General features: G+C 41.4%; 1 protein-coding gene and 2 long non-coding RNA genes across 3 annotated transcripts; all 3 read left to right on the plus strand.

Moving 5' to 3' along the window:
* The first annotated feature begins 15,166 nt into the window (after positions 1-15,166).
* On the plus strand, positions 15,167-16,267 carry LOC127617353 (uncharacterized). The gene is made up of 3 exons (XR_007967311.1): positions 15,167-15,235; positions 15,329-15,401; positions 15,499-16,267. It is a non-coding gene; the product is annotated as an uncharacterized LOC127617353 (long non-coding RNA).
* Positions 16,268-25,654: 9,387 nt separating this feature from the next.
* On the plus strand, positions 25,655-39,088 carry LOC127663465 (uncharacterized). Its single transcript, XM_052155067.1, has 10 exons — positions 25,655-25,757; positions 32,749-32,962; positions 33,053-33,128; positions 33,345-33,604; positions 33,720-33,809; positions 34,105-34,175; positions 34,713-34,825; positions 35,065-35,268; positions 38,560-38,759; positions 38,978-39,088. The coding sequence occupies exons 2-10, from the start codon at positions 32,927-32,929 to the stop codon at positions 39,086-39,088; spliced, it is 1,161 nt and encodes a 386-aa protein (XP_052011027.1). The 5' UTR covers positions 25,655-25,757; positions 32,749-32,926.
* Positions 39,089-39,252: 164 nt separating this feature from the next.
* Positions 39,253-43,037, plus strand: LOC127617267 (uncharacterized). Its single transcript, XR_007967297.1, has 3 exons — positions 39,253-39,389; positions 40,922-41,045; positions 42,266-43,037. It is a non-coding gene; the product is annotated as an uncharacterized LOC127617267 (long non-coding RNA).
* The last annotated feature ends 29,052 nt before the right edge of the window (positions 43,038-72,089 follow it).

Consider the following 72,089-nt stretch of genomic DNA (forward strand, 5'->3'; position numbering starts at 1 on the left):
TCAGCCGCGCAGGAAGAAGCGCCGCTCACAAAGGCTGCCGGAAACTGTGGTTGAAGCGACTGCCTCGCCGGAGCCTCTCCCTCGAGCATCGCTTTCACCCTCCCCGCCCCCCCGGGACGCGCAGTTGCCGCCGAGCGGCCGCACTGCTGCCATCTCGGATGACGAAGCGGAGGATAAGGGCCGCTGTTCCATCATGGCTTCGGACAGCGAGGAGTGGACAGGCTCCCAAGCCTCCTCCTCAGCCCAGGAATCCAGCAGGACCCGCGCCGGAGTCGAAGGGGAGTTAACACGCCTCCTCACACAGGCCGTCGACCGCCTCGGGCTCGAGTGGTCACCGCCCCCTGAGCAGGCACCCAACAGACTCGACGGCTGCTTTCTTCAAAGCCATCGCCGCTCTACACCCGCGGCCCGGGCCGCTCCTTTCCTGCCGGAATTACATACGGAGCTTGCAAAGTCATGGAACGCTCCGTTTTCAGCCAGGACCCGTTCACACGTCTCCACCTCTCTCGCGTCGGTGGACGGCGCCACTGAGAGAGGCTACTCCTCCATCCCCCCGGTCGAGGACTCGGTAGCAGCACACCTTTGTCTGCCCTCCGCGAGATGGCGTTCCAAGCCTGTGCTCCCGTCTAAGGCCTGCAGAGCGACTTCCGCCTATGTTGGCCGCGCCTATTCCGCCGCCGGCCAAGCCGCATCTGCTCTGCACTCAATGGCCGTTTTACAGATCCTACAAGCAGACCTTCTTCGGGAGTGGGATGAGAAAGGCAGGCACCCAGAGGCTGTTACTGATCTACGAAGCGCGACAGACCTCGCCCTTCGCGCTACCAAAGCTGCAGCCCAAGCTCTAGGGAAGTGCATGGCCTCGCTGACTGTGACCGAGAGACACTTATGGCTAACACTAGCCGACATGGGAGAAGCAGAGCGCTCCACGTTCCTCAACGCACCGCTCTCTCCAACCGGTCTCTTCGGCTCCGCGGTGAGTGGCATTGTTGACCGCTTCTCAGAAGTCCAGAAAGCCACCCAAGCCATGAACCTCTTCCTGCCGCGTCGCGCTAGCTCCTCTGCAGGCCGCTCACGTGATCAGCCTCCTGCACGAGCCTCTTCACAGCGCCCAGTTCAACAATCTCAGACTTCTCAGCGTCGACAGGGCGGCCGCCCTCGATCGCGCTCAGACAGCCGCCGCAGACCGCCGCCCCCGCGGGCCTCGATCTAAGGTAACGCTGAAACCCGAGCAGCCGAAGTCTTCCTAACTGTGTTGAACAAACGACGGCTCAGTCCCGCCGCGGCCGGACCACTGTCAAAGCTTTACCCCCTGTCAGTCCCCTTCTCTCAGGCTACTACAGTGGTGAATTTAGCAGCCAACAAGCCGGTGACACTGCCCGCTTGCCTGCACTCAAACGCCGTTTTCACGGCGACCCAAATAAATCTTGTAAAGAGCAAACATGTCTTATGTGTAGAAAAAGTGCCCACAACCCAGTGTTCGCCCCTACACACAAGCATAACACATCCCGTGCCCCTATCAGAGCACGCTCTCATAAAGCGGTTACGAACCGCTCGAGCGTCAGAGTCAATGAAGGCGCCCACAAATGCGTGCGCGCGCCCATTCTCTGCCCGCTCTGTCACACGACCAGCCCTATGTGTAGAAAATGTGCCCACAATCCAGTGTTCACTTCTGCACACAAGCACTGCATGTCTCGTGTCCCCACCAGAGCACGCTCACATAAAGCGGTTACGAACCGCTCGAGCGCTAGAGTCAATAAATGCGCCCACAAATGCGTGCGCGCGCCCATTCTCTGCCCGCTCTGTTACACGGCCAGCAACCATTCCTCTGTGTGTAAGTCCCGTGCCCATGACTATGCTTGCGCATCACGTAACAGATGTGACTCTTTCCCCATTCATTCCAATCGGGAAGTCACTCACAAAACAGCCTGTTCATGCTGTCTGCGAGCAATCATGCATGAACACACTAAACGCGCTCACACATTTTGTTCAGCGCTCTGTGTGCGGCAATCAGAGCGAATTGGCCATTCACCCTCTAGCGTTACGCTTCAAAGCGTGGGAAGCTATTCCAGGGATATCCAAGTGGGTGTTAAGCACAATACAACAGGGCTATTTGCTACAGTTCGATCGCCGCCCCCTCGCTTCAGAGCGCGGCTCGAAACCACTGTGAACACGGAAGCAGCGTGCATGCTTCGTTCAGAAATAGCAAGCCTTCTGTGCAAAAGGGCCATAGAAAAAGTGCCACCCTCTCTGAGCGAGTCGGGGCTTTACAGCCGTTATTTTCTTGTTCCCAAGAAAGACGGCGGCCTCAGACCCATATTAGATCTCAGGGTTTTGAACAAGGTGCTTGCAAAAAGACCGTTCAAAATGCTTACAATCAGGAAACTCCTCGCGCATGTGCGCCAGGGGGACTGGTTTATTTCTCTCGATCTGAAAGATGCATACTTTCAGATTCAGATAAATCCCCGTCACAGGCCATTCTTGAGATTCGCCTTCGACGGCCAGGTTTATCAATACACCGTCCTTCCGTTCGGCCTGTCCTTAGCACCCCGTACTTTCACGAAGTGCATGGATGCGGCGCTCGCACCCCTGCGGAGTCAGGGTTTGCGAATTCTGAACTATTTGGACGACTGGCTGATTATGGCTCAGTCACATATGGAGCTTCTGTCTCACAGAGCAGTTCTCCTCAGCCATCTGAACAGTTTGGGTCTTGCAGTCAATTGGACCAAGAGCTCACTACAGCCCAGTCAGACCATTTCCTTCCTGGGAATAGAACTAGACTCCGTGGCAATGACGGCTCGCTTATCTACACAGCGCGCACGCCGTGTTCAGCGACTAGCCGCATCTTTTCAGATGAACAGCCTCACGCCTCTGAAGAAATTCCAGAGAGTGCTAGGTTACATGGCCTCAGCCGCAGCAGTACTTCAGCTGGGTTTACTGCACATGCGCCCGCTTCAGCATTGGCTAAACACCCGCGCGTCTCGCCGGGCTTGGGCCACAGGCCGCCAGCCCATCAAGGTGACTCAGACCTGCATATCAGCTCTGCAGCCCTGGACAGTGGCCGAATGGTATCAGCGGGGAGTGACAATGGGAGCTGTATCTCGCCGAAAAGTCATCTCGACAGACGCGTCCAACACGGGTTGGGGCGCGGTCTGCGAGGGCTCTCCGGTTTTCGGCCTATGGTCAGTTCAGGAAAAGCTCCTTCACATAAATTGTCTGGAAATGATAGCGGTCGAGTACGCGCTCGTGCGCTTTCTCCCGGTCATTCAGGGTCACCACGTCCTGGTCCGTTCGGACAACAGATCTGTGGTATCCTACCTAAACCGTCAGGGCGGTGTCAGATCCAGGAACCTCTTCCATCTGACAAAACGCATACTGAGTTGGTCCCAGTGCCACCTGCGCTCGCTGAGGGCGACGCACGTGCCAGGCCACCTGAACGACGGCCCGGACAGACTGTCCAGAGACAATATTCCCCCAGGGGAATGGTCCCTGCACGCTCAAACAGTCCAGACGTTATGGCACCTATTCGGCAGAGCAGAGATAGACCTCTTTGCGTCCAAAGAGAACTCTCACTGCCCAATATTTTTCTCGAAAGCGAGGACGCGCTGGCCCAGGACTGGCCCAGACGCCCGCTTTACGCCTTCCCTCCCGTCTCGCTATTGCCACAGGTAATGCAGAGGATCAGGGAAACGCGTCACTCGGTGCTCCTCATAGCCCCGCGTTGGGAGAATCAGACATGGTTCCCGGAGCTTACGCAGCTGTCACTGACAGCGCCGTGGCCCATCCCAGTGAGAGCAGATCTCCTCTCTCAAGCTCGCGGCACAATCTGGCATCCCCACCCAGAGCGCTGGGCGCTGCATGCGTGGGTGATCAACGACTACCCGTCGCTCTGCCAGAAGGAGTAATAAACACCATCATACACGCTAGAGCCCCTTCCACGAGAAGACTCTATGCGTCAAAATGGTCTGTGTTCTCAAAATGGTGCACCGACAGAGACCTGGACCCACGGACATGTGGGGTGTCGTCGCTGCTCGTATTTCTACAAGAGCTGCTGGATAAGGGCAGATCCCCATCCACGCTCAAAGTGTATGTGGCGGCCGTTGCGGCGTTCGCTGAACCCCTGCACGGCCAGTCATGGGGTAAAAACGAGCTGGTCATCCGCTTCCTCAGGGGAGCTAGAAGGATGAACCCCCGCGCCCCCATCGGTTCCTATCTGGGATCTTTCTATAGTTCTCGAAACTATGAAAGCCCCCCTTTCGAACCACTTCAATCCGTGGATTTGAAATACCTTTCACTCAAAACCGTTTTTCTGACTGCCCTGTCATCAGTCAAACGTGTGGGAGACCTTCACGCGCTGTCTGTCAGCGCTGCGTGTCTTGAGTTTGGACCAAGTGACTCCAAGGTCATTTTAAAGCCTAGACACGGCTATGTTCCCAAGGTGATCGGTACTCCTTTCAGAGCACAGGTCATTTCCCTATCGGCGCTGCCAGCACCGGATAGCGAACGCGACGCCAATCTCCTTTGCCCGGTCAGAGCACTGAGATTGTATACTGCGCGCTCCGCTGCTTTCAGACGCTCCGAGCAGCTTTTCGTTTCGTTCGGAGGGCGCACCAAAGGTCTCGCCGCCTCGAAACAGACACTATCTAGATGGATAGTGGACGCTATTGCTGCTGCATACGCGTCAAAAGACCTGCCATGCCCGTTGGGCATTAGGGCTCACTCCACTAGAGGCATGGCATCCTCGTGGGCATGGTCCAGCGGAATTTCCATTCACGACATATGTGTGGCAGCGGGATGGACTTCCCCTCCACCTTTGTCAGATTTTACAATATGGAAGTGCCCGCTCTGCAGGCAAAACTACTAGCGGTTTAATACGCTACAGCTCCCCTGGTGAGCTGCACTGATGGGACACATTCCACACAGACCGGCACCGCCGCTCTGTCGTTCCCGTCCTACTATGTGCTTATGTATTACACAATCAATGACCCGCATTCTTGCCGGCCAAATATTATTTCCCCACTCATAAGGGCTCCCCGGGTCCCCCCTTAATTCCCTGGGGCTCATACAGTGGATGCTTGGCGCGCACGGCGTTGACAATGGGTTCCCGTAGCGTAAGCTAGCTTACGCAATACGAGAGAACCTCTCGTAAGAGAACGTATCGGTTACCTAACGTAACCTCGGTTCTCTCTAGATGAGGGAACGAGTATTGCGTAGCCGGCCGTGCTCGCGCCACGAGCGACTTTTCGCTTCAGTCAATGAAAACCAGGGTTCCAGCCTACGAACTACGCTTATATGCACTCTAGTCACGCCCATTTTGGCGGGCTTTGATGCAGTGAGCGCGCGGACGCCTCTCATTGGATGCGAGTTCGCCCAAGCTCGTCTATAGGCTGCAGCAGTTGCCGCAGAGCAACCTATGAGCTCGCTAGCTAGCCCGCTCAAGGTCTGCAGCTGCCGCACTGCGTTGACAATGGATACAAAAATTAAGGATAATTTTTTTGGCTTCAATATCTCAGAAAAGATGAATCTTTCCCGTAGCGTAAGCTAGCTTACGCAATACTCGTTCCCTCATCTAGAGAGAACCGAGGTTACGTTAGGTAACCGATACGTTTTAGGTCATTAGAAATGACTATGTGGTGCCTTGGAAGGCTGTCTGAAATCTGAAGTCATTGATTAACTGGGCAGCGATGCATCAAGCCAACTACCTAAGCATTCACAACTAACGATTTCACAAACAGTGTTTTGTGTATGAATTTAATCTAAGCATTTCGAGCCAAATTGTCCATTATTTTAGTGGATTAGTTAAGTATTAGTATTAACCTAAGCTTCAGGTGCTTGTGCTTCTCAAGTCATTTGTATGTTGATATCAGACACACTGAAGAAGATCCATGAAGTTCTCATGCTTGTGTATATATCTGCTTTTTAAATTTTTCTGATCAGACGTTTATTTCCTTTTAAACCGCTCATAACCAGCAAAGTTTAAACTATTGTTTTAGTGCAGCTGTTGAATGACAGGTAAGGGGTGGCACTTCGCTTCTGCTGGGATGCATTCAGGACTGATTAGCGTTAATGCATCAAATGTGATGCATTTTTGACCACATACATATGTGTTTTTTGAGATCCGATCACAAAACATTTAAGATAACCCGCCCCCAACCCAATCCTAACCATATGGAGCATGTGAGGCAGAATAGCCTACCAGGAACAACGGATATAATCGAGCTTGTAATCATGATTGTGCCTACAGACTACAATGGCAAGATGTACAGTGAAAAAGGAGTTATATTTTGGTCTGTTCTCACCCAAACCCAGCTGAATCACTTCAGAAGACATTGATTAAACCACTGGAGTCTTATGGATTACTTTTATGCTGACTTTAACTCCTTTTGAGAATTTCAAAGGTCTTGCCACCATTCGCTTGTATTATATGGACCTACAGAGCTGAGATATTCTTCTAAAAATCTTTGTTTGTGTTCTGAGAAGAAATAAAGTCATACACATCTGGGATGGCACGAGGGTGAGTAAATGATGAGAGAATGTTTAATGTGTGAACTATCCCTTTAAGTTATCATAGTAGATGGGATGTGATGCAAACATCAGATTTGGACATGACTTGATGCCTTCTACAGTACCTATGCATAGACATACAACATGTGAAAGCAGCATTTTTAAGCTTTTGGATGCAACCCTTTTCCCTAGAATTACAGGAAGTAGACATCAACTTCCAGGAAGTAGACACAAAGTTCCAGGAAGTATTTTTTATTTTTCATTTTATCTTTTGATTCATTTTATCTGTTTATCTGTTTATTGTTTTTTCCCTTTCATGTGCATTTAGGCTAATCGAAGCCCACAAAAGCATGGACATGTATGCAACATGCATGTTGACTCTAATATGTGTGCATAGAAGAGGGAGAGACAGAACGAGTTGATAAATGACATGTAGTGTTGGGGGGGAAAAAAGGAAGGGAAAATGAGTGGAAGAGGGGAAACAAATGTGAGAGCCATCGTGCATGAAATTAAAAAGATACCTCAAAATAGTCCTTCCAGGCAGAGTGCTTTATGGCCACACACACTTCACCTGCTCTCCTTTCTCCTCTCACACACTTTCTTTAACATCTCCTTGCACCCATAAACTCGTGGTATCATGTTTTCCCTGGTGCAATTTTCATTGTATTAAGGGTGGACTATCTTTACTTATCACAACGTCCCTAAAAATCCTCTTACAAAACCACTCCCAACCCACTCCTTTTCTCTTCTTCTCCCCGAAGGTGGGGGTGTTTGGGGAAAATAATAGCACTCTAAGCTTTACACAGCACCCATTTAGATCAAACTCTTTTCCCCCTCCGTCCCTCCTCAGGAGTCAGCGTTCATGCCTTTATGCTGTTGTGGTACAAGAAGTTGGCAGTAGTCAACAGGAGATGGATCGATATCAAGCCCCAAATCTGCACTCTCTCTTAAAATTGGTTTTACAGTCTGTCACAGCGAGACCTATCACGGAACTGAGATTTATTTGAAAACTGAATTTGAAATGAAAGCCTGGTTGTTTTTATTCAATTACTAACTTTATGGATATATTTCTGCAAACCATAGGAACAATGTAACAAGCTTTATTTAGATTTTTTGAAATCCTTTCATTCAATATTATTGTGTTTTCAGCTGAATTCTGTGGTTCAGACTCAGATTGACTGGCAAGGTAATGTAAATAAATTGCTGAGGACTGTCCAGATCATGAGGTTCTTGTACCATCAATGAAAGGTGATTGCTATGGTTGGCTGGGTACAAATATGCAGTGCACATTTACATTCTAACAGATTTCCCAGCGTAAAGCCCTCCGTAAGGAAGGAAATCAAATAAATAAATAAAAAATGTGTGCAGTGTGTGCAAGTTTTATACATTTATGTGACATAAACTTGTAGCAGAATACATGTGCTACTTGGTGGGTATGCTTTTTTCACCCACAGTATTGTTTGTTTTCTTTAAATGTGACATTAATAATATTAATGATAATGCTGAATGACATATTTTGAACTTAGGAAAAAATTTACTTATTTCTGGTTTGGTGTTGATGAAGGGGTACTTCAGTTTTATTGCTGGAGCCATGGAGGTGCATAAGACAAAAAAATATAAAATACTGAAAACTGGAAACTACTGAAATACAGAGTTGTTCTTTTGTTGTTGTTGTTGTTGTTCAGGTGGTCCAGGAGCTGTATTACAAAATCCCAAATCTGGAATTTGTATCTGTTCAGTTAGCAGTGATTCCAGTTAAGTTCTCCTTTAGGATGAAATCTATTACAATAACATGTCTTAAGTGCATTATCTTATCTTAATTCCAGATAGAAAACAGGTATATCAGAATCATCCTAAATTACCAAAAAATAAATAAAATCATTATAATAATAAAAATAATAATAATTTAGAAAAGTGTCCGATCTTTAGGATAGCCCGTGACCTGACTTAAGCCCCGTAGACAAATGCAGTGACTTTATTGCTTGTTGTTGCTAGTGTCTGTACTGTGAAGTCAGAAGTGGGCGTCCCTACTGCTGTCGCTCAAACATTATTGGTGGTCTGCACGTCTGGCCGTGTCTTTTGAAAATCTGATTACGGATGGAGCACTTGTGTTGCCGGAAGTCACCAGCTCTTATTTAAAATGAATAAGAATTGGTCGCTTTGTCACTGGAAGTTGCTGCATGTGTGTACAGGGCTTTAGTTGTCCACTCTCTGTCTTTCTCTCTGAAGAGACTTCAGAGACTTTGTTGAAAACATAACATTTTTATATGTTTTGCATTTTCCTAAAGGAGGTCGCACACCAGACATGTCTGGCGGACAACATGATGCGTTCAAAAAATTTGAAACAACTGTTTTCAATCAAGGTATACACATCGCTGCCGCTGCAAGCCGTCTATCGACGGCACCCAGCTATGAATCTAGAGGATGCTCAGATTTCTTACTTGTGTATTTGCCATTAAATTCCACCCAAATCATTATCAAAGGACATAGATTATTTAAGTGATAAACTTTGGTAACATTTGTGTGTGTACTATTTGCCAGCTGAACCACATCAATGAGCCATGTGTTTGATACATGTAAAGTTTCAGTCAAAATAATGTTTTAGCGTGTGATAAACGGTTTGCTGAGGGGCCGCTGTAACTAAAACTGTTTACTGTTACTGTATTGTTACAAATGTTGCCTGTGATGATTACATGAAATACAGCCTTTTCAATAAATATACCTGCTTGGAGAAGAAATGCTTAAGACAGTGATTGATTTTGAGTTACAGATTTTTCAGTTACTAATGCCATTACAGGTAATTCACTATGCACAGTAAGACTAGAGACTAGATTAATTTAATCCATGAATAAAAGTTTCCAATATCAGGGCAGTTATAGGGGTATAAGTGGGTAGAATTTAGCAGGTCATGTGTTGCTAACATGGCTGCCCTCATGAGGCTCCCCTGCTCCAAGTTGAAGAAAATAGCTTTATTAAAGTTACTGATATGAATGAACTCTTCATCACAAATGGGGTCATGATTTTATATACATGATTCAACATTGCTATTAATTTCTTTAGAAGTAAAACGTTTTAAATTAAAGGTGCACGCAGTATATATTTTCCTAAAGTTAATGCTCTATTGAGTTTAAATCATCAAAACCAGTGATGAACCATAAATTAATCCATTGTCATTCCTTTCCACGCAAACACACCTCCTTTCTCCATAAATTAGACTTATTATAGATTACGATTCATTTACCTCGTGCTAAAAATGAAAGCAGGCAGTAAAAGGAATTTTATTTAAAAGAGATGTTTGTGAGTCATTGCATTATGTGACTGTTGCAATATCGATGATAACACAAACATTTGAGTTTTTTAGCTGTCACCAATAGCTGTGTTTGAGTCATTGGATGCTTGGAAACAGACATGACAGTTGATTTTGGAACTCAATGGAGTGGTTTAGAATTCCCTAGCCAGAGCTAATATAATATTTCTTAAAATAAAATATGATTCCAAAACTAAGTTTTGCTTCTGTAACATGAGTTTTAACCTGAATTCATCAGATCTTAAGAATTAAAATAAGTCTAAGCCCCCAGTGTATCGAATGGATGACCATAAGGACATCAGTTTGGAGCAGGGATTTGGTAGAGCATAACAAGAAGCTTTCGGGTATGAGCTATGGGCATCCACCCTGATGAAGTCTGTCCCTTCTAAAAGGGAGTATGCATACATCAGATCATCCATTATGTATTGGATACAAGTTCAAAACTGCAATGGCAGGAAAGACCTAATCAAGTAACCAGCACACATACACACACTATCTCCAATTTCACACAACTACATTGATAAGCGACTAACATGTGAACTGAAGTAGTTGGAAAATGCTAAGTGTAATGTGTGAATGTAAAGGTCAGCTGGGCATTTTGTACGACTGAATAGAGGAGATGTGGGATGCAGCATTCTCAACCTCAGGCTAGGAGGTGAATGTGACACTGATGTGTTTCCATTGAACTGTAAAACGCTAGAGGGCTAGTGCTACTAATGTGAACGTGTCCTGGGATAAACAGGACAAATGAATCACAAGGCAAGCCATGCATTTGTATTCAGAACAGCCAGAAACACTGGCTTAAAAGCAAACTTGATGAAAATTAAAAAATAATAACATATTGGTTAGGGATGATCAGGTTCTCATAATCAGTGGTGAATGTGATTCGGAGCTTCCATTTTCCCTCTATCATTACAGTTTTACTCTACTGATGACTAGGGTTGGGGTTTGGGTTAGGGGGTGCGGTCAATAAAATATGCATTCCTCTTCACTGTATTTCATCCTTTTCAGCTAAAAACAACTTCCTTTACAATTTGCTTGTGGCACTCCACTGAGGCTATTGCACCCGTAAACTGGAGCTCATATGTGCCCTTTTATTCAACACTTACCACTACGGGTCACTGGGGGCAGTGCTTTGAATGTCGGTAAGCACAGACCGAGTTTAGTTCAAGAACATGTAAACTACTGTTTCCAAATTGACTGAGAGATCAGTCAGAATTTGTATCCCCATTCCTTGAACACTCAAACAAGTTAGAAAGGCCGTAATACAAGTTTAACTGTGTCTGTGTTACAGTCTATCCAAGGACAATCCAATTGCCAAAATGTTATTCACAGATGTTTTCATAGTGGAATATAATGATAAAACTACCAACAATGAAAGAAAATGTCTACTGCTTTTAAGAGAGCATGAGATACTTGTATTTGAATTAAAGCCCCATCTGAGGAAGATCAAAGCCTGTTATTATATACAGAACACCTGTGTATAATCTCCCTCCAATAGCAAGCATCCTTTACATATATGGCTTAAGAAAAGGTTTGATAATCCAATGCCTGTGTGGGGGTTATATGATATAATTGTTGAACATCAGCTTATAATTTCTTACCAGATACAATCTCAAGTATCTGGTAATATAGTGATTTATGTGGATTGTAGAGTTGCCCATGCAGAGAGACATGATTTTGACATATTGCAACAAGATGTGTACGGTTGTCTTGACATGTGGCATTAGCAACAGGCTTGAACGTTCATTTGCTCAATCATCTGTCAGCGATGCCAGGAATGGGCCCTTGCCGCAGACATGATGTTATGACAGTAGCATCTAAATAACCGAATTAATAGGTCCACCTGTGCCCTCAACTGCAACTTAGATTAGCACACGGTTAATAATATATCAAAACATTTTTTTTTTTTCTTATTTATTGACCACCAAGGATGCTTTCAAAGTTTATTCATATGACAAAACTTATTTCATAACTTGTGTTTCACAGTTATATTGTTTCTCAGAGGTTATTTTTTGCATAAACAGACACAGACACACAAACAGACAGTTAATCATACTTCACTAATGGAGACCGGTAGAAGAAGCAGTTAATGCTTGGCTGGCTCTTCTTTTTCTCTCCTGCTGAAATAAACCAAGCAAAGATAACTTTCATTTGCCTGCTGCCTAATCTGTTATGAACTCAGGCCAAGCCTGAAAGCTTTCTCCATCAGGTGTATGTAAATCCGTGCTGAAAGTCTATTTCAGTAATAACAGGCAATTTGCCTATATAAACTGACTCGCTGACATGAGTGATGCTATTATCAATGCTACAGCTTGGCTTGATACACAATACACATTTGAGTATGTTTTATAAGCATTTAAGTCAGTATTAGAGAGCACTCTCAGGCCTTACAAAATACAAAGCGTTGTTTTCCTGTATGCTGCCATTTCATGCTATTGGAATTATCGTAAATACAAGTTTCCAACATAGAAGCTGCACATGAATCCCCCATTAAGTCATAATTATGACTTGTAATCACTGAGAAAATGTTATTAATGAGTTACCTAGCTGGGAGATGCCATAAACTCAGCGAAGGAGAGTATAGTTTCCATAGTAAAATACAATTTTTTTTTCTAAATGCTGCAAGCCTGTTAGTGCTTGCCTTTTCAGTCATTTGCATTTACGTTTATCAGTAAATATTTGAAACATATTGTACAGCTGACTAACATGCATTACAGTATCAAAACAATAGTTCCTCGAGAAATGTTTCTTATACTCTCTGATGAAAAAGCACTTGAAACAAGGGTGTACATTCCAGGGGAGATGGGGGTAGGTAACCCCCCCAATAATCAAAACAAGCAAGTTCAACCCTCTCAATATTTACACCATGATAAATGGAGACATGTAAATGCTTCACGCTTTTTCTCAGTAAAATGAATGCAATTTGTTCCTATCATTTAATTTATCATATATATATTGGTAACATAAAATGATATACTGCCATCTTAAAGGGCTTCCATACCCCTTAAGAGTAATGTTTCCATGTGTCTTGGGTGTTTGGGTGTTATGGGGTGAAGGCTAGTGATGGTGACGGCAACAATTTCATAGTTGCAGCAAAATCACTCTTTTATAAAGACAAAATTCTGTGTGCAGAAGACCAAATTAAGAAGAAAAAGTATTTCTATAAAAATAAAATAATTCTTGGGAACTAATAAAGCAAAGAGGAAAGGTTATGTTTTGCATTCAGTCGTTGTACTCTCCAACACCTTATTTAGCCTTTTTTCTTCTCTTTTTAAGAGGACTTGCCTTTGATCAGCAAGCGTCAGGATTTGAAAATAAGCTCCAGGCTTTTAAAAAATCTAATAATGAGATGATGAAAAGTAGCTAGTTTTAATAGGTAGACGTTTGTAGCATTCCAAGTGCTGATGACATTCAGAGTAAATTCAAGCGGATAACAACCTCCTAAAATGCATTGAGTTAGCAAGGCTAAAAATGTCCATCAATTCCATAAAAATAACTCCGGAGGGGCTCACAATTGAAAAAAAAAAAAAAGGTGGAGTAAGCTAAACTCCAGCAAGAAAAGTGCAGTTTTAAGGAGAGTCAGAGTACGAGAAAGGAGAGAGAGAAATTCTGGGTGAGATGTGAAACAATGCCATGCAGGTTTCTGTTGTGTGTGCGGTACTCGGGCCAGAGCAGAAGGTCACGGCTCTCAGTGCCTTGGCTATAATTAAAGCCCTCGTCTACACAAGCAGAAGTCAAGAGTCCTGTCCTTGTGCTGAGGAGAGCATTTGAAGTCTAGGGGAAAGACTTTGAGAAAAAGAGAGAAAGAGCACAGTGGAAATGTTATGTTCCCTGACATTTAAACTCAAATCCCTCTGAACAATATCTTATATGCTAAAGCACAAACTCTGAGGAGTGCAAAGAGCGAATGAACAAATATACAATCGCTATCAATAAGATCAACCTTTTCACTATTTGGTTATCTCAAACCTGCCCAACAGGAACCCTGATGCCAGTCATTCAGAGCTTGTCAGGTGTGTATCTGGTCTGTGTGTGTCCTCACACACAAATGTCCTCACTAAAACCCAACGGGGTCTCCGTCATTAGATAAAGCACTGGATAAAGAAAGAGTCATCCATATATACATGAGTGAGAAAGCTCTTAGCCGGATCTCTTTGCTCCACTCACTGTCCTAAAGCAAGTAAGACTTCAGTCTCCTAAGAGAGTGGCGTGTTCTGTATCTAAAGGCTGTTCTTTGATCAGTCCTGGGATTTCTATACATCATTATCATCACCATATGGTTAAAAATGAGACAGCAAATGAATTAAACATACTCATTGCTATTGAAAGGACACATCTAATACTCTGAAATAGACTTAGTCACATATGCACAAACACACTGTGCATACATGTGTCTTGTCTATTGATAAAAAAGGAAAACATTTTCCCATTACCATCTGCACAGATATCTCATTGAAACAAAACTATTGAATATCTTTCAAAGATTTAATTCACAAATCTCACAAAACTTGTACAAATGGATGCCTTAATGTGAAATGCATATCCTTGTGGAGTGCTACTATGGTACAGTACATCTTCCTCAGTAGTGTATGTTGTATCAGCTTTCTTCTTTAATGAGTTTTAACTATTTATTTAAGAGACGACTATATAGAAACCAGGAGAAGCTGCTAACAACTACATCTTAAATGCACAAAATCTAATTTACTTACAGATGTATTTTCGATTTTTACAAGGTATGTTTTTTGTGTCAAGGTAATACATATTAAGTTTACATGCAAGTAATTTATTATAATATTATTATCACTTTAATTATAATATCATATCATAGTGAGTGCATCTGATCACAATGGCCATGTTCACACAAAAGCAGAATATGGTTGTCATTCCTGTTTTGAGTGCTTAATATGGTTGCATTCATACACAGGTGAGTTATTTACGAGTGTGACATCCACATTCTATAACTGATATGACACCCACAAATGACATTTCAAGACTCACACCTTTAAGTAAATACGGTTGTCAATACAAAACACTGACTGTGTGAACAAAACCATATTGTGGAGGCGGAGGGAAAAAAAACTGGTCAGTGTATTGTCAGTGTATTGTCAGTGAACGATATTCAACCCTATGTAACCGAATGAATGAGATGAGTGGTGGTGATTGACATTTGTGAGCACCTATCAGCAAGGAGTTCTTCCTATTTAAGAGCTGGTTGGCTATGGCCCGTGATGCGTCACGTCTGGCTCTTCCCCTTTTCTGGTTTGACAGTAGCTACCGGTATGTGCCATTAGCATGTAGTAAGTTCTGATTTTAATTGCTGTATGTGTGGCATTAATGATTCATTGTTGCATTCTAGCTTGTCGTTTCCCCTCCCTGGTTCCTTCGGCTTGTTTTAAGTGGATTCTAAGACTGCTCACCTCTCAGGTATGTGCAAACTGTTCTGTGTAAAGCAGATTGTTTAGCTTAGTTTGGGGCTGGCTGATGATTTGAGTTATGTGCAATGTCCCTGTTTCTCAGCTAAACGGCGGTTTAAATGAATACTGTGTACCCGTGCCTGTGAAGGGATAATAGAGCACTTTGTTCTTTCCCGGTAAGTGTCGTCGTGCACGTAGTTATGTGCTGAGAAACTTAGCAGGTGATGCATGCATTTTAGTAATTGTGTTTTTCTCTGTTTGTATTTGGCTCAGGATTCTCCCTCTCGTTCATGGCGATCGGTTTGTTTGTGCTGTCGCTATAGTTACAGCCCTGTCGTTTCTCTGCTGCCAAACTGCGAGAACGCCGTATCGTCCAACTAATAAAGGAGATTGTTGCTGTCTGGTTTCATTAGATTATAGTTTATTTTTCTTTGGGGTTGACGCTCACTGATTTTTGGAACAAGGAGCACAGAACGACGCGTTTTGCTCCGTGTGAGCCTGTCTCCCCAATTGTCTGAATTTAGTTAATTTGTTTTCTTTACAAACTGTTTGTTTCTTTTATTATTTGTAATAATATTTGTATAGTTTCTTATTCGATTTGTTGTTGTTTTATTATTGTCTGCTCTATGATACAATCAAACTGTGATTTATTGTAATTATGTTTTGAAGTTTGTTTTTAATTCTTTTACAGTCGCTGGGGTCCCACGGGTGAAGGGTCTCTTGTGGTGGTGGTACTCCTACAACGGTTGCCGTGTGACACTTTCCAAGTGTTTTTTTGGTTGTATGATCTGAGAGCACGGTGGTGTGTGTGGGTGTGTGTGAGTGTGTGAGAAAGTGTGCTGTTGCCTAACTAGTCTTGTGATCACTTCTCCTGTGGTGAACCTCAGCCCTGTAAGTATTGTGTAGTTTTGTGAGTTGTGTAAATATTAGTTATGTAAAGTGTTGTGTATGTGTTTGTTATTTTTGTTTATTTTGAAACTTATATCAGTCATGCACTTCTAACAAGCCGTCATACACTGCCTGTTACAACGGATACTATTTTAAAGTGAATTATTCTCCTCTTTCTTTAAATGTAATTTTGTATAAATAAAATAGTATTTTTTATAATATCTACGTTTCTGCCTACCTTTCAAAGAGAGTCGGACCTGTGTGACCTAAATTCTTAGGTATCATTTATATTTCCCTGGGTGAAATTCCCATGGGTGGCGTAGTCGAAATTCCTTTTTGAAACCTATACTACTTGTGTCACACCTATAATGCCATATGTATCAAATAAGATACACAATGTTTGATGGCTCCTGACTCACTCTCTGTTCAAGCTGAAATGCAAAAAACATATGGTATGTCATTTTCACATTTATGGAACCATCCAGTGGTTATTCGTGAAAAAAGTGGTTTCGATATTTATATAGATCTATTTAAAATGGCAGCGACTTGAACAATTACTCTTATGTTGGGATAATTGACAGCTTATTATAATAAAGTATATGTGACAGGAATTATTATATTGTTACTGATATTTTCAAAATTAGTATTTGCTGAATATAAATAACTTATGCGTGGTTACAATTTTGTATATTATTTTATTGAAAAAGCATGTTGCATTTACATGTATCAAATATGATACAATTGGCTTTTGAGGTATATTTCTCAATCACCATTACATTACATTGACAGCCATTTTATATATATATATATATATATATATATATATATATATATATATACTTTTCTTAAATCACAGAGCTTTTAAAATTCTGAGTTCCTTAGACCCAGCAAAAAAAAACATTACAATTTCCCTTTTTTTATATGTCAATATAGTGCTTGCTGCATACAATTCATTTGATAAAAAGTGTTTATTGAAAAAAAATACAAAATAAAAATATTGTATTTAATGTGCTAAATTGAACAGTGATACATTTCAATCCATATTTATAGACCAAGGAGAGAAAGTTGTCATGGCCAAACTCTCAAACATTTGGTATCTCTACAAAGCCCAGGGAGCCCTCTGATAATACCCGAAGATTTATCATTGTAGCATGTATGGGCTAAAATATTTCTTATAAAAAAATGAATAGATGGGCCTATATGATAATAACCTTTGAAGCCAAATGTATCAAAATTATACATAAAAAATAAAGTCTTTTTAGATTTTTTCTAATGGTACAAAAAACAGTTTAATGTAAAAACACTTTTTAAATGGTCCTACACTTTGAGAACCACTGCTGTAAACTATGGTTTACAAGTATTATTTAATACTATTGGGTGCATAGAAAAGGGATCTTTTCTTGCGGTTCTCAGTCTCAAACACTCTCTGTATACAGACACTCCCAGAGTAGCAGGAGTCAAGAGCAACTCTTGTGAATTTCACAGTCTGGGGAATTGTTCAAATCTTTTCTATGTGTGTGTATATTGCTGCCATCAGGTGCCCATCTGTGACATCTCGACTTCAAAGAAGTTGTTGCGTACTACCTTGCAGACTGATTAATTATTTACACAGCATTTTCAATGCAGCACAGGCAAACGTTTTGTTCAGGAAATCTGCGGGTACATACTCCCATCTGGATCAATGATTAAGAGTGTCACTGTAAGTTTTCCAAATTCCTATTCTAAATTCACACAAGGCAGGTTAAATCGACAGCTAGCCTCAGTGGATGATGCTAGAATAATTTAGGTGATTGTCATTGAAGAGTGAGAGCGCGTTCCGGTCAATGCACCGGCAGACACAAGTCATTGGCCAGTCAGGTCAGCTTTAGAGATAAGCCTGCCCTCTTTCTGCTTGCAGTCTTAATTAAAACTCTTGCACTTCCTGATGCACACTTGTGCACACATCCAAAGATAGCAGGAAAGACAACCACCCAGCGCTGCTAAGTCTCCATCTCCTTCACTCTTTCTCATTCAATCACATAATTTTCCTCTCTTTCTGTCTCTGTTACAATCTCTCAATCTTTATTTAAATGGCTGGCCCATAAGTCAAGCTCAATGCCATGTCTTCTAACCCACGAGAGAGGAATTAAAATAAGGCCTGTCAGCCCCTCCATCCTCATCTAAGAACGAGAGAGGGAAAGGGAGGGAAATAAAGCATCTTAGTGCCAGACTTCCAAACAGGCCATGCTACATCAGGGCTGACAGAGGCTGCAGTCATGAGGCTTGGCTGGGAGATTTACAGTCAATTCCTCTGTTGCCTGCTGGGAGACATGTATATAAAGAGATGCTCAGGATCCCATACATTTATCTGCATTAACGCTGCTGCATTTACCCACAGCGGCAAATTCCACATTACATCGTCTCCATCAAGATTCCCTAGAGACTATGGGAAAGCCAGAACTAATGTCTGTAATGAGTTTCTACTGATATCTCCATATCTGTTTTAAGTGTTCAGCATGCTACTACCAGGGTCAACAACTTTTTGGCTCACTGGTAGGTGATTTGAGAAAAAAACTACTGGCCATAAATATTTGGTGCTTGCCAAGTGTTAATTTTTATGACATCTTTCACGAAATGGTCAACCATACTCATGCACCCATTCTGTAATGTATCCAATGCTTGGCTGAAGAGAGGAAATGTAGGTGGACATAGAAGGGTGTGTTTGTGCCTAAGGCTGGGGGTACTCATCCTTGATGTTAAATCTGGAAAGTAATGAGCTCTCAGGTGGGATTTATGGCCCACTGTAACTCATGAACTCCAGACAGAATGGATGAGAAGACCAGGCAGTGGCAGCTATTGGCATGAGGCCTGAGATATGTAAAGCCAGTCATCTGCTGAGTGATAGAGCCGCCTGCTGCCGCTCTCCCTGCCCAGCCGTCAGAGGCACTGATGTAGTTATGACTTCCTTTCCACCCTAAATCTTTCAGACCCTCTATTCTTCAAACAAATCACCGGCAAAGGGATTCATTTGGGATACTTTCAAACTCTGACATTTAGGAAGAGAGAGTGAGAGAGAGGGAGAAGAAGAATCTACACTCTGTGATTGTGGAATCAAATCACTGATTTCTGTTTTGTCTGGGGACACATACAAGAGAAAATCTGTGAGGTAAATTATCTTAGTCAATGAACTATGAATGTCATATAATGCTACAAGAAACAGCATTGTTTGTAGAAACAACGAACAGAAGCTTTCCAATTTATTCCAGAGAGAGTGGAACTAGAATGTTCAGTCTGGTTTAGCAGCCCACATTCTTGAGAGAATAAATATGCTTGGACCCAGGAGCTTCCAGTGCTCTTTTACTAAAGCCTTTACAATACTATCTGCTCCTACCTCAACCCTGAGATTCTGTATATACATTTATATTGTATATATCTTTACAGAGGTTGAATTCTCACTGTAACCTTCTCCTTCAGTTCCTTCTCTAAAGTCATTTCCTAACTGAGCCAGGCTTCCCCAAGGATCGCCATACAACCTTGCCTGAAATTGTTCTCAGCCACTCTCTGGTGAGTGAATGTGAGTGTTCAAGCATCAGTTTTAGGCCCTTTAATTGCCTGAGTGTTCCCTCGTAGACCCCATGTGTGTAGTGTGGTGTGAAACATCAAGATGGTTCTGAGACTGTTTTACCCATGTGCATTTCATCAATTCGTTCATGAATACAATTTGTGTCACTGGTCTTGTTAAAACTGGTAGCAATCGCGTTTACAAACAATGGTGAGCATGATTGTGTCACTGCATTTTTGCTCTAAAATTACATTTACACTCCATTGATGGTTAGGCTTAGGGTTGGAGTTTGGGTTAGGGGGTAGAATTAATAATAAAAACATTCCTGTTGACTGAATGACATCATTTACAACAAAAAAACAACAACTTGCTTTTGGCACCACTCTGTAGACATTTCACTCGTGCAGTTTATAAAAAGCCTAATTTACATATGAGGCATGTTTGCAAATGACAATTTTAAATACATTGCAGTATTTTTTCAGTGCATTTAGCATCAGTTTAAACTGGATGGTAGGTGGTTAATATGATGCAAATTTTTGCATTGAAATATTGTGCTAAAGTGTCGCAATTGTTTAGTGAATTGACATAGAGTGTTGAACAGTAACAGCTAAAAAAGAAAATGGAAGTAATTTGAACCAAGGTAGTTAACAGGAAGACATGTTTTCTTCCCTTAAAATGTCAGTAATTGCTGAGGGGGTGTAATGTCGATTACTCTCTGTCTTTCCCTACCACTCATCTCTCTCTTTTCAACTGGTACTCTTCAAAAGAAAAGGGGTTAAAAAAAGACATTTGAGTGTTGAATTTTTCCATTTCTTTTAATATAAAAGCCATCAGAAGTTCAGCTTAATTTTTACATACGCCTCAAAGAGCATCTCAGCACAGCTGAGTGGCACGCTTCTCAAGAGGCTTTTCAGTAAATGCTTGGCATAGATTTTCTCTTTTCCTCTCTTTTGTGCTTGTGGCTTGAGTGTCGTGGACTGAGAGAAAGGAATCAGAGGTGGTCGGACCTTTTCAAAGCAGGAGCTCCACCCTCTTTTCATGCTTCTGAAAGGTAGAATGTGAGTGTAAGTGTTAGAAATAAAATATAAAGAAAGAAACAGATAAATAAATAATACAGTTGAGCAAATGCAGTATAAAAAGTTTGCAACATACTGAGATGCGAAGAACCAAGATGCAGGCACCACAACAAAAATTAAACTAAACAATCAAATTAAATCACCATATACTAGAATAGCAAAAATTCAAAAATCACACTTTATAGTATGGTGTGACATACATCTGGCATGCATTTTACTCATTATAGAATATTAAAACACTTCATGTAAAAATATAGCAAACATTTTTTATGTGAGAGTAGAGTAGATCTGACAACGTATTTGTACAGGTGTTTTTTTTATTGTATGATGCATTCATTTTAAATTATTGTTTGCAGGTTAACATTAGTTAACTACATTACTTAACATATAATTCATATTTTTTATGCTAATTTAACATTTAAGGTTTTAAAGTAAAAGTTTTATACGTTACAATCAATGCAAGTTTAAAAATGATAAAAAAAATAATTATTCATTGTTAGTTCATGATTCCTAATGTATTAACTAACTGTATGTTAACAAATAGAACCTTAGTGGAAAGTGTTAGCATTATTGCTTATGATCAATATTAATGTAATTCAATGAATAAATGCTAACAACAGTTCAAAATCACAAACGTAGAGCGATCTGCAAGGTTGCAGCCAGGCTTGACGTACAATCACCATAATAAATACAAGGCTGGACTCCCCAGTGTTAAAGTAGAGTTCAGAATTGATTGTACTTACATGCGTGGTGTGTTTTGCGTTTAAAGAGTCTTTTCAGCCTCACTGCATTAGCTCTATGGGCAATTTCTCAACCATGCTGCCATTTATCTTGTCTCAGAGATGTATGCCACCATTGAAATATATCCCATTTTACCAGCCTTTTGTAAAACATATTATTTGGTAATGGTCTTCTGTTGCGGCCTTATGTATTATTGAACAGGTCTCATTTTCATTCAAACAACCTGTAAATCCTTCATAGTGGTGAGAGAGGACGAAAAAATATAATAATAATAATAATAATAAAAAAACGTAATAACTTTTCACACGGAAATTAGTCACCTTGTCTTTTGCAGGCAATTTTCTTTTGGTCGGCGAGGTATTTATCAAGTAGGGGAATATGCAGTTGAGAGTATGCCTCTGATGCTATTTTATTGGCTTCTATTTGCTTGAGCTCTATCCGAACACAGACTTATGCGCACACACACTCCCGCACAGTGAGGGTTCCATGTGATTACATGCAGAAATTCCATTTCCAATTTGACATGAGCTGTGGGTGGTTTATTAATCTTGCAGCTTTAAAGACATGCCATGTTTCCTTGACTTTTCTTTATTTCCCGAGACTGACAGTCCATGGATTCGTGTGAGATGGAGAAGATGGTGCAACTGGTAATATGCTCTGGGGCTAAGACATGCCTTTTCCTTGTACAAGTCTCTGAACATGTGTTTGTTTATGTCTCTATGTGTTTGAAGAACACTGCTAGAGCTGTTTCAACTATATTGTAATTATCTATTACGCAGCAGTGTACTGTGAATCTTTTGGGGGTGTCCTCATGAAACATTAATGTGGCCCGACCACAAGTAGTGATGTCACGCGCAAGCGTTTGTATCGGTTGAAATAGCATAGAGTGCAACAGTCTGGTTCCAGAAGTAAAACTTCTATTAATTGTTTACATACGAATTGATTTTCACCAATAACATATAAACCTTTTAAGGAAGACCTACCACAAGCTCTCAGGTTGTTCATTGATGGTATGTGCTTCCATTGAAGCCATCAGTCTGCGTTACTGCAACTTTATTGTTTAGCCATTTCGCTGTGTGATTACACTTCGCTGGGCTTAGACACATACAATCAAACTATGCAATCTGCATTTGTGCTGCTGTTTACCAACAAAATGGACTGAAGCGGTTGTCATAATGGACCAGCTGCTCAATTAGTCTTTTCAACATCACAATATCTTTATTTGTTATATGTTACAAACATTCAAACAATTACTAAGTAAAAGTATAAACCATCAGAGCACCCTGTTTTGATGCAACGCAGCGGCCAGGTTATCTAATGTCAAACAAAGTATATACAAACTAGTCAATCCACTCAATCCTTCTCTCATTCTATCCATCACTCATTCTAACCACTTCCGTGGCTGGGAAAATGGAAGGGCTAGTTTTTAGAACATTCTATGCTCTTCCTTGTATGCTTCACATTGCAATGAAAATATGGCGGTGAACATAGCCGCCAAGCGCGTTCGTGATCTCATCTATCATAATTAGTCATTATAAATATTTTAAAAAGACATTATATGTTTGATAATATATAATCTGACCTTCAGTCCACCCGCTGTGATATAATCTGTCCTGCCGTGCATCTGATGTGAAGTGTAAGGTAAGATTTATATTAATTACAGTGTGCATTAAAGAAGTCATGCTGGGAGATCCGTCAGTACAGGAGAAACTCACATGCAAAAAGGTTAAAAATCATGTTTGATAGTGCAATTTCTGGTGATCAACTACTGTACATTACCCATGGTCCAGCAGAAAAAGCTTCACCAATCAGAGAACCGCGGCCAATATAACTCTTAAAAAAATCCCAGGAACAAAGACCCCCCAGCCCCCCCCCCCCCCCTTCACCTTTAAACTACTTACATATTTGTACACATCATAATATTTTGCAATAAATTTAAAATATATTGTTTCTTTACTTATAATTAACAACCTAAAATCAGTAGTTTTATTTATTTTCAACATTTCTTTATTTAATTACATCATTCACAATGCTTTATGGGATTGTAGTTTGTGCCCTTGTGAAAGAAGAACACTGTCTTGTACCTTTTTCTTTTTGTACGATTTTCAAATACTTTTGGCCTCAAAACAAAGTTTGTAATGTTGTGATTCACCTCAGAGTTGGTCACCTCAGATAACTATTTTATGGAGGATTTTATGAAAAGCCTATGCAAAAAACGAATAAAATAACAATAATAGAAAAATAAAAATGAATGAGAAAAATATTTCCGGGGCTCAGATGGCTGAAAAAGTGGGCAGATACTGTCGCACTCTTTTGCTGATGGTGACAGTTCAACCCTCTCTTCAGTACTATCTGTGTTGAAAGATGTTTTATCTTTCTAGATTTCTGTCATTTAGAAAGGAAATGACAGTGGCTTAGACAAAGAGATTTTAATTTTAACAAATCAATAAACATTTAAAATGATTTTGGTGCAAACATTCTAGAAAGGAGTTCCATTATGAAAACATCCCATCATAAGACAGCAGTAGATCTGGTAAAGTCTTATTCTACAGCATCTTTACAATGCTGTGCTGGTTACAACTTGCCAGTCTTTTTTTGGTCCACGTTGCAAGTATGATCCCTTAATACATTCATGCTGCCTCTGTGTACCATTAAATGTCTTTGTAAAGACATAATATATTTGCCACTTCAAAAAGGCTTTTATGCAGAGTTAAGCGCTCTAGATTTAAATTTAAGAGTGAAACACAGTAATTGGCTCAAAATGCCATGAAGGGGGCCCTGCACCGCTGCGATGGTGTCCCATATGCCAGGGTATTTGTGTGTCATGTATTTGAGCAGGCCTAGATCTCTCAGACAAAGCTGTTCCCCATCCTTCCATCTCTCTTCTGATTGAACAATGGCCTCATTAATAACACTATGAAATATCCAATTAATTAATTAGAATGTGTTTCTAATTATGCAGAAAAAGATATCAACCTTGTTTGTAATTGAATACAAATGTGTTGTGTACTGCTTGTCAACTGAAGTGACATGATGGACGGAGCATGTCCACGCACATCTGGCCGGCGGGTCTCATCACTTCTGTGGCTGCGGCAGCACCAGCACCCTGACTGATCTTTTTTCAAATGGGTTGCTTGTGCCAATTGATTTTAATTAACATTTTTGCAATATTCCAAAAGACACTACAGCACTTATTAAAGATTGTTTAAACAAAGAACTAGGAAGTTCATCTATTTTCAAATGGATTGCAGCTTTTGTGTATAGGTGCAGTGGCAAAACATACACCTGATGGTTTGAAGACTTACAGTGGCCCCATAAAACACTTTTGGACACTTGCTTTATGCTTAAATTTACATATTTCATTGTACAATTAGATAACAAAATATCAAAGCAAGAAGGATTACGTCCATGTCAAATCAAACAAATTTCAGAATAAAACTAAAACAAATAACAATGTTTGTGTGTCTGAGTGAAAAATATACATATTATTTTAGCCTAATGAAATAGCATTCAGACATTTTAATTGTGGATTTTACTTTTATATTGTTTTAAATAAAATTTATGTATGTATATATATATATATATATATATATATATATATATATATATATATATATATATATATATATATATTATATTTGTTAGACTGATGTATGATTCCATTGAAGAATTACGAGCACTATCTGAGAGCACTGAAATTGCAATCTGATATCTGGAAATGCCACTGATGCTTGTTACTCCATTATGTCTACCATAATAAATTCTGCATATAATATCTATTTGCAAGCAAAACGAGACATAGTTCTCTCCTGTGTAATAGGCATGCCCCATTCAGTCAATACACTCATTCAAAAAGTCAGTTGTATTATGTAGGAACACTTCACACATTTTTTTTCCACTTTTTCCATGTGGTACAAATGTAATTGTTGAAGGAGTTTATTACATTCCATGGGCCATGAAAAACAGTGTCCATGTGGAAATCCACTGGGGAATCTTAAATGATATCCATGTCGAAATCCTCAAGGGAATTTGTGGCAATATTCTCTCTGAGACAGACTATTTTTGAGATTTTGTTTTCTGCGAGGTAATGAAGTCCAGTTTGCCGTAAAGACATTTTTGCCACGAGTGGGTTGGAAGATATATTGTCTCATAAGTGCAATTCTCTTTTTGTCACAGGCTTTGTGTGGAAGTGCCTGCTATAGTGGACTGTCTCTTTCTGCAATGAGGAGAGTTCCAAATCCATGAGAAAGCTCTGTTCTGGTCTTGAATGAGTCCAAAGCTTTGAGGTAAAATTACTTTGGTCGCAAATAAGCTTTGACTTGATCTCAGCACCATCTGTGCAGAGCTATCATGCTATCAATACAAACTTGATTCCCTTATTCTGTTGAATACACCTCTACATTATTGCTGGGATAAAATAAAGATTGGAAAAACAGAAAACAGTACATCAAACAATTGTGTTTCTCAAAATTGAGAAATCAAACAGAAGCTGCCTTTGTGCGATTGGAGGTTTTTGAGTTGATTCTGAACATTCTTCTCTTTCAAAGCCTGAATTGAATACAGTCAGAGAGTGTGAATATGTGTGTGGCAAATTGAGGTCTAATTTGTAGAATGGACTTTTTTTTTTTTTTTTTGCTGACTGGAACTATCACACTTTAGGCAACATGATTTCTGATGTACATGAAACACAGACACACACAAACCCACTCTCACTGATATACAGATATTGAGAAGCACATAAAGATCACTTCTGCACAAGGATAGATAAATTGCATGAACTTTTATCACAGTGTAGTGGATCGGCATTCTCTCGAATTAACACGCATACGTGCCAATGGTATATTCTATGCAAAAATAAAAAGGTTTTGCATGATATGAGCATGAAGCAATCGTCTGACCGGGGTGTTGGGGGTTCTCATGATATGAGCCTGAAGCAATCATCTGTGTTCCGCACTGCTTTTGGGTCCTTGAATAACATACAACGTGTGAGTGAGGGCAGCCGGTGGACATTCTGGTGCCCTCTAAGGGTAAGATGGTGCTCCAAAAGATAGTTGGAGCCCTACGCAGACTGCGTAGTCTGCTTATAGGGAGTGGCAGTACAGTGGATGTGCTTTTCAAATGTATATCAGAATAATATGTTAATATTATGGACAAGTAGAGGTTTAAACCTGTTGCAATGTTGATGGCATAATACAGAAACTTGATTTAACTGTGCCTTCCCGAACTCCAATAAAATATAGTTAACTGTAATATAAAAATTAACTATTGTATTCTGTTCATTAAGGGTTTACATGCTGTGTGTTACACGTACATTTTGACTCCACACATGTATTTTGTACCAAAGTTATTATTATTTTTTTTTTTTTTACAAATATTAGATCACTAACTTCAATGATTTAAAAACTATAAAGTTGTGAATTTTTATTTTATTTACCACTAAATGACTTAACAACACCATTAATTTTTATATAAAATAAGAACATTTTATGTTAAATTCACTTTTACACTTTAACTACATGTCACAATTTTATTCAGGGACATCTGCCATCTGTTGGAGAGAGAGAGAGAGAGAGAGAGAGAGAGAGAGAGATTGTTGTTATAGTTTTTATTTTATTTGATTCATTACCTGGCACCTTATTTTAAATCTATCTTATCATTATTATTTGTCTTGTTTTGTGTATTAATGCTTTGGCAATATTGTATGTAAACACAATCATGCCAATAAAGTACTTTAAATTGAAATTGAGAGAGAGCGAGAGAGAGAGAGAGAGAGAAAACTTTAGACATGAAATTATTTAATGTCATATTTCAACTTTAGACATGATTTTTGTTTTCAGATCATATGACTAGTTATGCAATTAGATATATGTTCAGACATTATCAAAGACATTTAAAAATAATTTGTCAAAGTTTAGCATTTTGTAAGGTGTTTTGAAGTGTCAGTTTTTGAAATGATGCCACATTAGATTTTAGTTGCCTATTACTTATTTCAAACATCCCAATTCAATTAATTTTAAGAAATTTATAAAATATGTAAATAAAACCAACAGAAATAAACGTGTGTGTGTTTGCTTGTATGCGTACGCGCGCGCGAGCATGTGTGTGTGTGTGTGTGTGTGTGTGTGTGTGTGAGAATGTGAGTTCTGCATTGTGGATGTGTTATAGTATCACCACTTAATTTATGTGTGTGTGTTCTGCTTTGTGGCTGATTTATTGATTTTATTTTACAAGTAAAAAAGAATGCACAGTTTTATCATCTCACCCATTCATTTCCAATAGGGGGCCAAATTTGACCCTGAACACCATTAGTGTTAATTTTTTTTCACACCACTACACTAACAGAATCCAGGCCAGTTTTTTTTTTTTATTATTATTTTTTTGTGTGTAGATAGTAAATGTATGAAAAGTCACCAAACCTCATCCCATGGAGATGGAGGGAACCATGTTTTTAAAGAAACAAAGTTATATATATATATATATATATATATATATATATATACATATATACCTATCAGTCACAACATTAAAACCACCCGCCTAATATTGTGTAGGTCCCCCACGTGCCACCAAATCAGTGCCAACCCGCATCTTAGAATAGCATTCTGAGATGCTATCCTTCTCAACACAATTGTGCAGAGAGGTTCTCTGAGATACTGTAGACAGTTCGAACCAGTCTGGCCATTCGCTTTTGACCTCTCTCATCAACAACCCTGATGGAGGGAACGAGACATTGTGTCAATGTAGTGACACTAAGGGTCACCCTTGGGAGCACCAGATACCTCTGATCTTTGAGAAAAAGCCAATGGGAATTGGCGAGTGGAATTTGCATGCCACTCCCCCAGATATACGGGTATAAAAGGAGCTGGAATGCAACCACTGATTCAGGCTTTGTGCTGAGGAGCCGAGACAAGGTCCTGGCCATTTCAGCAGGTAGTTCAGTGTTGTGGCAGGAGGGACACAACGTCTCATTCCCTCCATTGTTCCCTATACAAAATGGCACGACTAACTGAACTGTATTACGTGGACTGGCGGTGCGAGACGGGCAGACCTCTGTGTGCCTCATAGCCAGCGCACCCGGACGTAACGTAACATCGCCCAATGCTCTTGTAGACGTCAAACAGTCCCCTGCACCTCTGGGACAAGCTGACTGCTCAAAAAATAAGGACCGGCTGACCCAGCCGCAGCCTCTTCTCTTTTTTCTCCCCAAAAGGAACAAAATTGTTCAGTTGTGTGCCATATAGGGTCCAACGTCGGGGGGTGTCCCTCCAAAGAGTAGAAAACCACAGAAAACCCCACCCGGAGGAGGGGGCATTTGAGTGGAAATGCATCATATGGTCATATCGAACCCTGTTGGAAGCATCTCATGTGGTAGATCCTACCCGAGAAGGGAAGATTTTCAACAGACACGGTGACCAGGGGCAGAGGGACCTCTGTCCAAGGAAGATGAGGTTTACCAACAGGGAAACTACTTTGCAGAAAATACATCACAAAGGATTACCAATGGGGTAACCAGCGCATGTGGAGCACCTTCCCCAGTACAGGGCCTAGTTACCACACGTACTGGGACGGCAGCGAGTTTCTCCGAAAAATCGCCAGCCACAGGGCTATGGAGGAAGGACATCCATGGTCCACGCTTTTGTGAACGCGACAGGGAGAAAAAGTGCATTTCTAGGGGAAAGGCGCTATGCGCAAGCGGTACACACTTCCAGCTCCCGGAACTTATCTGTTCTTACCTGACCACACGGGACAAAACTCAACTGGCTCAACCTGGAGGTTGTAAAACCTTGCAAAGGTGTTAGGTGTTGCTCATCCCGCTGCTCTACAAATCTCTGCTAAAGTGGCGCTATTGGTCAGAGCCCAGGAGGCCGCTACACCCCTGGTAGAGTGGGCACATAAACCTGCGGGGACAGCACATCCTTGGCATGATATGCCATAGTGATGGCGTCAATGACCCAGTGGGCGATGCTCTGTTTGGAGACAGCACCTAATTTCCGCTGAACACCAAAGCAGACAAAGAGCTGGCCGGAGCTTCTAAAGCTCTGCATGCAATACAAATAGATGCGCAGAGCACGCACCAGACAAAGCAATGCCAAGGCTGGGTCTGCCTCCTCATGGGGCATCGATTGCTGGTTCACCACCTGATCCCTGAACAGAGTCATGGGAACCTTGGGCACATAGCCCGGTTGGGGTCTCAGGATCATGTGAGAGTAACCCGGACCGAACTCCAGGCAAGATTCGCTGACAGAGAACACCTGCAGGTCCCCTAACCTCTTGATGGAGGTAAGCGCCGACAGGAGGGCAGTCTTCAAGGAGAGCACCTTTAACTCCTCAGATTCTAGGGGCTCAAATGTAGCTCCCCGGTTGCCCCGAAGGACCATCTACATCTCTGGGGGTCTTTACATCGGGAAGGACACCACTTGGCAAACAGATGCCAATTCAGGGCGGACTGTCACGAGGAGCGTGATGTACAAGAACCAAGTCTGGGTGGGCCAATAGGGTGCCACTAGAATGACCTGCTCCTCGTCCTCCCTGACCTTGCACAACATCTGTGCAAGTAGGCTCACTGGAGGGGAACGCATACTTGTGTAGCTCCAAGGGCCAGCTGTGTGCCAGCATATCTGTGCTGAGGGGAGACTTGGTCATGGAATACCAGAGCGGGCAGTGGGAGGATTCCCGGGAAGCGAACAGGTTCACTTGTGCTTGGCTGACTCGACTCCAAATCAGATGGAACACCTGAGGGTGGAGTCTCCACTCTCCTGTGAGTGTGACCTGCCACTACAGTGCATCTGCTGTGCACCCAGTTGATGTACGCCACCTTCGGCGTGTTGTCCATCCAGACCAACTCGTGCTTGCCCTGGATAATCGGCAAAAGCCTAGAAAAGAGATGCTCTGAACTGGGGAGAGCTTGCTCTTTTCCCAGTTGACCCGAAGTCCCAGCTGGCTGAGGTGCCTGAGCACCAGGTCCCTGTGCACACACAACAAGTCCCGCGAGTTAACCAGAATCAGCCAGTCGTCGAGATAGTTGAGGATGCGGGTGCCCACTTCCCTTAACGGGGCAGGGGCTGCCTCTGAGACCTTCGTGATGGCGCGAGTTGACAGGGACAGACCGAAGGGGAGGACGTGTACTGGTATGCCCGGCCCTCAAAGCAAACCGCAGGAAGCGTCTGTGTCGAGTTAGAACCGAGACATGGAAGTATGTGTCCTTGAAGTCTACCACCACGGTGATGCCGGACGCTCACTAAAATGCGTTTTTGCATCAGCATCTTCAGGTCCAAGATTGGCCGCAACCCTCTGCCGTTTTTGGGTATGATGACACAGGGGCTGTAAAACCCCTTCTTCATCTTGGCTGGAGGAACTACAAACCTTTCATACAGCCCAGTCATACTCTTACATCTTTCTGAAACTTAAAAGAATGAATTTTGCATTCCATCCAAACTGGGGCATCTGTTTTAGTTGAGGCCCTCTCCCTCTAACACCTTCCATTTTCCTGACTCTGTTGTGACCTATAATATAGTTCTTTAATGAGTTTTAGCACAATGCTCAGTAGCAGCTGGTGATAAATATTTGATAAATAATCAATTTGTGGATTTCCTTTGAGGCCTTTATCAGAGTCTGGTAAATAGAATACAAATCTGCCCAATTATTCACAGCATCGCCATCACATGGTCCAAACACAAACAAACAAATGGATACGCAAATATCTCCTCAGGAGACCATATCCATATTCCTCTAGATCAGGACCCAAACGTACCTCTATGGAGCTAAAAGAGTCTCAATAAAGATAAATGCACACACTACATTCACATATGCACACACATGATTCATACATGCACACACAGGATTCATACATGCACACGCAGAATACACAAATGCGCACAAAATTCACAAATGCACGCACAAAATTTAAAAAGCACAGAAGAGTCACAAATGCATAAAAAAATCATAAATGCACACAAAATTCATAAATACACACACAATTCAGAAATGCAAACAAAATTTACAAATGCACACAAGATTAAGAAATGCACAGGACAAGATTCAGAAATGTATTTCTGATGCACGCACAAATATATCTTGATTTACAAACTTTTTGCGGTCTGTGAACTTCACTGCATTTGTGTGTGAATTTTGGGACTCCCCTGACTTGGCTCGACACACAAATGCCTTTTTTTAAACAAGGAATGATCTGGAACCAATCAGATATCTCCCTTGTTTTAGCCAATCACAAGAACGCACCCCACGTGGGGGATTGAGCCAATCACATGAACGCGTTCACGCAGCGCTTGCATGTGGTGCGGGCATTGTCACTCAGTTGAGACCTCAACATGGCTTCTGGCAACGACAGGGGAGCGGTAAGTATAACTTAACGTGTTTAGCTAGTTATAGCCCTGTTATGAGATGTTGTTTAATTGTTAATGTTAACCGGTTTATTTGTGCAACTATCAACATAAGCTAGCGAGCTGAGCTAGCGAACTACGCTAGCGCGTCTGCATGCTAATAGGGTCAGGCTAACGTTAGTATCTTTCCATAAAGTTTAAATTCTTGTGAATTAAGTGACTGTTTGACAGGGTCTGTCAGCCCCAAGCCGAGGTAGCAGCTCGGGCTTTTGTGCAGTTATTGGCCCGGAGCTGTCCTCGGCTCCAAACGCACCGAGAGAGAGTACAGCAGCAGTCAGGGCTGGAGGCAGTGCTCCTCTGCCGGTTAGCGATGGTAGGGTGAGACAGGCTATGAGAAGGTGATCCATTTAACTTAGTATTTCTACATTTGCTAGTAAAGTATAAAGAGAGACCATAGTCCCTCATCTAACTATTCTTATTGCCCTCTGTCTGGTAGGGTTGGGAATCTGAACTCAAAAACTAATTTTATTTTGGGGGTGTTCCATGCAGGTGCTGAACTTGTCCCAAACTTTATTTCAAATAGCTTAATTGGCATGAATGTTTAGGTGAAGAATGTTGCTAAAGCAGAAATTCACATACAAATTTACATTTGGTGCTTAAGAAAAGATTAATCAGTCCTCCAAAGTTTTTGGTACATAGATAAAGCATTATGTATTGTTTATTAAGTGACACATGTTTACTTTACTGACAGTGAATAATATTATTCTGGCACATTTAATATTGGTGTCTGGAACAGTAATGAATAGCGTTAGTGTATTTTATACTGTTATTGAGACATTATTTAAATTATTTAAATTATTTTAATTATTTATTATTTAAATTAAACGAAACACAAAAATATCTGGTTTCCCTACAAATCTTTTTGTCTTTCCCACATCAGGCAGTTCCCGAGTATGTTTAATACTGATCAGCCAAGAGGAAAATGACGATTCTCGACCCCTGCCCCTTGCATTGTGAAAAGGACAGACTTTCATATTTATGTCCTTTCGGAACCCAGTCAGTTAACACCAAAGGGCTCAGAAGAGCTAGAACTTGCCCATGCTGGCCTTGGGAAGAGGATGTTAAGTATACCAGACCACTTGAAACACGATGAGGTAATCATGTAGTATATAATACTGTAGAATGGGTAATGATTAAAAATGTTAATCATTTGCAGAATAGTGAATAATTTCATTTTTTTTAAGATTGTAGCTCTACTTGAGGAGGAATTTCCTAAAATGAAGACCTTACAAGGAGGATGGATGTTTTTCAAGTCTACAGGTAGAATTTTTTTAAATCTCCAATTACGAAAAATATAGTTAATGTTTTTCCCATTCAAAACCTCAGATATGTCATGTGATGTCCGGCGATGAATTGCTTCAAGTTGTAGAGGACAGTACTATGACTTGTTTGCCTGACAAAATATAACTTTTAATATTAATGATTGTGAGACTGCAAGATTTTAAAGAACTCTTACTTCTTTCCATTTTAAAATAGGTGGTAGCGGACGTCGCAAGCTGTCCATAATTCCAACTGACGCTGAGGGTTACTCCACAAGGCTTCTTAAATCAGCATCTAACAATGGGAAAAACATAGTATTTGTAATTCCACTACAGGAGAAGCTTTCTACCGAACCACTTTCCTATGATTCAGTAGAGTTCGCCAAGATGCCACAGTCAAAATGCATTACATGTGGCAGTCAAATGCCTTTGCAGCTGTTGCCGTTGCATGTGGAGGAATGCAATGGCACATTGACTGTAAGCTGTATTACAACATGTCTCTCATTTGTCTTTTTTAGTTTGTTCAAATGACTGTTTTCAAAGTATTAAGTATTTATTATATATATCTTTTTAATTTATTTTATTTATTTAGGAGAGTGAATCTGGGACATGTCTTGATGAAGATTGTTCAGTTCTTGAGCAGCCAGTCCCATCTACCATAGCCATGGATGAATCCATGGCGGTAATAGATGTTGTCTTTTCTGTTGCTTTGGAATTTAGGAAGAAAGCATTATTTTTTTACTCATCACATAAAGTAAGCAGAGGTTTTAGTACAGAATAATTTAATGCTTGCAGATATATAAATAGATTGGTCATAACACATCTCAAAATGAAATATTTTTTTTTTACTCAGACACAAATTTTTGATCATAGCATATTTCCTGTTGCTAGTGAATATAACATGTCTGTAAGATGCATAAAACATGACACTATTTCACAAATTTCATGTATGAAAAGTATTGACCTTTTTTTTGCAGGTCTGCCCAATCTGTCTTGCATCGTACCCAGCTGATGTTCTCCCATCTCATGCAAGCACATGTGGTGAAAGGTAGGAAGTTTATGTCTGATAGATTCAGGTAACCGATTGGCAGACATTATCAGAATGTAATGACATGTTCTAAGTATGAGGAAGGACATGTGTAAAAAGTGTCATTTCATTAGAGTATCACGTGAAGAATTATCAGAGGAACACCTTTCTGCATTAATGGGGGGAAAAAACAAACATGACATGTGTTGGAAGTGTTTCTGGAGCTACTGTTTTTTGGCTGCCTCTGAGGGAATGTTAGCTTGCTAATAGTGACAAAACACTTTTGTCCCTACCTAATGTCTGTGGTGATATTGAAACATAACTAGTCATTAAAATGATGCACCTCAATTACCAAATTTTGTATTCATATTAATTCTGTAGCACATTTAGTTAACCTAGTTTTGTATATTAACTCCATGTCTTAATTTTAATATAAACCTTTGGCACCACTGACCAACTAGATGGTAAATAATTAAAATAATCACCACTCATGATTTGGCTGTTTCCCATTCTTCCAAGCAATATTTATTTATTATAATTTATTTGGTCTGTTCTAAGAATGAACTGTGCTCAACCCAGCATAGCAGCCAGTCCGCCATGGGGAGAAGAATTGCCAGGACCCTCAAGGGTAGAAGAATTGCCAGGACCCTCAGTTCCACAATCGTCAGCAGGTAATATATGCACAATTACTGCTATAGTGTTGCATTGTTGAAAATAATGTTGTCAACATAACTTTAGTCAAGTGATTTTTAAAAAAGGAATATTGATTTCAAGTACTTACCCATGATATATCACATTAACCTGCGGGGATTTCAAAATGTCACATTTATTCTTGCTTTAGAAACAAGTTGATATTAGTATATCATTTAGAAGGCCCTTTGCATCAACAACTTTTTGTGGTAAATTACAGCTTCAACCTGGGCCACTGAAGTCGACCCCCAAAAAGCATGCCAGTTGTTCAGAGAAGATTTACTGAACCGTTACTCTGAAAGTCCACGCCTCTGTCTATCACTCGACATGTTTGATGCAGAAGAAGAACAGGACAGTGCATTCATTTCGTTCTATAAGCAGAATAATGTGAACTGGGCAGCTCCATTCAAGTGCAGGCTGAGAGGTATTAATAAAGCGTGTAACCTCTTTTTCCATTATAGGTAGTTATTCTCTGAATTGAATTGAGTCCATGTCCCTTAGCCCCCCTGTATTTATTGTTGCAGAAACTCAGAAAACTTTACCACAATAGCCATGCTCTGTTTACTTGACATAATCTGGTCGATTGTCCTTTTCATCTCAAATATTATTTTCCCCCAAGGAGATGCAGCAGTGGGTGATGGTGTCAACAGACATGTTTTATCAATGGCCATGCAGAAATTGAAAACTGGCTTCAGAATAAATTTAGGTTTGTATATATGAGTGCGCGTCATCTATGTTTTCATGTTAAAACTTTTAATTGCAGTACTTTTTGTAGCCTATTCATTGGACACTAATGTCATCAAATGAAGGAATAGTATTGACATGTAAACTCTACTTTAAATAAACAATATGTTCTAACTTAACCTCCAAAGACAGATCTGGGTCTAACTGTGATCAAGCATGTTTTTAAACATAATGCTCAATGTTTCTTGATCTTTTTTAAAACCTCTTCCCAATCCTGTAAAATTAGCCTAAAACGCCTAATCAAGGCATACCCAAAGTAAATTTAAAGCTGTTCTTGAACCGTTTGGAGTACATGCATGGTTTTGGTCACATTTGAAAGGGGATACTCTGAAGTTTTTTCCCCAGCAGTCAGAATTACTGTAAGTTCTACTGATTCTGAGTAATAGAAGTTTGAACACAATGAAATAGAAGTTTTTTTTTTCCGCCTGAAATTTTTTTTGCATACAGATGCCTGCAGATGACTATAACTTGTAGCTATTAGCTTGAGAACACAATGGGATCACAGCATGAAGCCTTACCTAGTCCAAGTTCAAATTTTAGAACAATACCATAAAAATTTTATATTTTACACATGTTTTTCTAAGGGTACACCCAGGCGTTTTACAAAAGTGCCTTTTGGATACTCCAAAAGGACCCTTTGGTAACCTAGGACAAAAAGGCTCCTACTTTTGAACGCTTCAACGTACAGTCATAATTTTGGGCTCTAATGAAAGATGACACTTAGAGCTATCATATTCCATATCCAGATCCACTATTAGTTTTGCTGACACAGAGTAACTGATGCATAAACACATTAGAGTGCCTTTTCCCTTCTTGAAACTAAATGTTGTGCATATAAAAGAGTCAAAACTAGTGCTATGGTGGACAATTTGTTTATATAAAAAATACACAACAAACTATTTACATGAATTTTTACACAAAGTATTTACAAACCATTATAAAATTGTACATGTTTCTAGCAACATGCCAGTCATTGTAGCAGTCACATTTGGGTACAAAGCACAAAGGCAGAACACAGGAAGAGTACTTCACTGGTGTCTTTGCATGACACTGCCTGCACTTCAGACGACCAGCGGTGCAAGATTTGGTGATGTGCAACGGCCTGTGATCTGCTCTTCGTGGAGCAGGAGATACGGGTCTGGCTGTGGAGTGAGACCCCAACTCTGCCAGCTCCTCAGAGAGACCCTTGCTGGCAAAGTATACAGTATTTACAGTAAATATACATACAATAATGCATATTTACACACTCGAAAAGAAAAACTATATATATATATATATATATATATATATATATATATATATATATATATATAAATTTACAAAGCTAGACACAACTTTTCCATCTTTTCTGTATTATATATATATATATATAGTTTTTCTTTTCGAGTGTGTAAATATGCATTATTGTATGTATATTTACTGTAAATACTGTATACTTTGCCAATGTACTATGGAACAAAGAGATGGGCCTACACCTCCCCCATCAATTCAGCATTGTAACAAATAGATGGGCCTACACCTCCCCACCTCCCCGCATTGTAACAAATAGACTCTCAAACACAACATATATTCTTATTTTCAACTTATATTTATTTATATATATATATATATATATATATATATATATATATATATATATATATATATATATATATATTTACAGTAAATATACAAAACATCTATATAGCATGTCAATAGATCTGAAACAAACAATGAACTAAAACCTCACACACGCACATACAAATACAAAAAACACGCACAAACGGTTCAAACACTCACTGAGGAAACACACGACAAAGGGTAATTACAAAATGTGTTCATTATTCAAACTAAAGCTTATTTATGCGGAATATACAGTAATATATGTTATAAAACACAAGAAAACACTTACTTGTCCAGAGCAATGTCTCATCTCTCCATATTTCCTCTGCCTCCAAATCATCCTGTATTGTTTTCAGAAATTTCATCTCCAAACTCAGAATTTTGACAATGAATGCCTTCTTATATCACATCCTGGGGTGAAAATCCTGTTTTTCGCGTCCGTTTCACCATATTTAAATCGCCAAATGTGTAAACAGTTCCAAAACAGTTCTCCAATGGCTTTATGCGCGGAGGCGCAAAACTGTCGGTAAACTCGAGGCTGCTTACGCACACGCATAAGAGAACCGTGCTCTAATGGTTCCACTAAAGCCGCATATCACTGTTTTCAGAATTTCATTGGCTATACGATGCGTCAGTCATTTCCACTCTTCGATGTAATTGGTTTGATCAGTAAACAAAGGAATGTGGGTATGCCCTTACATTCGACACAGACTGTGGTTGGGTATTGAAGGCTTTGGATAGGACATGGAAGCTCCTATTGGGTCAAATGAGGTGTCAATCGAAAGGTCAGAGTGCATGCTTCCATTTTGATACCGGATATAGGAAATGTTTACATCTGAACTGAAGTTATTACCGATAATATGTGAAAGATTAGGCACAGCTGCCAGGTGCTTTGAAATGATGCAACAAGAGTCTGTGGATATTTATTGATGTAATAATGTGATTTGGACTAAACATTTTACTTGATTTGATCGTTTGGACATTTGACAATGAAACAACACCGTTTTTGTCGGGAAGTTATGGCTCAGTGGACTACTATGAGGCTTCATAGGTGAGTTGCCTAAATTTTGTTTTTGGTTGTTTATATGTTGGTGGTCTGACAAAGATATAGATTGTACCTGCTGTTGTGATTGTATCTTAAAAAGGTTTACATCGTTCGAATCACGAGTATCTCAGCTTTCCAAATATATGTATTATGTTTACTTTTTTTTTTTTGGAGTTTTATCTTTCAAAAACATAAACCTCTGAAACACACCGTGGGTCGAGTGCGGCACGTCGGACCGGGAAAGCGTTAAAAAAAATTAGAAAGGCTCTGCTGCTCCTACAACCCTTTTTGAGGGGGAAAAAGAACATCGGGTTCCCTCTGCAGCTGCTGCCCTGCGGGAAAGCAACCTATTTGAGATGGCAGGTCGTATGATCGGTCATTCTTTCCTGCATGGTGGGTTCAGCTTCTCTGGACTCAGTTTGCCTGTGGTGACCCTATTGACTGGTGAGAGCATCGACACTGCAGCATCAGCTCTGACACTGGAGGACTGTCCTGATATTGACCATCGTGAAACAATTGGTTTGGTGAGTAACTTGGTTACACATTGCACATTTTTGTTCATCACACGCGTGTCTGTGCCGAGACATTTTGTAATTTGTGATTTCAAAAGCTTTTGGTGTCTGTTATTTACTCCAAATGTTTGTTATTTTTATTGTACCTTTTGCCTTTTTGTGGATTGCTTGGTGACAACATTTCATGTAATTAAATTATTTTACCTTTTGTGAATGTGTACCTGCTTTAGCTGAAGAATGCTGAACTTACTGCTGAAGAAAACACCAAAGTGACTGATCTTTGCCTCTTCTGGGATCTTCCATTTCCAACCTCCACCAATCGTGTCTGGCTGTTCCAGTAACTGCTTTCACATGCAGTAATTATTTTATAAATTACTTTGTTAGTATTTATATTGGAGGTTTGCCGTGTAACTCATGTTACATCTGTGCCTACAGTCAATTTCCTATAAAATAGTGCCTCTGTGTAAATGTTACCTTCTGTCCTGTCAATTCTGTCTGCAGGTACTTCACCGTGTTAAACAGCCAATTAAACAAATACGGAAAGGCCTTAAACAAACAGGAATCTGGCCACTTCTTTCAGATAGGCCAGATGTCCATCCCTTAATTTTCCAAAGGGAGTCAAGTGAGAAGCTTAACCCACAGGTAAAGCTTAGTTCACACTACACAATTTTTAGCCCGATTTTCCACTCTGCGACCGTCAGGCTGTGATCGGGAGTAAATCAGTGATCGATCAGCGGTCGTTATGTGTGAACTACTCAACGACTCATCAAAACGACGCCCGACTAGGCCTGTCACGATAACAAATGTTGCTGGACGATAAATTGTCCAAGAAAATATTGCGATAAACGATAATATTGTCGTTCTGAGACCATTTACATCTAAAATAATGATAATGGCATAATAATGCAGGTACAGCTTTTCAAAGATCAATAAACTTTTATTTCTAAAGACTATTTAACACTGAAAATGGAAAACATTTTAAATATCCACAATATTCTCTCACTCTGTTAACAAAAAATGCACTTGGTTTACACTTGGATATAAACTAAACCCGACCCTACCCAATGATAAATTATTTGTTATTGAAGCATTAACACATAAACCACTGTTAATTTAACATAAAAGCAAGCAGGCTACTGCGTGCATGGTTTGGCATGACTGAATATGCGCGCAAAGTACGCTCCCTTAATAATTCCTAAAAAGCTGACATCAGTTCATCGCGATCTCACACATCTCTGTTATTATCAATGAAGCTGACTGCACAATGAATCTTTCATAATATCCACACTTTGTTTGTTATAATTAGAGGATTTGCCAGCATACAGAATTCAGCACTGAACAAAAAGTCAGTTTTGAGCGGTGAGGGGAGTCTATCTTAAATGCTTCTGATTGGCCATTGCGTGAAATCAACACATATGTCTGTGATTGGCTACATCACTCAACGCTGCAAACATGTTACGAATAGAAACTCTGGCCTGTAAATCGTTTCAATTTTGTTTTAGTTGTTCTTGTTGCTTTTCTGCAACAGATGAATAAAAATCCATTAGTTTTTATGTTTTATTCATAGAATAAGAGTGCATTACCGCCCGCGCTCGCACTTGGCCATCAAATGTAGTGCCGCGCCGCACTCTATTGCGTTGGGAGTGCACGTCTCTAGATCAAGTTCGGGCTCGGGCAGAATAAGCTCTAGTTCACTCCTCCTACGCTAAGGAACCGAGAGTTGTCATCCAGTCTCTTTGGTAGAGAGAGAGAGAGAGAGAGAGAGAGAGAGAGAGAGAGAGAGAGAGAGAGAGAGAGAGAGACGAGGAAAACAAACATGCATGCAAATGGAAATTATTGTGGCCGGAAAAATTATCGAGCTAATTTTTTTTTATCGTGCGATTAATTGATTTATTGACTATCGCGACAGGCCTACGCCCGACACATCGCCGATGCCAGCCAGATATTTATGATTTAATTTTTTGCAGAGACTGTGTGTAGTTTTGTTTGGTGTCACGGGGGTGTGTAGATCTAAAATGAAAGGCTTATTTTAGTCATATGTTAAAGTTGTGTTACTTATGTGACAGAAATAGATTGTTCATTCATAAAAAAGATCACTACAATTTTGAGCACTTAGCAACATTTAATAAGTTTCAATCCTGACATGAAATATGTTTATATTTGATCCCTTGTAGACTATGATCCAGAGCATTACCTGGCCACAACCCAACTTTGACAGCGACGAGGATGAGGACGACACTGTTCCAGTGGAGAAAATCAGTCTTGTCACTGGATTTTTGAGAAAATTCATAGATGAAGGTAATACTGTAAATGGTCTTTATTTCCTTATTTTTCATTCTCATCTTAATTCACACATAATTGTTTCCTCATAACAATCCCAGTTACTACAATAATAAAGTGGTTCTTCATATTGACCACCTTTTATGTGCATTTGTGTTTTATTTCATCTCAGTGTGAGCTGGTTTACTGTTTTATTCAGATGGTCATGTTTCTCTCCCTCCTCCTTTCTGTCCTCTGCTGTGTGCTTTATTAACAGCACAGGGAAAGGAGAAGAAACAGTAAAGCCCAGCTCACACTGAGATTAAATAAAACACAAATGCATATAAAATTGGTACGTGAAACTTCATACTTTGTTTACATTCCACAGTATTTACAGCAGCATTTAAAGTGATCCTTTTGACGTTCTAAACTAGGAGAGGAAAAGAGACAGGGATTTTACTTTTATAAAGTTTGTACTTTTTAAGTTCAGCACTGTGATATTTTGAAGTGTAGCACATTATTATTTGTCATCTGTTTTAAAGCCTGTCTAAACGGCAAGGATTGCTGATGTGTTATCTTGAGTATCTAAGAGTGCCATAACTGGATTTGTTAAAAAGATAAGATTCTTATGAGAGAATGGTTACTTGAGTTGAGCCGGATACTCGGCTGAATCGAGTATCCGGTACGGATAAAGCACTTTTGCCGAGTACGAGAGATGCGAGTCAATATCTGTTCAGACGTGGTGCCTGGTAGAATGCTGAAGCTCAATGCTGATGCTGTCATGTAAATAGTTTTCTAATCAACCCATATCAATTGCCTTTATGCACAGCTCCACTACTTCCTGAACTTAAGCCAGCTCCTTTATTTCCTGTCTTACATTATTGGACACACTGATTAATTCAGGTGTGCCTGACCTCAGTAGTCATAGCAACAATAATCAGACACACCTGGATTAATCAGTGTGTCCAATAATGTAAGACAGGAAATAAAGGAGCTGGCTTAAGTTCAGGAAGTAGTGCAGCTGTGCATAAAGTCAACTGCATGCTTAAAATAACATACTGGTTAAAGCCCCACCCATTTCAAGACAACCCGACCCACTTCCAGGTTAAATCCCGTCCACTTCCGGGTTAGGCCCCGCACAGTCCGAGTACAGATAATGCTGTACTCGCTCATCCCTAATAGTTACTTCATATTTTTTGAAAGATCTACTCCAATGTAAAGTTTTGAGGGGTCACAAGTACAATTTTTCTCTTCCATAGCGTCACCAGATGTGCTGCGTGACCTGATGAAGTTTTGGGTGGGGTGTGAACTGCCAACAAGAAAACTCAACGTTGAGGTTGTAACCTCAATTTATCCAGTGGCTCTCACCTGCTTCTTCAAGTTGAAGCTCCCCAGCCACTACCAGACCTACAAGATTTTTCACCAGGACTTGATGATGGCCCTCAGTTCCATAAGTTCTGGCTTTGGACTTGTAGGTGCAAATGTCATCAACTTCTTGCACTCAGTCCCTCTTTTGAAATGGAATCACTTAAGAGCAATTCCTGCACCAGTAACTTTATAAAGTTTGCTTATTCTAGTTGATTGTCAGGCACCACCTTCACCTGTCAATAAATACTTTGGAGTTGGTTTGGAGATTGTCTGTAGCCTGTGTTTTTTTTTTGTTTTTTTTTAATGTGCACTAGTTCTTTAGTGATTTTCATATTCTTAATCTAGCTGCTGGTGTACTTTTGTGATGTCCTCTGCAGTGCAATGAGCTTGGATCATCTCTTTGAGAGCTGTGGCAGCTTTCTTGGCTTCTAGTTCATTAAGCTCAGACTTCTATAGACATTTAGTTGTAGTTATTGAAGTTTATACAGCTAGTACATGTTTAATACATTCAAATGTTTAGGTAAATACCAGTTTCTACAATATTACTGTTGCCATTTTACAGTTCTGTTCTAAATGACAGTGTATACCTAACAATGTTGTTTTTTGTAAAGCCTATTTGTTTAAATTGTTACCCCTTTACAGTGATGTGTTGTAGATACAACTGTGCGGCTACATTTGATAAAATTCTGGGAAGTCTGGTGTAAATTTGTTCCCTTGAACAACATTAAATGTGTTAAACAAACATTTTTATGGTCTTATTTATGTAGCCATTTGAAATGGCCTTCTCACTCAATATTGGACAAACTCCAAAAATGTTTCACCACTGTTACAGGGACAGTTAAAAAAAATACAGGAATTTCTTTAAAGCAATAAATCAGTTTATTAAATGTCTTGTTTACAAATAGCATGCAGAGTTTTAAGTAAAAAATACATTTCATACTTTAAACACTCCATGAATGTTGAAAATAACCCAGCAACAAACAAGACCCAATTCCAGCCAACATTCCAAATTTTTGGTCAAGTCACAGGAAGCCATTGAAAAATGGCAAGAGAGCCACATGCTCTTATCTTGCCTCAATTAAGTTCTCAACGTATTGGACAGTGTTGAGGTATATATCCGCCCCAAAACAGTCTGATTGCTGCAGTGGATCCATGTTGTCTCGCAGTGCCATCATTTCCAGGTCCAAAAGAGGACTATCCAGTTCAGGGATGTTGACCCCGGAATGAGACTCATTTGCGTAGCCATTCTCCTCCCATTGAATCTCTGGGATGGGTATTCCCTGACAAAGACGTGTATAAAAATAATGCATATTAAATGTTATTGAACAAACTTAAACTTGTGCCTATATCACTACTACAAAACAGGTAATAATTTCAGACAATATATAAAAATGGATTATATTTTATGTAAATAAATGAATCATTGATTGTGTTAAAATGTGAAAGTAATTACATATTTAAAACCAAGAAAAGACTTGGGCCCTGTTTCAGAAAGTGGGTTTAGTGAAAACTCTGAATATCTTCAGCCTGAGATGAGGGAAAACTCTGGGTTTTCAGTTTCAGAGAGAAAGATCAGATAAACTCAAGATCAGTAACCTTACACTGTGAACAAACGCTGAGTTTTCCTCATTCATAATGTCGCTCGCTATCAAAGTACATATCTGAACGCATTTACGTCTTTAGAAACATTGAAACTAATCTGTATAAAACCAATCAAACACAAATCTTTCATATGGTAGTTGCACTGATTGGAACATCTATATGGTAGTTATGTTGGATAGGCTATGACGTGAATATTTCTGAGTGAGGATGACTCTGGTGCAGCTGAAACAAAGAAAAGTTTAAAAGTTAGTTTTTCCATTATTATCTGCTGATAGTCTGAATGTGTTTTACATAATTTCATTAAACACAAAATGAGCATGACTGTTACTTTACAATCGGTCCATGAGTAGGCTAAACTATGTCTAATGTGTTTTGATTAATATTATTATGTTCAGTTATTGGCAACTGCATTTTGTCCCGTCAGGTTACATCTGAATAAACAGGCCTGTAGCCTATTTAAAATAAATGTAATGGGCTGTAGGAAAAATCCAGTACTTTTTCATCCGTTAAGGAAATTCCAGTCTGGTAAATGATGAATGAGCAACACTGTATAAAAACTATTAATGTTAATGTATTGATCCTCCACTCCTGCATTTTAACATAAATAGCCTATGTGGGCACGCATTCATTTTTCTAGCTCCACCCGATTAAAATGCAGAGCGCTGTAACGGTTACCCTCTCTTGTCCCTCTGTTGCCCTTTGTTTGTGATTTTGTCACTTTTGGTATTTCTTAGTTTTCACTTTAGTCCCTTATTTAACTCCACAGTCCTCTGTTAGCGTTCGTGTTCACTGTTCATTGTTTACACCTGCCCTTGTTAATTTGCCTTTGGTTTCTGTTAATCACCTCGTTATCTTGTTTGAGTTCTGTTCTTTCATTGGCCCCTTTTCCCATGTTTTGTGTATTTATACCCCGTGTCTTTGTTCAGTCTTTATCGATCGTTGTTTGATGTTTGCCTGATGTTTGCGTCTCTCCCTTGTTCCGTGTTTGTCTCTACCGTGGTTACCTTATCTAGTTTATGTTTCTTTTCCCCATCGTGGGTTGTTCTTTTGTTCATTTAGTGTTTTTGTGATCAAATAAACTCAAACTGCGTTTGGATCCGCATCTCCTCGTCAGCCTCATTATTCAAACGTTACAGAACGATCGACCACCCATGGATCCAGCAGTTATACGGGCCAACTGCCGGTTGCTCAACCTTAGACAAGAAGGCCGCCCTGTTGAAGACCACATCAGCGACTTCCTCGCGCTGGCGAAGTTCACGGACTTCCCGGACTCAGCCCTGGTGGTTTTCTTCAGGGACACGTTACACGGTTCGCTCAGGGAGCGTCTACCGCCGGCAACGCTTGGGTGGACCCTCCACGACTTCCTGGAGGCGACCTTACTGGTCTGCGGCTCACCCTACACCGTGGTCTTCGCCGAGGAGGATTCCACCTCTCTCCCCACTGTGGTGACTCCCCAGTCATCCTTGGCGCTTCCTGTCGCGCCAGCCCCACCTGTCAGCGAGCCCGTCCCCACGCCAGAGGCCTTCCACGAGCCAGCGCGGCCCACTGCGTCTGCTCGGAGGAGGGAGAGAAGACGGGCTTCCGCCTCCCGGCCCGCGCCTGCCACGGTGAGCGAGCTAGAGCCCACGCATGTCACGGTGAGCGAACTAGAGCCCACGCATGTCACCGTGAGCGAGCTAGAGCCCACGCATGTCACCGTGAGCGAGCCCGAATCCCCGTCAACCACGGTAACCCAGCCAGAGCCTGTAGTCTCAGACGTCAGTGAGGCAGTGCCGCTAGCCTCAACCGTCAATGAGCCAGTGCCGCAAGCCTCAGACGTCAGTGAGCCAGTGCCGCTAGCCTCAACCGTCAATGAGCCAGTGCCGCAAGCCTCAAACGTCAATGAGCCAGTGCCGCAAGCCTCAAACGTCAATGAGCCAGTGCCTGTAGCCTCGACCGTCAATGAGCCAGCGCCTGTAGCCTCGACCGTCCCTGAGCCAGCGCCTGTAGCCTCGACCGTCCCTGAGCCAGCGCCTGTAGCCTCGACCGTCCCTGAGCCAGCGCCTGTAGCCTCGACCGTCCCTGAGCCAGCGCCTGTAGCCTCGACCGTCCCTGAGCCAGCGCCTGTAGCCTCGACCGTCCCTGAGCCAGCGCCTGTGGCCTCGACCGTCCAAGAGCCAGTGCCAGTAGCCATGACCGTCCAAGAGCCAGTGCCCAAAGCCACGACCGTCCAAGAGCCAGTGCCAGTAGCCGTGACCGTCCAAGAGCCAGTGCCAGTAGCCGTGACCGTCCAAGAGCCAGTGCCAGAAGCCTTGACCGTCCAAGAGCCAGTGCCAGTAGCCATGACCGTCCAAGAGCCAGTGCCAGTGCCAATGGCCGTGACCGTCCAAGAGCCAGCGCTCTCGAGCCCCCTAGGGTTCCGCCTCCCAAGTCTCTCAAGTCTCTCGAGCCTTCCAGGGCTCCTCCTCCCGAGCTTTCCAGAGCTCCGCCATCCGAGTTTCCCGAGCTTTCCAGAGCTCCGCCATCCGAGTTTCCCGAGCTTTCCAGAGCTCCGCCATCCGAGTTTCCGAGCTTTCCAGAGCTCAGCCATCCGAGGTTTCCCGAGCTTTCCAGAGCTCAGCCATCCGAAGCTTCCGAGCTTTCCAGAGCTCAGCCATCCGAGCTTCCGGAGCTTTCCAGAGCTCAGCCATCCGAGTTTCCCGAGCTTTCCAGAGCTCAGCCATCCGAGTTTCCCGAGCTTTCCAGAGCTCCGCCTCTCGAGCTTTCCAGAGCTCCGCCTCTCGAGCTTTCCAGAGCTCAGCCTCTCGAGCCTTCCAGGGCTACCAGGGGTCCGCCCCTCAAGCCTCTCGAGCCTCCTAGGGCTCCGCCTCTCAAGTCTCTCGAGTCTTCCAGGGCTCCGTCTCTCAAGCCTCCTGAGCTTTCCAGAGCTCCGCCCTCCGAGCTTCCCAGAGCTCCGCCTCTCAAGCCTTCCAGGGCTACCAGGGTTCCGCCCCTCAAGCCTCTCGAGCCTCCTAGGGCTCCGCCTCTCAAGTCTCTCGAGTCTTCCAGGGCTCCGTCTCTCAAGCCTCCTGAGCTTTCCAGAGCTCCGCCCTCCGAGCTTCCCAGAGCTCCGCCTCTCAAGCCTCTCGAGCCTTCCAGGGCTCCGCCCCTCAAGTCTCTCGAGTCTTCCAGGACTCCGTCTCTCGAGCCTCCCAAGCTTTCCAGAACTCAGCCTCTCGAGCCTGCCAGGGCTCCGCCCCTCAAGCCTCTCGAGCCTGCCAGGGCTCCGCCCCCCGAACCTCTCGAGCCTGCCAGGGCTCCGCCTCCTGAACCTCTCGAGCCTTCCAGGGCTCCGCCCCAGAGCCTCTTGAGTCTCCTACGGCTCCGCCCCCAGAGCCTCTTGAGCCTCCTACGGCTCCGCCTCTCGAGCCACTCAAGCCTTCGACGGCTCCGCCCTCAGAGCCTCCCGAGCCTCCTATGGCTCCGCCTCCCGAGACTCCTCCGGCTTCGCCTCTCGAGCCACCCAAGCCTTCGATGGCACCGCCTCCCGAGCCTCCTATGGCTCCGCCGCTCGAGCCACTCAAGCCTTCGACGGCTCCGCCCTCAGAGCCTCCTATGGCTCCGCCTCCCGAGCCTCCTCCGGCACCGCCTCTCAAGCCACTCAAGCCTTTGGCGGCTCCACCCTCAGAGCCTCCTACGTCTCTACCCCCGGAGACTCCAGAGTCTTCCTGGTCTCCGCTCCTAGAGCCTCCCACGGTGCCGCCTACATCGGCTCCGCATCCTGAGCCTCTTTCAGCTCCACCTCCCGAGCCTCTCCCGGCTCCGCCTCCGAAGCCTCCATTGGCTCCGTCTTCAGAGCCTTCATCGCCCTCGCCTCCTTCGGCTCCGCCTCCTTCAATTCCTCCTCCGGAGCCTCCCGAGCCTCTCTCGGCTCCGCCTCCGAAGCCTCCATTGGCTCCGTCTTCAGAGCCTTCTTCGCCCACGCCACCTTCGGCTCCACCTCCAGTGGCTCTGCCTTCTGAGCCTTCTACACCATAGCCTCCCTTGGCTCCGCCCAACACTGTTCCGCCTCCTGACCTGCCCAAGGCCTTACCACTTGAGTCTGCCATGGCCCTGCCTAAGCCTCCTTTGGCGCCGCCTCCTAAGTCCTCCTTGGCTCCGCCTCACACGGCTCTGCCAGCCTCTGTCCTGTGGCTTCTCCCCAGACCTCCTGACCTAGTCCCAGTCCCGTGGCCTCTTCCCAGGCCTCCTGACCCAGCTCCCAGACCACTGAAACCTGTCCCCGCCCGGTCGATACCACCCCGGCCTCCCAAACCTGTCCCTTTGTGCCCCCATGGACTGCCTGGTTGTCCCTTGTGCCCCCGTGGACTGTCGCATCTCCCTTTGCGCCCCCGTGGACTGTCTCATTTCCCCTCGTGGCCCCCCCCGGACTTCCTGCCTGCCCTCTGTGCCCCTTGGACTGCCCCCTTGTTCTTGTGCCCCCCCTGGTCTGCCTGTCTGCCCCCGGACTTCCTGCCTGCCCAGTGTTCCCCCCTGGTCTGCCTGTCTACCCATGTGCCCACTTGTACTGTCTGTTAGCCCCTGGTGCCCTCATGTTGTTCTTATGGACTTTTGTCTTTTGTTGTTGTGTATTATTTAGGATCGTCTGGTATCCGATCTTTAAAGGGGGGGCTATGTAACGGTTACCCTCTCTTGTCCCTCTGTTGCCCTTTGTTTGTGATTTTGTCACTTTTGGTATTTCTTAGTTTTCACTTTAGTCCCTTATTTTACTCCACAGTCCTCTGTTAGCGTTCGTGTTCACTGTTCATTGTTTACACCTGCCCTTGTTAATTTGCCTTTGGTTTCTGTTAATCACCTCGTTATCTTGTTTGAGTTCTGTTCTTTCATTGGCCCCTTTTCCCATGTTTTGTGTATTTATACCCCGTGTCTTTGTTCAGTCTTTGTCGATCGTTTTTGATGTTTGCCTGATGTTTGCGTCTCTCCCTTGTTCCCTGTTTGTCTCTACCGTGGTTACCTTATCTAGTTTATGTTTCTTTTCCCCATCGTGGGTTGTTCTTTTGTTCATTTAGTGCTTTTGTGATCAAATAAACTCAAACTGCGTTTGGATCCGCATCTCCTCGTCAGCCTCATTATTCAAACGTTACAAGTGCCTTTATTTACCCGTTGCCATGGTGAATTGTAGATGGCTTTTTTCAATACCCACGTACATGCTTCCATCAGGCTCAACATACTCAGTTAACTGAATAATTCTGATCAGCTGTTCTGGAACTGAAAACTCTTCACATCTCAGGCTCAGTCAACTCAGAGCTCAGGGAAAAGCTCAGTTTGTTAAGCCGGCTTTCTGAAACAGGGCCCTGGCTATGCTTAGATTCTTGTCACTTCACTAGAGGTGCACACAAACAATCCTATTCTTGCTTGCACCAAGCCATGGCTTTTTGAATCCCAAGAAAGGGACTTCAATTAATAAGGATCAAGAGTCAGAACAACCTTAATTTTTTGGCATTTCAATTTATTTAGGATCAATATTACTAATGCATTATTTACCTCAGAATCAGGATCTGCAACGGGGTTAAGGGCCTGGCCCACCTGCCACAACTGATTTGGTGTCAAGTTCTGCTCAGTCCTGATGGGATGGTTGTCCCACGCATTACAGAAGACATCTAGGCTTGCCTGAATGCGCGGTAGGAAAACATAGTGGCAGCAGAATATGTGTAGGACGTTGCTGATGTCAAGGAGGTGTTCGTCCTCAAGAGAGTGCAGGATATTGTAATACACTCCTGTAACACTCATGAACAAATCACGCCAGGGGCGTTCAATCCTGTATTAAAAAAATAATAATAAATAAATCATAACGTGTCCTTTAAGATCCTTTGAATGACTTAACTTTGCCCCAGCCATTGCATAATTGGCCATGTTTCAAATTGATTATTGTATACATTTTAATAGAAATCAACTGACATGGGAGTTAATACTATAAATTAAATTCTAGAGAGTTTTTTTTATTTTTTTAGGTTTGCGATAATGGCCAGTAGATTTTTTTGGTGATGATATTGTCTGTTCTTACAATTGCTTATGGTAGGCATCTTAATAAATACTACCTTTAGGCTTCCAAAATTAAGTTGAACTCACCGCTGATTGTGTACGCTTTTCCCCGCAATGAAGCTGTTAATGTCAGTTCCACGAACTGAGAACATTAATTCCGCTATCCTCACATTTTCTCCTCCGTGATCTCCTCTCACTCTGAAAATAAATCACATCATGGACACAATTATGCAGAAGTGCCAAGTTCTGCCAACAAATAATATGTGAATCCTTTAAATTTCCCTGCATTATTGCAGAATTTAGTAATATAATATGGTCTGACAGGTCTATGTAATGTATGTAGTATAATTGATCTGTAGGTGCTCACAACATATGAGAAATACAAGTCACTCAATTGTTTTTCCTTTCCTAAACTGGTAAACAAGCAAGAATACTGCAACAATGCCATCCTCACTCAGAAATATTCACATGTATCATATCCAACTTGATAACTATGATAGGAATGTTCCAATAAATGCGACTACAATATAAAGATTACTGTTCACTGATTAGTTTTATAGAGATTAGTTTAACAGTGATTAGGCTACTGCAGTAATGTAGCTCACAGTAAGCATCTCAGTGCAACTGTTGACCTGACAGCTGCCTTGATGTCCAGAGTCACAGTGTTATAAAGAAGGACAGCGTAGCTTTGTTTTGCAGTAGGAGAGGAGTCAGAGAGAAACTCCCAGGGTTTCACTAAAGGGCTTTGGTTTGTTACTCTTTATATTAACAAATACAAATGAAAATTGTAACTGTCATTTTTATTTCTTAAACCAGTAGTTTTAAAGGGGATAATTTTGAATGAATGTTATAATTATGTTTATTATTTAGTGTAGCTTTCCTTAAATTGTCCAATGGAGCAAACATTTCAAAATAGTTAAAAACGCTCAACTTTGAACCATTGTACAAGTTAGATAATGGAACAATTGCCAATTGTTGTAGCTTTTCTGATAACTGATTTAAGAAAGAAAAATACTGTCATGGAGGCCTATGTGTGAGGTTACAGCATACTGTAGTAGATTCACGTTAGAGACAACTATTTAAAAGTAGCCCATGTCATGTGAAAGAGTAAGACCATTGAGAATTCTGTAATGTCATCTTTAACAATTGTACATAGATGTGCTAATGAGCTTATACAAGTTTCAGATGCAATTTAGTGACCTGGAGGGGTTTGTGATGCTGATTATGTCCACTTGTAGGTCCAAGCATGTGTTCAGACTATGCTACTTTGAACCAACTGCAAAGCACTACTATAAAGCACTACTATATCTGCAATAATAAGTTTGAGTGTTTTGTTATCTGATGGAGCCGTTTGGGCGAAGCCTCAAATTTACGCAATTACAATAATAATTACAATTAAATAACATCACTACCTCAGAGGAAACCCATGCTCATTCACAGCTTCATTGAAGAATGCCAGGTGGGTATCAGATCGGTTGTTGTCTGCTACCTTAAGGTACATCATCTACACATACAGGAACAAATATAATACATCAATATTGTCAAGAATTTATTTTCCCCTGTAAAATAAGTCAGCTGACAAAGTTCTGAAGGGGTAAAAACAAAGCCTAAATGACAGGTGGAACAGTAAGAGAACTATTGAATCGTTCAATTTATAATGGGATCTCATGACAAAACAGTTAATTTTAGTTCAGTTCATAATAAAGAGTTCCGCACTGATAAAACTGCATTGGCATGAGGAATAGTTCGCTGAATGGGACAGATGTACAGTTTACAGGAAAATTGTTAAAGGTTAAAAGTACACCCTTGTAATAGGTTCAATATGACTTTGCAAAGCCAAGTTCATGTAATAGACTTTTCACTTGAATGGTTTCAGAAAAGTCAATTAAAATCAATGGGACTTAGGAATATGCTGTGTATGCCAAGGTCCCAGTTGCTTATTTTTTTACATTTGTCATGAACATTCAAGAGACCATAAGGACATTTGCTACATGTATTCATGTAAATAGCCTAATGCAAACAAACAATCTTTAATTTTCAGAGATTAGTTTCTCCACTTGTTTTCACATTTCAAAAATACAAACATACATAATTCATGTTGCAAACTATCCTAATGGTCTCTTGGATGTTCAGGGCAAACCTAAAAATAAGCTGGTGAGGCTTAGCATACACATACAAAGAATCAGGATCAGTAGACCCCACTTTAAAATGCATAACTTAATCAGTATTTGTATATCTGTATCAGTATATAACCATAGAAGTCAAATAGATTTGTTCCAATGGTACACCACCTGTTTGTACAGAAAATAAAATGAAAACATTAGAATTATTAGAAGAAAACATCTTACATGCTTAAAATGGGGTCAGTCAGTAACATTTTCCAGTTATTTGTCCTTGACAGGTAAAATTCTTACCTTTCTTGAATAGCCATCTATTCCCCCAAAGATAACAAAGTTGTATCTAGGTTAAAATAAATCAGACTAGTAAGTCCAAAACGCACTACATAACATATCCAAGAGCCTATGTTTTACAATACAATATATCTGGGAATGTAAGCAGAATAAAAGCAGTTAATGGCACTCTAATTCAATGAAGTTTACTGTGATCTATTATTCTGGTTGATGTGATACAATATACACAATGCCAGATACACAACTAGAAACAAAAACGAACTAAACAGATACCGATAGTGTGCAGACATACCTGATGAGCTTGTGATTGGTGTCAATGTGCACCATGTACTTCGGGCAAGGAACCGTGTACGTCCTCCTCACCACACATCTCAGACGAGTCATCCTGGATAGCACACCTACACTGTCCACGCGATGCATGGATGCATACACTCTGTCCCATTGCACTCTGTGTCCCTGTGCAAGTAGAGCACCTTTGACTACTCTGCACCCAGCATCTGGCATTGTGCTCTTAACTTCTGTGATCAATGAGTCCAATTCATCATCACTGCAGCCACTGTACAAGTCAGATATAAATAGATTATTTTCAGCCATACGCCTAAAAAGCGTAGCTCTCGACACACCAAGGAGTCTAGCAATGCATTTTGATGGCAGCCCAAGTTCTAGAAGATGTGTGAGGGTCTCTACTGACGTCGTCAATCGTGGACGCCCACGAAAGCCCTTCTGCAAATCCAGTGTTATAAATGTCTGCTCATTCTCCATCTCCTGTTGGATAACAGTACTTAAATTTGTAAGTGCAGTAAGTAATTCTTCTCCTACATTCACTGCGTCATCCAGAGCACTTAATAAAACTAAATTCTGATGGCAAACAAAATGTAACCCTTCCATGTCAAGAGGCTGCCTCTCCAAGACGTGTAGCAGTCGGTCATGGAATCTCTGAAGGATTTCAGGCTTCAGTGTTTCCTAAGGAAAAGAGAAAAATAGATATTTAATTTTATTCACTTACTGTCTGTAAACTGTTTCTTAAGTTTCCCCTTAAATGCAGAATCAGAAGCTGTGAATTGGAGGCCTCCAACACAATATTCTCGTCGTTTAGTGAGCTTGTTTAGTAAGCAGTCGAGTTTAAAGCAAGAAAGATTGTGTTCAAGAAAGACATGAACAGTCTTTTCAATTTGGCGGTTATCCCTGCCCACCCTGTGGCATAGTGATTAGCGTGCTAATGTTAGCACTGGCTGCTAGCATATATTGGAGCTAGGAGATTGACCGGAGCAACATTACTTCAGAGCAACTTAGCTTCTCACATGCATTGCACTTTGCAGTAATTTTAGACCCTGTCAAACAGTCACTTAATTCACAAGAATTTCAACTTTATGGAAAGATACTAACGTTAGCCTGACCCTATTAGCATGCAGACGCGCTAGAGTAGTTCGCTAGCTCAGCTCGCTAGCTTATGTTGATAGTTGCACAAATAAACCGGTTAACATTAACAATTAAACAACATCTCATAACAGGGCTATAACTAGCTAAACACGTTAAGTTATACTTACCGCTCCCCTGTCGTTGCCAGAAGCCATGTTGAGGTCTCAACTGAGTGACAATGACCGTGAACGCGCCCGCACCACATGCACGTGCTGTGTGAACGCGTTCATGTGATTGGCTCAATCCCCCACATGGGGTGCGTTCTCGTGATTGGCTAAAACAAGGGAGATATCTGATTGGTTCCAGATCATTCCTTGTTTAAAAAAGGCATTTGTGTGTCGAGCCAAGTCAGGGAGTCTCAAAATTCACACACAAATGCAGTGAAGTTCACAGACCGCAAAAAGTTTGTAAATCAAGATATATTTGTGCGTGCATCAGAAATACATTTCTGAATCTTGTCCTGTGCATTTCTTAATCTTGTGTGCATTTGTAAATTTTGTTTGCATTTCTGAATTGTGTGTGTATTTATGAATTTTGGTGCATTTATGATTTTTTTATGCATTTGTGAATCTTCTGTGCTTTTTAAATTTTGTGCGTGCATTTGTGAATTTTGTGTGCATTTGTGTATCCTGTGTGTGCATGTATGAATCCTGTGTGTGCATGTATGAATCATGTGTGTGCATATGTGAATGTAGTGTGTGCATTTATCTTTATTGAGACTCTTTTAGCTCCATACAAGACACTCCGAGAATTTCACTGAGGGAAACCAAAGACTGGGTTAATCATCAAATTGACTCTCAAAGAACTAAAAATCCAATTGAGGAGGAGAATTCTTTTGGGTTGTCTCATAAACTTGTGAATATTTTTAAGCATGGGTGAAAATAGGTGAAAAGTAATGACTTCATTATCGACATCACTGTTTCTTCATTATGTTTGTATTGGAATAATTTGGTTGTCAAATCATTTTAGTTGTTCAGTAACATGATGCTTTGTTTGTTTCTTTGTTTGCCACACCAACAGCGTACTGGCCAGACATGTGACAGAGTCAATATTGTTCTTTGATGAGTTTTAGCACAATGCTCAGTAGCAGCTGGTGAAAAATATATGATAAATAAACCATTTGTGGAATTCATTTGAGGCCTTTATCCGAGTCTGATAAATAGAATACAAATCCGCCCAATTATTCACAGCATCGCCATCACACGGTCCAAACACAAACAAACAAACACTGGACTTCCTGTTGCTGATGGCACGCTGCACGAGAGTTTGTTTGTAGCCTGCTTAGGCTGCTTAGCATTGCTTATTCTTATTCTCATTCTCAAACGTTCATCATTATATTCATCATTCATCGTTATATACTTTGTCATTTTACTGTGTTTCACTTTTTTCCGCTTTTCTATTGTTTCATCTGCGTGTATTTTACCTGTTGCTGCTGGCACCTAGCTAGAGTCTGTGTTTGTAGCCTGCTAGTTTTTTAGCATCGCTTATATATCTGTTTTCAGCCTTTAATCCTTAACATCTGCCATTTTTATGCGCGAATCAGGTTTTCCCTCGTATTATTATCTTATCGCAATACAACTGCGCGCATATTCCACCTGCATCCGCGTTCTATTTTTATCGCGATTAAACTGTGTGCATTTTTTCAGCATGCACCTGTTTTTTCTCCTCTGCGGTACACAGATTATTACTTCAATCTCAAACCCTCACTGCTCAGGAACCACCAACAAACAATTTGCAGTAAGTCAAGGCATCCGCTAATGTTATTTCTTCCTGAATTGCATGTCACATGTTTACAATAGCCTCCTCCATCAGCTGTGAGGGATTCACATGTGATTTAGTGGAATTAGTCAGGCTGATGGAGAAGGTTAATGAGTTAGAGACTCACATCCGAACGCTAGTGGAGGTCAGTGAGAAAGAGAAGTCAGTAGATACTGTTTCGGATGCGAGTAGTACAGAGAGCAACATACACACTTTGGTTCCGGCTGTAGAGCCCCTGCAGCAGGGCATTTGGGTGACGTCTTGGCGGCATACTCGCTCAGCAAAGAAACACCACTCTCCCGTTCCTGTTAGGGTTTCCAATCGATTCTCCCCACTCAGTGATACACCCGCTGAGAATCATGTTGAAAGAGCCCTTGTTATTGGCAATTATATTGTAAGGAATGTGGAAATAGAGACTCCCGCCACTACTGTTAATTGCATTTCGGGGGCCAGAGAGTCTGACATCAAATCAAATTTACAAATGCTGGCTAATGCTAAACGTAGATTTTCTAAAAATGTTATCCATGTCAGCACTAACGATATCCAGGTTTGCCAGTCGGAGATCACTAAAGATGATGTTAAAGATGTGTGCAAATTTGCAAAAACAATGTCAGACACCATAATAAGCTCTGGTCCCCTCCCTGCTCGTCGTGGTGACGAGGTTTATAGTAGATTAGTGTCACTGAATGGCTGGATGTCTGAGTGGTGTCTGAAGAATAAAATAGGATTTATAGACAATTGGAGGAGTGTTTGGGGTAGACCTGACCTGCTAAATAGAGACAGACTCCATCCCTCCAGGGAAGGTGCCACTCTCCTCTCTAGTAATTTGTCTCATAGTCTTAATAATGATAGTATTTGACTAACTGGGGCCCAGGTCAGGAAGCAGACGAACTGGTTAATCCGAACGTCTGCTAGCTGCCTTGAGACGTCACACAGGTCACATAAACTACAACACATAGAGACAGTATCACCTAGATATCTCATAGAGACTGTGTCTGTTCCCCGAGCTATCAAACACAATACCCTCACTAAATAATAATACAAATTAAAAATACACATAATAAAAAAATAGGGCTACTAAACATTAGATCTCTTTCTACCAAAGCACTAATTGTTAATTAAATGATTACAGATCATAGATTGGATGCATTCTGTTTGACTGAAACCTGGCTTAAACCGGATTAATATATTAGTTTAAATGAATCTACTCCCCCAGGTTATTGTTATAAACATGAGCCTCGTCTGAAGGGTCGAGGAGGAGGTGTTGCTACAATTTACAGTGAAGTTTTTGGTGTTACTCAAAGGACAGGATATAAATGTAAGTCTTTTGAACTAATATTGCTTAATAATTCACCGTCAGATATAAATAAATAAACCTCTGTCGTCTTTTGTCCTTGCTAAAATTTATAGATCACCCAGGCCTTATTCTGATTTCCTTGGTGAATTTGCTAATTTGTTATCAGATCTTGTAGTTACTGTAGATAGAGCTTTAATTGTTGGTGACTTCAACATTCACATAGATAATGAAAATGATACATTGTGATTAGCATTTATCGATATTCTCAACTCTCTCACACTGGAGTCAGACAAAATGTAACAGGACCAACTCATCGCCATAATCATACGCTAAATTTAATTGTGTCATATGGAGTTGATGTTGATAATATAGAAATACTGCAGCAGAGCGATGACATCTCGGATCATTACCTCATTTCTTGTATGCTGCAAACAGCTAATGTTACTCAATCTACACCAAGCTAGCATTCAGGTAGAACTATTTTTCAACCACTAAAGATAGCTTCACTAATAATCTTCCAGATCTATCTCATACTCTCAATAAACCCCAAAGCCCAGAAGAACTTGATGAAATAACAAAAAATATAAATGCAGTCTTCTCTAACACTCTTGATATTGTCGCCCCACTTCGATTAAAGAAAATTAAAGAAATAAGCCCTGCACCATGGTACATTTACATTTACATTTACATTTACATTTACCGTAATTTCCGGACTATTGAGCGCACCTGAATATAAGCCGCACCCACTGATTTTTAAAAAAAATATTATTTTGAACATAAATAAGCCGCACCTGTCTATAAGCCGCAGGTGCCTACCGGTACATTGAAACAAATTAACTTTACACAGGCTTTAACGAAACACGGCTTGCAACAAAAATAAATAGGCTTTAACGAAACACGGTGTGGCAGCGGGGGTGTGGTCAAGCGCCCGTCCGGGAGAGAAAAGCGGTAAGCTTAGCTTACATCTGAGCTAAATTATGTCTAACACCGGTGTCTAATTTCAGTAAGCATGGGGAGAGCGGCATAAAAAGGCAGCAGCCACAGAGCTGAGAAAGTGACACACGTCAGTCTAGTGTTGGCGCATAGAAGAATTGAGAAACTTTATAAAATTGATTGTAAACATTGCTGTGGCCATTAAAAGCCTTACCTGGAACGTCAAGTGCCCTGCTGAAAACTGTCACACTGGTGCCCGTGTGACAGTTTTCCCAAGAAGGACACGTGAAGCAGGGCACTTGAAACACACGGCTTGTAATAAAACATTTGCAGTAAACAGTAGCCTACCAAGAAAGTCATTGGTCACTATCTTCCTCGTCCTGTGCACTGAAACCACTGAAGTCATCTCCTTCGGTGTCGGAGTTGAATAGCCTCAGAATAGCCTCAGATTTAGTTGTCTTTTTGCACTGAGTCAATTCCTCACGCTGCTGTTTCCGACGTCTCCCGTGCAGCAGCTCTATTTCCTTTTCCAACAGCCAGATCAATCGCCTTCAACTTGAAAGCAGCATCATATGCGTTTCTCCATGTCTTTGCCATGGTGAGGGTGACAAAATGACTACCATAATCAGAATAATGGGAAGTTTGAGCCGCTCGATTTAATCTAAACAGTAAACAAAAAAGTTGTTTGACCTTAACCCGTTCGGCAATTTCATTGGTCTAATGAAAGCTTCACGCCGCAAAAAACTGAGCACGTCACAGAAAGTTTTTTTTTTTTTTATAAAATCTGAAAGCGGGAAAAATCCATATATTAGCCGCGTCATTGTATAAGCCGCGAGGTTCAAAGCGTCGGAAAAAAGTTGCGGCTTATAGTCCGGAAATTACGGTATTCATTTGGCAGACACTTTTATCCAAAGCGACTTACAAAAGAAGAAAAACATCAGCGAATCATCTTAGGGAGACAGTGGTACAAAAAGTGCCATATTACAAAGTTTCACTATCGTCAGAATAGTATACAAAACAGATTTAAGTGCAACAAGAAATGTAATTTTTTTTTTTTTTTGTGACCGGTTAAGTGCTTTTGGAAAAGATGTGTTTTTAGCCGTTTTTTGAAGATAGAGAGTGAGTTAGCTTGCCGGATTGAGTTGGGAATGTCATTCCACCATCGTGGTATGATGAAACTGAAAGTCCTGGAAAGTGTTTTGGTGCCTGTTTGTTTTGGTACGACAAGGCGACGTTCCTTAGCCGACCGCAGGCTTCTGGTGGGAACGTAGCTCTGCATAAATGTTTTTAGGTATGCTGGAGCAGACCCACTGACTGATTTGTATGCCAGCATCAGGGCCTTGAATTTAGTACGTGCTTGAACCGGCAGCCAGTGGAGAGAGACAAAGAGTGGTGTAACATGTGCTCTCTTAGCTTCATTAAAGACCAGACGTGCTGCTGCAATCTGGATCATTTGGAGAGGCCTAATAGCACATGCAGGAAGGCCTGCAATGAGAGCGTTACAGTAGTCCAGTCTAGTTATGACATGTGACTGAATGAGCAGTTGTGTGGCATGTACAGAGAGGAAGGGTCTTATCTTCCTGATATTGTAGAGTGTAAATCTACATGATCTTGCAGTCTTTGAAATGTGGTCTGTGAAATTTAGCTCATCATCAATGGTTACCCCTAGATTTCTGACCGTTTTGGAAGGTGATACTGTAGTTGGACCCATTTGCACGGTGATGTTGTGTTCATCAGGAGGGTTGGCTGGAAAGACAAGGAGTTCGGTCTTGGCTGGGTTGAGTTGAAGGTGGTGTTCCTTCATCCAGGTTGAGATGTCTGCCAGACAGGCAGTGATTCGAGCGGTCACTGTGGTGTCGTTGGGCTAGAAAGACAAGTAGAGTTGCGTGTCATCAGCGTAGCAGTGGTAAGAGAAACTATGTGACTGGATGATGGGTCCCAGTGATGTTGTATATATGGAGAAGAGAAGTGGCACAAGCACTGATCCCTAAGGTACCCCAGTAAATAACTGATGTGGCTTGGATACCTCCCCTCTCCAGGCTACCTCAAAGGAACTTTCTGAGAGATAAGAGTTGAACCAGTCAAGCACAGTTCCAGTGTTGCCCAGTTTAGAGAGGGTGGAGAGTAGGATCTGATGGTTGACTGTGTCAAAGGCAGGAATAGGGAATCAGCAGAATCAGAATGGATGATCTGGAATCAGCTTTCGCCTGTCTCAGCGACTCAGTGACAGACAGCAGGGCAGTCTCAGTGGAGTGTCCACTTTTGAAGCTTGACTGATTGTCATCCAGCAGCTTGTTCTGTGAGAGATAGGCGGAGATCTGATTGAAAACTGCCCTTTCAAGTGTTTTTGCCATGAATGGGATGAGAGAGACTGGTCTGTAGTGTTCTATCTGTGTGGGGTTAAGTGCAGGTTTTTTCAGCAGTGGGGATACTTGTGCCTGCTTATATGTAGTGGGAAAAGTGCCTGCAAGAAGGGATGTGTTAATTATGTGTGTAAGTGCCGGTAGAATGGACGGAGAGATGGCCTGGAGAAGGTGTGATGGAATAGGGTCAAGGGAACAGGTTGTGGGGTGGTTGAAGAGGAGGAGTTTAGAGACCTCAGTGTCAGTTAAAGGAGAGAACATAGAGAAAGAAGAGTTGCATACAGGAGCCAGGTGTTTGACAGGGTGTGGTGCAGTGAATGTATTGCTGATGGCTGTAACCTTATTAGTAAAAAATGTGGCAGGTGGTGGAGGGGGAGGGCAGAGAAGTGTGTTGAATGTTCTAAACAAGCTACGAGTGTCTGTGGTGATGTTGATCTTGGTCTGGTAATATGAAGTTTTTGCAGTTTTAACGTTATTTGAAAAAGTTGCAAGCAGAAGCTGATATTTACCTAGATCAGCTGGATCTTTAGATTTCCGCCATCTCCTCTCAGCTGCCCTGAGATCAGTCCGATGTTCACGAAGGACGTCAGACAGCCAGGGGCTGGGTGGTGTAGTAAGTGCTGGTCTAGAGGAGAGGGGACAGATGTTGTCTAGACAGGTTGTTAAAGTGGAGCTAAGTGTGTCTGTGGCAGTGTTTATATCAAGCATGGAAAATACATTTATTGTGGGAAGAGAGGCAGAGACATCAGTGGAAAGGCGAGAGGGTGAGAGGGAACGGCGAAAGGAAACCAAAGGTGGAGTCGGTTTTACAATGGATGGGAGAATCATGTTGAATGGAACAAAGTAGTGATCAGAGACATGTAAAGGTGTAACAAGAATATTAGAGGTGGTACAGTTACGTGTAAAAATGAGGTCCAGCTGGTTGCCCGACCTGTGAGTTGCTGTGGTGTGTAGTCTTTCCAAGTCAAATGAGGCCAGAAGAGTATTCGGTTCAATGGCCTGGGGCTTGTCTTGGTGTATGTTGAAATCGCCAAGAACCACAAATGGCCTGCCATCCTCTGGCAAGGAGGACAGCAGGACATCCAATTCCTCAAGAAAGCTTGTCAGCTGACCTGGGGGGCGATAGATGACAACAATATGTAATTTTGTGGGTTGCATTGTAGTAATGGCATGGAATTCAAAAGATGTATTGTTACATAGTGAAGCCTGTGGTGAAAAAGTCCAGTTATTATGAATGAGCAAACCTGTTCCCCCACCCCTACCAGTATGTCGAGGGGTGTGGGAGAAGGAGAAGTTGTTGGAGAGAGCAGCAGGTGTTGCTGTATCCTCAGGACATATCCATGTCTCTGTCAGTGCCAGGATGCTGAGGGTGGACTGTGTGGCGAAAGCTGGAATGAAGGCAGCTTTGTTCACAGCAGACTGGCAGTTCCAGAGTCCAACTGAGAACGAGAGGGGAGCAGGTGTTGAAGTGCAAAGCGGGTTGCGTTTTGTCTTGCATCTGTATCTTGTGAACGGTCTACAACAGATAACAGGGATGTGCTTAAAGGCATGTGTTATTAGTGAACTAGGCATGTTAGTATGTATGTATAAGTAAAATAATAAAAGAGATAGAATAGAAAAATACTTAAGTGCTTTGGTGAGTGGAGCCTTGTCAGTGTCCTTGCTCGGTGGACTCACACAGGTAGACTCTTTACCCAATTAGGTCTTCACACAAGGAGAGCTTTACACGAGGGCCACCGCTTCCGCTGCCGCTTCTGGGTCAGCATTACAATGATCACACTCGGAAAATTGAGCGCATGTGGAAAAATACAAAATTAGATGTATTTCGTGGTGAATGGAACAATAGTGTCTGTAGCTACAGACAGGCACTAAAAGCTGCCAGGTCAGCATATTTTAGTAAACTCATAGAAAAGAACCACAACAATCCTAGATATTTATTCAGTACTGTGGCTAAATTGGTTAGGAATAAAGCCTCAACAGAACCAGATATTACGTCACAGCACAAGAGTAACAACTTCATGAATTTCTTTACAGATAAAATTGAAATAATCAGAAATAACATTTGAATTATGCAATCATCTGTCATAGCATCTCAGAAAACAGTGTCTAATAATTTTCCTCACGTTTAACTTCAATTCTTCTCTGTCATAGGTCATGAAGAGCTAACAAAACTTATCGAAACATCAAAAGCCACAACATGTTTGTTAGATCCTATACCAACTAAGCTCTTAAAAGAGGTATCTCCTGTAATTTCAGAACCTCTTCTAATATTATTAACTCCTCCCTATGCTTAGTACATGTCCCAAGAAACTTTAATATGGCGGTTATCAAACTGCTTATTAAGAAGCCACAAATTGATCCTGGAGAATTCGCTAGTTATAGACCGATTTCAAATCTTCCGTTTGTCAAAAATATTAGAAAAGGTAATATCCTCCCAAATACGTTCATTTCTACAGAGAAATAATATATACGAAGAATTTCAGTCAGGATTTATTTCTCTTCTAGTGCTTTTAGATCTTAGTGCTGCATTCGACACGATAGATCAAGACATTCTCTTGAATAGGCTAGAGAATTATGCTGGCATTTGTGGAGTTGCATTAGCATGGTTTAGGTCATATTTAGCAGACTGCCACCACTTTGTCTATTTAAATGAGGAATTGTCAAACCAAACAAAAGTGCCACAGGGATCAGTTTTAGGGCCTCTGCTTTTCTCCATGTATATGCTTCCCCTGGGAGATATTATCAGGAATCGTGGAATAAGTTTCCACTGCTATGCCGACGAAACACAACTTTATATTTCTTCAAATCCTGATGAGATTTCACATTTCTCGAAATTAGCAGAGTGCATCAGTGAAATAAAAGATTGGATGGCCAGAAATTTCCTTCTACTCAATTCTGACAAAACAGAGGTACTAATTATTGGACCAAAAAACTCTAAAAATAAGCCACTACAATATAATTTGACTCTCAATGGATGTACTGTTACATCATCTTCAACAGCAAAGAACTTCCTGTCCTTTGAAAATCAACTTACCAATGTTTGATTACCAAGATTACCAAGATTTGATTAAAATCAACTTACCAAGAACAGCATTCTTCCACCAAATAAATATTGCTAAATTAAGGCACATGCTCTCTGTTACTGATGCCGAAAAATAAATTAATGCGATCATGACCTCAAGACTAGATTATTGTAATGCATTACTGGGAGGATGTCAAGCAAGATCAATAAATAAACTTCAATTGGTTAAAAATGCAGCAGCCAGAGTCTCCCTAACACTGTTCGAGATGCAGACACACTCTCTCAGTTTAAGTCTAGACTAAAGACTCATCTATTTAGCCAGTCATACACCTAATTTATCCTCCAACCCACAATTAGGCTACTTTAGTTGGGTCTGCCGGAACCAGAAACCAGAAACATTGATCATGATTTATAAATCTGCAATAAATTAAATGGCATCTATGCTTATATTATTTTATTTGTTTCCCTGTCTCAACCTCTGGACTCCTATCCTGAGGTCACAGAACTGGCTGGATCCAGCACCATTCCTGCTTCGTGTTGGAATAAACTGCTACGTGTCGCTGAATGATGATGACTAAATGCAGCCGGTACCAGCCAAACATCACTTCAGTCTATTATGATGGACTTCTGAGGATGAACTAATGCCAACTCCAACCATAAGACATGGGATACTTCATATGCCATTGACTGAACCTTGGATTTAGGATCGACCACACCGAACCTCACCAAAATTAACGGCCAGGTTGAACTGCGTTTCACATCCCTGATCTCTGCCTGCATCACCTCGTCTATTGATGGACTACGATCTTGAAATGGAATGCATAGACTAACAATTGCCAACAAAAGCTTTCATCATCCAATTTACAAGGACAATTGCATCTATGTGAACTTCTGCAATTAATCCAGGATGGACTTCAAAGACATTGGTCATTAATCTTACAGTTCAAACAAAAGCGATGTTTAAACACTGACCCTTAACACTTACTTAGTTTAATCATTTTAAACCATGACTTTAACTATACATAAGTAATATTTACATTATATTCATGATGTTAGCTAGAGGGGAACTGGCCCCAACAGTGAGTCTGGTTTCTCCCAAGGTTATTTTTCTCCATTAATCAACATCTTATGGAGTTTTGTGTTCCTTGCCACAGTCGCCTTCAGCTTGCTCACTGGGGTTACTAATACAATTATTATTTAATTACTTATTTTTAAACACAGTTAACAATCGTATTTTATCTAAATACACAATGATGATTCATCGACATTATAGATATTACAGTTTTACATCTTCTGTAAAGCTGCTTTGAAATTATGTGTGTTGTGAAAAGGCACTATACAAATTCAACTTGTCACACTGAAAGTAGAAGCCTTTATTTCTTGACAAACAAAAAATTCAATATCAAAGCAATATCACACGAGCAAGAGTGCTATATGGCCCTATATCAGATACACAATGGTGCTGTATCACTCTGAATCAGCACTGCTGTTATTTGGCCACAGGTAATCACAGCCGTGCTGATTCAGGGCCATACAGCATGATTTCGAGTGTGGTATTGGTTTTATCCGACAGTTCCACAAACAAGTAAATAATAAAAAATGAGGAAAAACTGTCGGAACAAACATTCTTGTGTGGAACTACTTTCTTAGAGAGAGAGAGAGAGAGAGAGAGAGCAATTGAGTTAACTTCACTCCTCAGCTGTAGCGTTAGTCAACTTGCTGAAGATTTATTGTCAAATACATCCTATTTTCTCTGTATAAAAATAGCCGTCCGAGCAGGGTTTCTCCATGAGTAATTTGCGGTAGCCAGTGCGCAAGAGTCATTCACTGTTTAATTTGTGATCTCCTTTACTATGTTCAATGTTTATATCTTTTACCAATGCAGAAACTATAGTAAAATAAGTGCTTTGAGCATGTGATATCAGTATGTTGTGTCTCTCAGTCGCGATAAGCTGAATAATGCAGAAGCTGTTAGTTTAACTCTATTTCCAAGCTGTAGTGTAGTAGTAATCCGAGCGATCATGGAGTGAGAGACAATGCAGATGACTTCAAAGAAACTGCTAAGATGACAGACAGCACTGACTTAACCATCAACACAACTCATAACACCTAACACATACAAATTTTATTTTGTCGCCACCTGTTGGCTAAAATCTTTAATGTCACAAGGTTAAATGAAAGGACACATCTAGCCTAGCTGCTTTTAAGTTTAGTTTAGAATGCCACAAACACAAGCGGAGTGATCCAAACAGTAAAGCATCAGTGCTGCTGTTCTGAGACATCAGCACATTTGTAATGTCTCTCGTCCAATCAGATTTATGACCTGCACTTACTGTTTTATAATAATAATGACTAGATAATGTTCTGTTAGATGTTTATTGGGATGAAAATTCTGTTGGTAAATTGAGACAACTAGTCATGTTTTTACAATTATTTTTGTATTTTGTATTTTTGTATTTATTATTTCATATATTCCTCTGTCTAGTGTAGTGGAGATCTTTAGCTATTTAAGATGTTATTGGGTGAGGGGCTGAGCTATTTGGAATCACATTTTAAAATAACGACAATGACAAATCAGAACGTGCCCCATTTTACCTGTATGCGACCTATCACAAAATGATCACCAATGGGGTGGTCAGCGAAGCCTTATTAAATGGCTACTTACCAAGTAAATACATGAATGTGAAATATTGATTTCAGTTTAAACTCTTTTATTATGTTAGAAGAAATCGACCACAGAGTGATACGAGAGACGAAACTATGACATCTATGTAGGAATACGGTTGGCTGGAAAAAATGTGCATTTTACAGTTTACTGCTCATTATACTAATACCACAGTATACCGCGACTGACCACAGTGAGCTGTGTAATAATTAGAATTGTGCAAAATAGTTCAGGTCCTCTAATTTGATTTGACCGCAGTGTCGCAGGAGTATTCAAACTAACTGGCTTAACTAAAGCTGTAAACCAAAACACATATGTAGAGTGGAGGGGTCAAAATATTGCGTGCCCAGTCGGCCTGATGAGGCACACACAAGGGGATAAAGGCAGCCGTTGACATTTACATTTATGCATTTGGCAGACGCTTTTATCCAAAGCAACTTACAGTGCAATTATTACAGGGACAATCCCCCTGGAACAACCTGGAGTTAAGTGCCTTGCTCAAGGACACAATGGTGGTGGCCTTGGGGTTAGAACCTGTGACCTTCTGATTAACAGCCCTGTACTTTAGCCACTACGCCACCACCACTCCTACGACGTTGACGATGGTTCGAGAGAGAGAGAGAATTACGGGCATGTCCGTCAGTGTGTGTTTGTTTATGCTTTTGGTTTAAGTTTGCATTAAATTATGATTTATGTTGACAAGCCGGTTCTCGCCTCCTCCTTGCCCATCCTTTAACTGTGTTACAGCATACTTCTGCACCATTCTATGCCATTTTGTTATGTAAGTAGTGTGTTTACACTGAAAATGCAACAAACAAAATGTACTAGGAGTACTCAGATAATGTACTTCTTACTCCGACTAAATGGAGTGTGGAATTCTGGATACTTTCTTTACTCGGTGTTTGCGGCTATACCTATGTAGCAGAAAAAGCGGGGTTACCTGGCCGAGATGCTGGCCTGATAAAGCAATTAATGGTGAATGTGTCAACTACCTAAACTTATGTGAAGGCCTGCACAATTCAGAGTTTCAGGAACTCTATATTAACCTCATGTTTATTGAACAGCATTTTTTTACACTCACAGTCATGCTCTTAGCTAGGGTGACCATACATCCTCTTTTTCCCGGACATGTCCTTTTTTTCTGACCTTAAAAAAGTGTCCGGCCAGGATTTCTGCATCCGGGATTCGGCTTTAGTTGCATTATGATGTGCATCTGGTCTAGTACTTCATTGTTTGTGTGTGTATATTTGCATTGCTTTAACCCCTCTTTGTAAGTCCCGCCTTCTCGCACACCAATTGGACAATTATAAGAGGCTTGCAGCAACTATTGGTCAAATTCCTGCCAGTCAATCTGTCCGCGAACATTTTGAGCTGTTGTGTTCGGCATCAAACACTTGCTTGACTGGAGCAGCAAATGACAGCTGAGTGGAAACAATGCCCAAACGTAAGCAAAAAAAAGCTTTCGTCCAGGTCGAGATCCCCGGAAAGCAGGATGACATGTAAAGTTGGCACTTATGTGTCAGTTGCTAATAAAGGTGCATGTGATTTAGAAGCACACTGCTCTGCGAAGCATGAAGGGTCAGCAAAAGGTGAAAGTTCATCAGGTAAATTAACTGACTGCTTTTTGCAATCAGGTAAAATGATCACATTGCTTCATTTTCCATGGCCATTCAAAATAATAGTAATAGTAAATGAAGGTACACTCATGGCATCAAATTATTGTATTTTAGTACATGGACATTCAAAAGAATGTTGGACATTTTTATTTTTTTATATATATATTTATGTTATGCTAATAGAGTGTATTTTTCAATGTATTATAGTTTGCATTCATAGTAACACTGTTTTGAACCTTATTATTCCCCCTCCCCCCGGCAAGAAAAAAAGATGTCCACTTTTTGGAAAACCAGAATATGGTCACAATATCTTAGCACAACTGTGATTCGACTGTGAAATGGTGATATATAACAGTACAACAGCCCTCTTGCTTGTTTGATGTTGATAAATAATTTTAGGTTCTAACAGAAACAGACATGCAAAGTACAGCATCCATTGAAATAAGAAACATCGCTTGAGTATAAAAAGTGTTCAATGAGTTGGCCAGTGTGAAATGCAGTATTGTGATAAAGTAAGCTTTACGAAGCACTCTACATGCATTAGGGCTCTTATGCACAGAGTCCCAACTGATAAGTAGCCTGTGCCTCAGGTGGATGCTGTGTTTTCAAGTACTTGACCTGCTTACATAAAGAATATTTGTGATGAGGAGGAGGGTGTGGCCGGGCCGTGAGGGTACACGCTTGGCGCTGAGTAGCCCAATCAGCGGGAGAGAGACAAGAGTCAGGGATGCCAGAGAGAGAGAGAGAGAGAGACACGGAGCTGTGTGTGTGTGTGTGTGTGTCTGTGGTCGATGTCTGTTTTTATGTTCCAGTTTGATGTTAAGTTATAATTAAAGTTTTGTTGGAGTGTTGATCCAGTTCTCGCCTCCACCTTTCCTGAACCCTGTTACAATATTCTAGGTGTTTTTGTTTTTTTTAAAACACAAAGCACACCAGTGTCTAAACAATGCACTGCCAGGACTGTAAACATCAAACCCTTTATTGGAAATGCCTTGGAGTAGTGAAGATGCCCGAGCCGTTTTCACAAATGCCTCAAGAACTTGAAGGAGAGCGTGTGATCGGGGGTGGAGGATGAGAGAGAGAGATACTCAGTCATTCCTCAAGATAGAGCAGAATATGGCAGACCTGGGATACTCGCAGTGCCACAAGCAGATGGTTTCCACAACAAACCCAATGTGACAGCTCCATGCCGAGCTGACTGTAATCTGTTGTGCATCTGGCTTTCCTGCTGCATCTTAATATACATCTGCAGGTTAGTGTGTGATTAGAGAGGCAGTATAAAAGGGTAAACAGAGGATTCAACAGGAGAAACCTCAAAATAAACTGCACACAACCCCTCGGGTCATTTCAGAATATATTGGGTTAGCTTTCAAAATAGCACATATTGAGGCAAGAGCCCACAGCAGTGAGTCTTATGGCACGATATAGATTAGGTTATATGGTCGGGGGCCAAATTTATGAATAAGCTTGATCTGCATTGCTCTAGGATTGTATGGCTTTGGAAAAAAGCCACAGCATTGGCTATGACTATTACTTCCCCTTTTAGGTTTTCTGTATTAGCCAAGCTTAATTTATTAAATAAAAAGAACACGGTGAACAAAAAAGTCTACCTGGCAACTGTTGTATTGCATACTAAGTGTGTGTGTGCTTTAGTGGGTGTGTGTTGGTCTGATTACGAAAGCATGGACTTTGCTTTTAAATCAGCCTATTGTTATTTCTGCTGAGCAAGCAGGCCAGTCAGTGACTCTATACAGAGAGCATGAGAGATGTTTGCTTACATCATTATACTATATACACCAAAATTACATATCAGGGAAATATCACCTCCCCAGCAGAATGCATGACTCTATTATCCAGCATCTCATCATGATGTGGCAAGTGTAAAAAAAGGTCCTTACTTTTCAATGAATTCTGAACAGTTTAGTGTGCTTGCTCGCTCTCCTGCTCTCGCACATACGTGCAGGCACACACGCATACAGCTGCTGCACACTTCACTGTGCACATACAATGCTAACTAGCATGTCTGCCGGTTGTAAGGCAATTCGGTCCGTGTAGTTGAAGTTAAACTGCAAAACTTGGCTTAAACATATTACACAGACCTTGGATTTGTGCATGCATGTCGAACTTTGGGAAGGAATCAGATGTTTTCTGACATAAAATGGCACAGAAAATTAAAGCCATTACCCCACACACATTCTCTGCTAAGCTTCTTACAGTTCAGAGATACACCTAGCATACAAGTCCCCTTGGAGGAAGCTAATCCTCACTGGGAAAACGTAATCGCATGTTAGGTGATCAAACACACAACGAACCTCCATCAATATGAAGTGTAAAAGCTGAAAATCCACAGTAACTAATCTTGTTAGCTTGGCTCCCAACCAGTCAAATACTTGAGGAATATACAGCACCAACAGTTCTCTGGGTAGCAAATTTCTCAAATTTAAAGATGAAAGTCAAATTTAAGGTTGTAGTACCTTTTAATTCTTAGATTAGACTGCTATTTTATAAGTAGTTCTGAATATAAATGGTTTTGCTGTTTTGTTTATTACACAAAAATGTAATTATGTAACATTTAAATGAATTGGTTAATTTCAAGTGAAAATATTTTCAAAGTAACTGGAAAGAGCATCTGCCACACAGTGCAGCTATTTGCACCCCAATAGTCTGGTGAAACCACAGGAATATACTGCAAACAATACAATAGGTGTCGCTGCATTGGCGTGGGGTGTGAATGAGTAGTGTTGACCTAGCAACCCTGGTTTGAATTAACTTTTTGTCCCACTCTATTTCCCATCTGATTTCCTGTTTCCACTCTTAAAATTTCATTTAATACTATTGTGACAAGTGTTGCTGTGGCCATCATCGAGATAGGCCTTCATTTCATCTTGATGCCCCATCTTTGTGAGCAGCACGTGAGGGTTTGCTGCTGCCAGAGAACGTGCTGCGTCCGCCGCCCCCTGGGTTACTAAGCTCCGCAGCACCCTCCGGTCATCTTCCTGGGCCTGAAGGTGCACCTCAAAAGGCTGCTGCTGCTCCACGTGCATGTCCATGATTGCCTAGTGTTGGGCCTGGTGTATGCTACCAAGGGACCTGAAGACACTATCCAGCAGCGATAACACCACGGCAGTGTATCCTTCTTCCTCTTTTCTCCTGGGTTTCGGCACCAGTGTAAAGGTTCAATGGAATGAGTAAGTGGGGAACAGCGATTCCAACTCGGGTACATCACTTTTATATATAAATCAAACACATCCGCCTCAAGCATGACAGTAAAGCTTCATAACAGCCGGCAGCGGCCAACACACGCACACAGCTTGTCAGCTAGGTTCTCTCTCTCTCTCTGTCTCTCTCTCTCTCTCTCTATCTGGTGTTTTGGGCAGACCTTTAACTCCCTGCGTCTCACTGTGAACATAGAAACCACAATTATCAGCAAGTAATTTCAGGAGAAAACACTTACCGCTTTCTCTCTCATGCCATGCCCTCACCCCCCACACAGAAATATGCCCTGCATCTGTAATTGCTTTAAATTTAAGTACTGATTTTTTTTGTCAAAAGTAAAAAAAACTAATGGGTAAACATTGTGAAAGTGTTTCTTCTATAAAAACATCTCAGATTTGTCTTGCAGCAAAGTACTTAAAGTTGATTGTCCACATTTAATATTAGATACAAAATTTTTATGTTTGAATTATTGTGTATATTTGAGGCTATTTGTAGCTGATTAAACAAAACTGACTTAGAAAAACTCTTTATTGTGACAAATTAATCCCAGCCTCCTACAAAATATTTGTTTCTCTCATAAGTTTATGACAGAAACAGTCTTTTAAATTGGGCTGCCAGTGCACTGTCAAAATAATGATCAATAATTGTCCCATCAAGTATCCATTCATCAATCTATCTCACATGGCAGAGCAAAAATTGTTCACAAATATAATGCAAGAACATTGTGTTTATCCTGACACGCTACTTAGTTGAATAATTCAATTGTCTGGTTTATGAGGGCATCCCTGTGGGTGGAAACTCTGAGTCAATATCCTGCACATTCTGCGGTTCAGGCCCTCTCGTAGGACCCTCCGAGACTCTCAAATTGGAGCTTTATGTGAATAATTCCACCGATATGAAGAAACCCCAAATAACTGCGGCTAATCCAATTTGAGACACTTGACTGGCAGAGCTAATACAGCACAAGGGCATTGTCCACACACAGGGACCAGTGGGTCAGACTGGCACACAGAAGGGAGATAGCTGGGCGAACTGAATGTGTGCAAGTGTGTGTCGTACTAGAGCACCGTGTGAATGCAAATTTTTGCTAACATGTACTAATCAACCACAAAAGAGGCTGGTTGCATTCTCTCCATCTTGAAAAGTCTCTTGGTGTGTTTTTGTGTTGAAATACATTCTCAGCTCATTTAGGAGGATAAAACAGAAGGGGAGGAAGGAATGAAAGCATTTTAATTGTACATAGTGTTTGCTCTTTTTTTTTGCAGCCACGGCTCAATTTGGAGAAGCTGCTAATTGAGTCTCATTGCTACGTTAACCTATTCAGAGAGCAGGCTGGTCTCTCACTAGCTAGTCTTTGTTTTTGAAAGCCTGTTGGATGGGCGCACACATATATTCAGAGAAAAAACACTGGTG

The sequence above is a fragment of the Xyrauchen texanus genome, chromosome 23 (genome assembly GCF_025860055.1).
Source record: "Xyrauchen texanus isolate HMW12.3.18 chromosome 23, RBS_HiC_50CHRs, whole genome shotgun sequence".
In the NCBI taxonomy this organism is placed as follows: Eukaryota; Metazoa; Chordata; class Actinopteri; order Cypriniformes; family Catostomidae; genus Xyrauchen; species Xyrauchen texanus.

What these genes read in the sequence shown, in the direction of transcription:
- LOC127663465 (XM_052155067.1), top strand. Translation starts at nt 32,927, where the DNA reads ATGTTAAGTATACCAGACCACTTGAAACACGATGAG. An exon ending in CCATGGATGAATCCATGGCG is followed by an intron (nt 33,810 to 34,104) that starts GTAATAGATGTT and finishes TTTTTTTTGCAG; the next exon opens with GTCTGCCCAATCTGTCTTGC. An exon ending in AGTTCCACAATCGTCAGCAG is followed by an intron (nt 34,826 to 35,064) that starts GTAATATATGCA and finishes GGTAAATTACAG; the next exon opens with CTTCAACCTGGGCCACTGAA.